This window comes from Nicotiana tomentosiformis, chromosome 4 (genome assembly GCF_000390325.3).
Source record: "Nicotiana tomentosiformis chromosome 4, ASM39032v3, whole genome shotgun sequence".
Taxonomy (NCBI): Eukaryota; Viridiplantae; Streptophyta; class Magnoliopsida; order Solanales; family Solanaceae; genus Nicotiana; species Nicotiana tomentosiformis.
The window spans coordinates 81,262,552-81,334,640 of record NC_090815.1 but is presented as its reverse complement, the minus strand read 5'-3'; the positions used below and the strand labels follow the sequence as shown (position 1 = coordinate 81,334,640).

Genomic DNA, 72,089 nt, shown 5'->3' with positions numbered 1-72,089 from the left:
GCACTATAGTGGCAATAAAACCCTCAAGAACCTGAGTTGGACCCAGTGGAACAACCTTAATTGGAACCTGCTCCACCACTAGAGCAAGATGGGGCTCCACAAAAGGGGCTCTATCATGAGTATGAGTAGCCGCAAGTGCTCTACCTCGAGGTGTTGTCGTGCATGCCCTGATCCGCAAGGCACAATAAAGAAACAAGGTTAGGATGAAACAAGGTCGCACAATAAAGAAAGAAAGAGAAGTTTCTTATATGTCCCACAGCCTCTCGAAGATAAGTGTAGATGTCTTCATACTGATCCGCAAGATTCTACTAGACATTCATATGACCCGTAGAACCCATGAACCTAGAGTTCTAATACCAACTTTGTCAGGACCAAAAATCCCACTAGAGTCATGATGGCACCTAACTAAGCAGCAAGGAAAGCCAGCATTAATAAACAACGAAAGAAAGATATATAAAGGTTAATCGGCTATTCTGATATAGACAAAGCATAAGACCGAAATCTAACATGAACAACCAAATACATAAATACAACATCCATCTCCCAAAATCTAGCAGTACATAGTCATGAGCTACTAAATGGAGTACAACCAAGTCTCAAACATAAAAGTACTTCCTAAAGCAAAATAATGGTAGGATAGATAAGAAGGGAACTGCATGCACTATGAGTTAGCATAATAGCTCACCACGAAGTCTTGAAAGCCAAGCTACTAAGCACCCTCCTGAACGCTGCTAGGACTAACACAAAAATCTACACAAAAAATATAGAAGTGTAGTATGAGTACAAAATCAATGCGTACTCAGTAAGTATCAAGTCTATCTCCGATGAAGAATAGTGAGGTTTAGATAAAAGAATATGCACTTCTACAACCTTCTCAATTTATAATAATATACAATAAATGAGGATCAACCAAGAAACAATTAACATCAATAGTTAGGTGCTCAGTCAAGAATCAGTTTCCAAGCATACTTTCTAGTAAATTTATCAAGAATACAATTAAGGCACTGAATATGCGTATGAGGATAAAATACATCAAATAGTATATGCATGAATGCCTCTACCTGAGTCTAGAATGTCTATGCATGATAACACTCACTTAATCTCCACCGACACCTCCCAGGTGCCCGACACCTCCTAGGTGTCCAAAGATCACCACGCACACATGGCCTAAATCAACTAGACAATAAAAAAGAAGTAGAAAACTAGAAAATTGTCAAACTTCAGACTTTTAACTGTAGTGAATTTTAACATAATCAGCTGGGCATTCATTTTGTTAAAACCACTCTTAAGGATGCTGCCAAGTGTCAATGATGAAGTTGTTGTTGATCTTTTGCAAAGTTATCAACCTCGGTCGTGGACTTCATGATAACCCATGAAACCTATCTAGTTGAGCAAATATGTAAATATTCTCAGGAAGAAAGTTTTTTGAACCTTACATGTTCTATACCAAAAAAAACTACTCTTTATCACTTGTAGTAAGAAACATTCAACTCCGACATTTCACCTACCAAAATATATTAAATATCGGTAACTGATCCATGGTTGACTACAAAATAGGGGTGACTTTGAGATAAAACCAGGAATACAGTCCACCGCATTAAAAACTATGTTATATTTACAAACATTTATTTTACAAGATTGGGAGAAATGTTTATTAGGGATTTGGGTGATAGAGAAGAAATAAAGATGACTGTTGCGGGCTGTTACTGCTAGTATTGAATTGAGAAATTAGGGACTTAGGGTTTCAAATAGTACTTTATAGACATATGGGTAAGGTGTCAACATAAAAATTCTTAACCTGTTAACGATATATCAGATAAGGAAATTGAGGAATCCGTCCCCAAATCGTTAAGCCGTTAATTTTAAATTTTAATATGTTCACCAACCATTACCCCTAACCCGATACCAATAAGTCATTTTTGCGGTTCGGTTAATAGTTACAGCTCAATTTTGAATAGCCCTTGTAATGAGCTGACCAGTTATTTTGAGTACTACCTTTCTTTTTTGTGTTACGAGACTCTTAATAGATCTATTTGATGATTTATGACTCTGTGTGTGATCCGTGTCTATTTTCGAAAAGTTTAAACATGAATTTTTAAAGAAAATATGATTTTTTATTTTTAAAATGACTAGAGTTGACCACGGTCAACCTTTTTGACAAACAACCTCGGATCGGTATTTTGACAATTCCTGTAGGTTTATATGATGATTTTCGAATAGTACGTATGTTCGGTTGGGGTCCCGAGTGACCAAAGGCCATTTCGGCACATTATGTGAAATGCTGGAAAAACATAGTTTTAAACTTGAAAATCCTTGAGTTTGAAGATCAATTCTTGTTGTTTTATGTTATTTTTGTGATTTGAATAAGTGCACGAGTATATATTATGTTATTACACTTGTGTGCATATTCAGATTGGAGCCCGAGGGGCTCGGGTGAGTTTTGAATGAGTCTGGAAGGAAATGAAATGCTGAAGCAAAAATGGGTGCAGCTGGGCTGCAGTTCTCGCAAATGCGAGGACCTGCTCGCAAATGTGAGCTTCACTTTTGCGAAGTCAGTCTCGCACTTACGGAGTTGGGCTGGGGGATGAGGACTACGCTTTTGAGAAGAAAATATCGCATTTGCAACTGGTAGGTGTATCGCATTTTTGAAAGATGGGTCGCATTTGTTAAAGATGGGTCGCATTTACGACCCTAGGAAATCTGGGTTCCTTCACTTTTGCGACACTTGTGTTCGCAATTGCGAACTGGTAGACTTCGCAAATGCGAAGGTAATGTCACATTTGCGACTACTACACTGTTGAGACACTGATCGCATTTGAGATCTGTGGTTCGCTTTTGCGATGGTCGCAATTGTGAACAAGAGTTCGCAATTGCGACATTTGCAGCTGGGTAAAAGAGGGAAAATACCTTCGGGAACTCTCTCACTACTGGTACTGAAGCCACAGAAGGAACCTCCGCATTAGAATCTCGAATGAAGGCAAAATATGCTAAAAAAACCCTTCACAACCATACACTTAGCTACAAGGAATGAAATCACCCTACTCGTAGAATGACCAAGTAACCCTCTACACTCTAATATAGGCAACCATGGGATAGCTAAAGTCATAGTCCTGGCGTGACGATTCAAGATAGCATGATACGAGAATAACCAATACATGCCAAAAATCACCTCAAATTCCACCGTATCCAATGACAAAAGGTCAACCATTGTGTCATACATATTAATAGTGACCACACAAGACTAGTAAAGCTAATCTATCACGATAAAATCTTCAAAAGTATTAGACACATAAATAAAGATATCCAAAGAATCACAAGGCATATACAAATGAGATGCAAAGTAAGATGACATATTATGACAAACAAGAAGAATACCTATAATGATTGCACCAAACATTACTACCTTAGTTCTGCCAGGAAATCATAGAATCGAACCTGGCCTCCTTGTCTAAGGTGACCTCTAGCTGGCTAACCTCAACCTCTAGCTAGCTTTGCATGTGGTCAAGCAACTTGGTCTGTAACCATAGCTTGAGTACTTTGTTGAGATGCACTACTCTGAAATTAGGGACAATCCATCCTCATATGCCTCAAATTTCCATACTCAAAGCAGCCCTTCTGTTGGCAAGTCAAAACTCAGTGCACCTTCTAAAATGCGCATCCTTCTCAGGCAATACCAATTAGTAATAGCATTCATCCAGTCATATGAAACCGTTGATGTTGTCTAATAATTCATGACCTTGCCTTCAAAACTGAACCGTGACCTTGCACATGCAAATCTTAATCCCACACAATACACCGTATCTATCATGCCATCATATGAAAAGCACGAGAATCTCACAATCAACTCTGAGTCACCAGCAAAATACATACCTGATCAGTCAAAAACCTTTCACTTGATCCCATCCAGGAGAAAATAACAATACACATCATGCTCCTCGCATCGGTAAGAAATATCCGTTCAAACCGTGGTAGAAACAATCGAGAACTCTTCGAAACCCATTTGCACATAACCAAGCCATCAGAACTAAATCTCTCTAACTCCATTAAGCTACGCAGGTCGCCAAATCCATGATTATTGCCACAAAACACCCGTAAAGCCTCACCTCATCTTAAGAACCAAAACAACCGGCACATCATTACCATACTGATCCAGTTTACTACTAAGTTATCCTATTTCCTCAGAGTTCCTTCCGAATTACCCTCAAGTTGACACTTCTCCTTGCTAGAACACCACGATCCTTACCTGAAAGCTCACCACAAGATATCGTAGAATAAAACCACACTGCCCTAAGGCCCAGAAGTCATTGTATTCCCTCTTAAGCACCCCAAAAGTACCACAACCGAGACGCCCACTCTGAAGAGACCTTATGTGAATCTAAAGCGGTATCCTGCACCTTCCTGATACTAAAATGTAGAATCCATAGTGATACAAAAATACCGCAAGTCCCGACACCATCTGAAGCAAATCTCAGATTCTAGCCATATACAAATCCGAACAATTCGCAATTGCTACATATAAATCTTGAATCCATTAGAACTTTCTCGAGAGTCATCCACTCTGCTCGAATCACATTTGCACTGCCCAATTAGCACAACAACACCCAAAGAAGTAATCCACGCCTCTAATCAACCGAGTAAATTCCTACTCCATGCGCACTGCATCCTTCACGAATAACAGTTCAAATCATTCCATGATTCTCATATACGAATAAAGTGTGATACACCATGCATCCGAAAATTTCACCGCTTAAGTCATCCTTAAAACCAGCCTCTGCAAGTCATAACCGATCCACAATTATGCCTCAGACCGAAACCAATACAACATGTAACCATGCAATCAAATCGTCGATAGCAGACTCCCCTACTTATCTCAAAGCCATAGATAAAAACACTGGATAACTTACAATGCCCATACCATGTAGTACCATGAGATTCAACTAAATCCTTCATAAGCTCATGTGACACAAACCATGTAGTACCTCAAATCATCTGCTAAGCTCGCATATATCCTCGAGACGGCAAGGTCAACTTTCTCAACCAATCCAAACTCAAATCCCAACACATATACCCACTGGTAGAAAAGAAAAGCCTTCACACAACATCATAGATATCACACATCAATGAATTGCCCTAGGTGATAACCCACTTGCTTTGCCTCAAACTGAAATCTCTCTATACCCTTTTACAGTCACAACTACTATGCAATCACTTAATCTTCCTTATTTTAAACTCATCAACAAGACATGAGAATCTAATTCGTTACACAATTAAACAAGATGAAAGATCCTTCAACACACTCATAACAGGAGATTGTACGTCACGTCAAGATAGAAATCAAGCACCCAATAATCCTTTTTACATCTCAAGAAAATGTTTTTCGTCACGTTTAAACCATCTTAACACATCCCGCAGTCACGTCATACTCATCATATAGCTATCCTACCACTCACTGAGCCACCAATCCCACACATAGGGACATCACTAGACATAGAATTCCAAAAGCACATGCTCACACAACTGAAACTACCGAGCCTAAGCTACGGTCCAAACCAGACATCAAGTCCTCCAGACTGGCCCATCACTAAAATACAGAAAACACATCTCGTATCTCATCCACAGAATCACAAGTCATCGGTGTATAGCTGATATCGAGCGCTCACGTGCACATACGACTGAGTTGAAGGAATTCAAAGAGATACGCTTCAAGCTGAATCAATGTCGCACGATAAGGAAAGAAATATGGGAAGTTTTTCTTAAATGCCCTGTAGCCTCTCGAAGATAAGTATGGACGTCATCATATAAATCCATAAGACTCTACTAGACACTTGCTCATGACTTGTAGAACCTATAAACCTAGAGTACTAATACCAACTTGTCACAACCCGAAATCCAAGTAGTCGTGATGGCACCTAGTCTAACCCACTAGATAAGCCAATTAGCAACAATTAAATTCAAATGAGATTTACTAAGAGAAATAATGATAATATGTTGATCTTTTATATAAAGAATTTCCAAGGATTGGTAGTACAAATCATGAGCTTCTAAGATTTAGAATTTACAAAGCTAGTATGAAATAAATACATCATCTGTGTGAAATGTACATAAATAGATTTTTATAAGTCTAAAGTTACCATGAACAAGAAGTATCTATAACCGGAATGCAGGTACTTCATCAATGCTAGCTCCCTCCATACACAACAACATCAACATTCAAAATCAGCACGCAAGGTGCAGAAGTGTAGTATGAGTACAACCAATCCCGTGTACTCAATAAGTAACAAACCTAACCTTAGGTTGAAAGCAATGACGAGCTTCAACAAACGGTCAGAGTCCAACACCAATGGCCAACAATAGCTCATAACAATATAATAAAACTAGTACAAGAAACAACTCAAAGATATGATGCTTAGCTCGTCCACAGTTGCGGAAAAATAGGCATGCTTCTCAAGTATAATAGTAAAACCCAAATCTTTCACCGAATTCACCAAAATGTGAGCATATTAGAAAACTATGATTTTTTCCAAAAAAAAAACTTTCTACAACAGATAAAATATTTAAATCTCAGATTGCATGAGGAAAGTACATCTATGTGCCTGGATGTCAATGTGCATGTAAAGTCATGAATGTCACAATACCGTGTAGCATGAGGAAATGTATCTCTATGCCTGTATGTCAAGTATACATGTCAATGTAATGCATCACAGTGATGAACTCATGTACTCACAATCTCAGAGTACTCAATCTCACTGTCTTGCACTCCCACTTGTAATGCTCAATCCCTCAGCACACTCAATCACCCAACACTGTGGCGCGCAACCCGATCCCATCAATCGTAATAAGGCCTGCTGCGGCGTGCATCCCGATCCACATATAGCCATAAGGCCTATTACGGCGTGCAACCCGATCCACATATAGATATAAGGCATATTGCAGCATGAAACCCGATCCACATATAACCATAAGTCCTATTACGGCGTGCAACCTGATCCACGTATAGCCAAAAGGCTTGTTGCGACGTGCAACCCGATACACATATAACCATAAGGCATGTTGCGACATGCAACCCGATCCACATATCTCACTCACAACACGGCTCTCAGAACCCAACTCAGTCGTCAATCTCTCCAGTCTTTCGGGCTCACAAATCTCATGCCAATCAACCCAAACAATGATAACATGTTGTCATAACAAATAATAGCAAAGACTGCGATATGATATGCAAATGAATGAATATGACTGAGTATGTAACTGCAATTTAAACAAATATCTCAACAACAGGAATGACCTCAATGGGTCCCAACAGAATAATCATATAGCCTAAATATGGTTTCTAACATGAATCACAGCTCAATTACTCTAGAACGTAGAAATTTCATAAATAAAGACAAGGTTAAGTAACCACATAGTACCACATAATCAACCAAATCATAATTCACACAGTGCATGCCCACACACCTATCACCTAGCATGTGTGTCACCTTAACACTAAGCACATAACACGTATATTCAGGGATTCATACCCGCAACACCAAGTTTAGAAGTATTACTTACCTCGAACAAGCCGAATCCAATATCGAGCAAGCCAAACAAAATTCTAGAAATACCATCCTGCACATACCGATCTCGGATCGGCTCAAAATTAGCCAAAAGCAACTGAAGAACATCAAATAATGCCAAAGGAAATAAACCAATCGATAAAGGTCAAATCTTAATCAAAAATCCAAAGTCAACCAAAAAGTCAAACCCAGGCCCGCACCTCGAAACCCGTCAAAGCTCATAAAATCCAATAACTCATTCAATTACGAGTCCAATCATACTAGTTTTACTCAAATCCAACTCCAAATCGATGCTCAAAACTCAACAATTCACTTTATGAAATCTTAGGCAAACCCCCCCAAATTTCTCTTTTGAAAACATTAATCAAATGCCAATAACAAAGATAGATTCATGAAATATAATCAAAACCGAGTGTAGAACACTTACCCCAATCCATATGATGAAAATCTCTTCCAAAATCGCCCAAATCTGAGGTCTATAGCTCAATATATGATAAAAATGGACAAGCCTCGATTTAAAGCTTCTGCCCAAGCAATTTCGCATTTGCGAAACAAAAGCTGCTTCGGCAGCGTCGCTTTCGTGACTAATATTCCGCTTCTACGGAGAAGCTCTGGACACACGCCCTTCGAACATGCAGAACAAGCTCCGCTCCTACGCAAACGCAGGTGAGAACAAAATTCATGCATCTACGCTGCCCTTCGCTTCTGCGCCCAAACATACCGGATATGCGCCTTCGCAGATGCGAAGAAGAACTCCACATTTGGGGTCTCTTGCTCCCAGCAGTACTCTTCGCTTCTGCGATTCCACTGCCACTGCCACTTTTGCGGCTCCTCAGCTGTGCCCTCCACAGGTGCGGTCACACCAGAACCAGCTCCTCTTCAGCAATGCAACATGAGATAAAAGTGATCTGAACGACGTCTGTAACTCACCCGATCCCCTCGGGACCTTGTCCAAATATACCAACAAGTCCAATAACATAATATGAACCTACACGAGGCCCCAAATCACGTATAACAACATCAAAATAACGAATCGCATCTCAAATCAAATATAATGAACATTAAATCTTTCAATTTCCAAAATTCGTGCCGAAATATATCAAATCAACTTGGAATGAACTCAAAATTTTCATACATGTCCCAAATGACATAATGAAGCTATTACAATTCACAAATCCACAATCCGTATCCAAACCTTCAAATTTCTAACCTTCGCCAATTAGTGTGTAAACTTTCTACAAATATCCAAATACAAATCCGGGTATACGCCCGAGTCCAAAATCACCATCCGAACCTAACGGAACCATCAAAACTCTGATATGGGGTTAAATACCCAAAAGTCAAACTCGGCCAATGCTTCCAACTTAAAGCTTCAATCATGAAATTCATTCTTCCAAATCAATTTAAATCACCTGTAAATAAAAATCGAGGTTTCATACAAGTCATAATACATCATACAAAGCTACTCAAGACTCCAAATAGCTGAACGGAAAGCAAATGCTCAAAACGACTGACTGGGTCGTTACAAATAACCTCAATGGGTCCCAACAAAATAAGCACATTGCCTAGACATGATTTCTAACATGAATCACATGTCAATTACTCTAAATCGTAAGAATTATACGGATAAAACAATACTAGGTAACTACACAGCACCACAGAATCAGCCGAGTCATAATTACCACGGTGCACGCCCACACTCCCGTTACCTAGCATGCGTATCAACCTAACACCGATCATATAACACGTATTCCAGGGATTCATGCCCTCAATACCAAGTTTAGAAATGTCACTTACCTCAAAGTGCGTAACTTAATGCTCCAACAAACTATAGGAATCGATTTGATATGATAAAGCTAAGTTCTTTAACCAAATTTAAAAAGTCAATCCAAAAAGTCAACCCCGCGACCATGCCTCATAAATCGACAAAATTCACAAAATCCGAATACCCATTATATAACGAGTCCAACCAAACCAAAATCATCCAATTCCGGCCACAAATCGAACCTCAAATCCCCAAATCATACTCTACAATACCTAGACCATAAATCCCCCAAATTTCACCTTAAAAACACATAATCTAGATATAGAAATCAATGTTATTCAATATTAATTGACAAAAGGGATCAAACGTTTCTTAACTATTGAAATATAGTGAAGCCCCTCTCAAAAACCGCCATAAACCAAGCTTCCAAAGTCTAAAAATAAAAGAAATCTCCAACCCCTCGATTATAACCTTCTGTCCAGGCATCTCACACCTGCGGACACATACACCGCACTTGCGGTTTTGATTTTGCAAAAAATCCAACACTTCTGTGAAGCCCACTTAAATCCCGACTACCCGCTTCTACGGCCCTTTTCCCGCTTCTGCAGAATCCTCTCTGCTTCTGTGACAAAAGCCTCCCAGGCCACATCTGCTTCTGCGACCACCTACCCGCATTTGCAAGCTCGCAGGTGCGGAATTTCTCTCGCACCTGCGCAAATTCCCAGCCTTGCCCAATTTCGCATATGCGCACTCCTGTCCGCTTCTGCGACTCCGCACATACGACCAATTTCACGCAGGTGCGGTTACACTAGACTTGAACCTAAAAGATTTTCCATAAGTCCAAAATTCATTCAGATTTCAATCCGAATCACATTCGAGCCCCCCGGTACCCCATCCAAAAATACCAACACATCCTAAAATATCATACGAACTTAGTTCAACATCAAATAACATCAAAAATATGAATCGCACTTCAATTGAAGTGTATTGAAACTAGTGGATTTCCCACTTCTAAAACTAATGCCAAAACCGATCACACCAATTCCAATTGACCTCAAAACGGGCCAATTCCAACTTTCGGAATTAAAACTTGAACCCGGTATCAACAAAGTCAACTCTCGGTCAAACTTCTCATCTTTCCAAACCTTTAACTTTTCAGCTTTCACCAATTCAAGCCAAAGCGACCTACAGACCTCCAAACGAATATTCAGAAATACTCTTAAGTTCAAAATCACCATACAAAGCTATCAAAGCCATCAAAACTCCATTCCAGAATCCTTTACTCATAAGTCAATATCCGGTAAACTCTTCCAACTTAAGCTTCCAACTTTGGGACTAAGTGGCCAAATTCATTCCGAAATATCCCCCTAACCAAACTAACCACCCAGGCATGTCACATAACCACAAATGAATATAGAATAAGCAGTAAATAGGGAAACAGGGTTAAAATACTCAAAATGACCATCCAGGTCGTTACACTCTCTATCAGAACAATATTGTATTTCGAGTGTTTTTATGTATTCCGTATAGTTCATGACTCTATACTACCTAGTCTTGGGAAATTTGTTGTGATTATTGCCGTGTAGGCGTGTATCACCTTTATTTCTGTATTTATATTAAATCATGTTTTATTATGTCATGTTTAATTGGTTTAACTGTTGTAAGTGATTGGCTTACCTAGTTTTAGAAACTAGGTGCCATCACGATCCTTAAGGTGGGATTTTGGTTAGTGATATCGTGATAGAATTGCTTCATGTTCTGTTTTCATTTTTTTTCTCGAACATAAATATTTAAGTGAATATATAATAGTGAGAAGCTCATTATACAACATAAAAATGATCTTAATTAGTTGCAGCGGTTGACTTTATTTTATGAGAGATATGTGGCCTTATAGTACAATACAAATGTTATTTTTTTTTATATGACATTATTTACACGAGATCAATGAAAAATAACACAAATTATTCGTAAATACAAGATATAAAATATTTATAGGGTCAATTTCTTCAATTAAGTGAGTACAAGAGAACATATCTTCTTTGTTGGAGTGGAAATGGAATCCCAAAGGAAAGAGAAAAGAGGGAATTTAATTGATTGGTAGCTAGTTATTTTAAGTGCAATTTTTTCTGTATTTTAGACTCCTTTTCTTTTAGCTCTTTCCAAATTATTTCATGCAAAAGAAATTCCCTACTTCAAAATCTTAAACTGTTCGCGATGAAAAAATAAAGGAAAAAAGGACCAAGTCCTTCTACTTTTAAATATTGTTTACATTTAATTTTTTGTTAAGTTCCGAACAAAAAACTCCTTACCATTATGAAAGTGGCTCAAAGTTGTGCCATTCGCCCGTTAACTCCTTCTGCCGTGGCCAACAACATTCCACGTGTTCTTCTATTTGGGTGAGGGAAATGTCACGTGGCATGCCACTTATCAAATATCCTTGTATATATATTTTCCTTCAAGAAGATTGACCTTAGAACCTTTTAAGATCAGAATACCTATTTATTTTTTTCTTCATTTTCTTGTTTATTTTTCTCTCATATGTCCATTTACTTTCCTTTTGTATTCTTGGTTATACAACTCTGGACGGACAGGCTGTTTGTATATTGGTGTAACGATCCGGCCGGTCGTTTTGAGTGTATTAGTCCTGATCCCCTATTTATTATTTTTCCGTATCTGTTTCTGCTTATGTGACTTGTCGGGGGGTCTTGTTTTTGGTTTCAAAGTATTTTGGGACACTTAGTCCCTAAAACAGAAGCTTAAGCCTTAGAATTTGGACCGTAGTCGGAATTGTGTGAAGACAACTCCGGAATGGAGTTCCGTCGGTTCCAGTAGCTCTGTTGGGTGGTTTTGGACTTAGCAGCATGTTCAGACTGTGAATTTGAGGTCTGTAGCTAATTTAGGACTTGTTGGTATATTTGGTTGAGGTCCGGGGGGCCTCGGGGGTATTTCAGATGCTTAACGGGTTGAATTTGAACTTAGGCAAATGGCTGAAGTTCCGATATCTGGTGGTTTCACACCTGTGGTGGAGAGACCGCAGGTGCGTACTCGCACGTGGGGATGAAGAAGCGTAGAAGCGAAAATGGAGGAGATGGCAAGGGGTCGCAGGTGCAAGGGAATTTCTGCATCTGCGAACATGCACATGCGCTTGAAGTTCCGCAGATGCGGAGAGTAAGCTGGAGGGAGTGAACGCAGAAGCAGACTATTTTCCGCAGGCGCGCACATGCAGGTGTGGCCCATTTATCGTAGATGCGGAACCATCCTTTTAAGTCATTTTCGCACCTGCGAGGGAAATTCCATAGGTGCGACAGTGTGTCCGCAGATGCGGAAGAACTGGGAAGAAAATGAGATTTCGAGGGTTTGATTTCCATTTCGATTTTGGGACTTTGAGAGCTCGGTGTGAGGCGATGTTTCAAGGTTTTCTGTTGAGTTCTTTGTATGGAGTTCATGCTTGTTTGTCTTACTATAATATAGCATCCAGATATAAACCCAGTTTGTCTCTAATGAAGCCGCAATGTCTTGCCAAAAATGTCTTGTCGCTTGCCCTATCCAGCAGTGATCGACTATACTATTTTCGTATCCAATTTCGTGTTCCATCTCTATCCTTCTTGTTGAGATCTTTGCATGGTTTAGCTTCTGGATTGTTGGTTTAGAGTGCTGCACTAAGATTTTGTACCTCAATGCATCCATTTTTCCAAAAATCTTTGCCAAATCCAGCATCTTGAAAGATCATGTATGTGTAAATATTGGGCAGCAGATTTGCCCCTTCCTGCCCTAGCTGCTATACTTGTGCACATCCATGATTCTCCTTCAATGGAATGAGTACAAAGTAGTAATACCACCAATTAAAGGTTTTTCATTAGATAAGGTATAGCCACAGTAATGTTCCCTGCAAAAAAGAAAACCTTGTTAGTGAAACAATTCATCACCATGTTCTCCTCCCTAAGGATTTGAACATGGTAGATGACTGTGAAAACTTCCTCAAAACTAAGGAGTTCTTCATTGCTTTTTGCCTGACTCCCTGTATGTTCAACTGGCATGTCACAGTTAATTGGATTTATGATCCAAAAACCAGCTACTCCACAAGCGTGCTTAATAGTTTCCACTATGTACCAGTGCTATACACAGCTGACCCAACACGTTTCTATGAAGATTGCGTGTGCTATCCTCTGTTAAACTGAGTGAAACTTTATGTGACTCCCTTTCAGAATCCTTGATGTGCTGATATGTGTTGTAGTATCATCCCAAAAAGCCTCCTTTGTTCCCAGATTTATTTGCCAAAAACAGCTGCATATCATCCTAATACTGGACAATAGTGTGTTCCTTCTTGGTTCTATGCTTCCGCTTATTTTTGATTCTCCTCCAGTGGAATAAGTACTAAGTACTAATACCACCAACTGGAAGTTCCTCAAAAAATAGAGCATAGAGACAATGACTTTCCCTACAAAAAAAAAACAATGTTAGTGAAAAAATGCATCACCATGCTCTCCTCCTTTTGGATTTGAACATGGTAATTCCTTGTGTATGCTCCAGTTTTCTCCTATTCTTCTCTTACTCCTTCCCCTCTTAGCTCTTTGACACCTTGACTCTCAAATATGTACATTGAAGCTTATCTCCATTCACTATCCTCATGCCTTGTGAGTCTAGATGATGAAAAGCATGGCATTCTATGAACCCTTGATCAAGGGCATAGTTTGCCAAATGATCTTCTAGCTTATTCCCTTCTATGAATATATGTGATACTCTACCATTGCACATTGACAACATCAGATTTATCTCCTCTACCTTTTCCTCAATATCCCAAGGTGGCTTCCAAATCCCTTCAATCACATTTTTAAGCAACATAAAATTCGTTTGCAGCCAAATATTTGATAGGTCATTAGCAATGCAGTAGTTTAATGCCTTCAGAATTGCCATAGCTTCTACTTGACTATTTGTTACCTCTTGAATTTCTTTCCCACATGCATATATCACATCTCCATATTCATTCCTCGAACAAAATTCAATTGAACTCCTACCTGGATTACCCCTCGATGCCCCATCCGTATTGACTTTTGTCCACCCCGTCATAAGAAATTCCCATAACACCTTGTTAAACATCAACTTAGGTGTATAGTATTCCATCATTCACAGTATATATAGCCATCTAAATGGAACATTGATAATACCTAGCTTCCTCACCTTAATAAGTGACTGAATTGTGGTACAAACTTGATACACAACTCAATTAGTAGACACAACATCTCCATATTTGCAGCTATTTCTCTTATTCCAAAGCTCCCAAACAATGATACTAGGCAGTTCTTGAAAGATAGGATTGAGTCTAGGAATTACCTCTAATGTCCAACACTTAACAATAGCTTGATGTAAGTTTAACCCTTCAATGCATAAACCTGCATACGAGAAAAAGTATGACCACACTCTAGCAGCAGTAAATGATCTAAATAACACATGAGCCACTGTCTCTTCCTTTGGAGCTACACAACACCGACATTTTGAGGGCATGAAGTATCCTATTCTCCTTAATGTATCATCAAGTGGTAATGTTTCCTTCCATAACTTGCACATAAAGAAAGATATTTTAAAAGGCAACCCTTTTACCCCCATATTAGCATAAGTGATAGTTGGATCTCTCCTCCTTCTTAATTAATCCCAAGCAGACTTAACTGTGAAATTCCCTCTAGTTTCTAAGGTCCAAACCGGCTTGTCTAGCTCCTCTTGCATAGCTGGGCATTTTATATTTTCCAGAATATGTGAAGCCAAGTCTTCTGGAAGTATTTCTCTAATTTTCTACTCATCCCACCCTCCTTCCATCACAACATCATTCACATTATGAAATATTTCATCACAAAATAAATCCAGAGGTATGACAAAGTAAAGAGATACCAAGCATGTCCAATTGTCAAACCAAAAAAGGGAGGATCCCATTTTTAGTTTCCATAAGATCTGGTGCTCCACAAGGTCTATGCACTCCAACATTTTCCTCCATATATGCAACCCATTCCTCTAAGGTACCACCATGACATTCAGCTTCTTGCAATATTTTTGGCTCATAAAAGCGCTCTATAAAGATGACTTAATTCTGAAGTTCCACCGTAATTTACAAAAGAGAGACTTAGACATGTCATGTAAAGATCAAAATCCTATACCTCCTTCATCATACGGCAGACATAAAGTATCCCATGACGCCTAATGCCTAGATTTACCATCAATGGAATTGCTGCAAAAGAACCTAGCAAACAATTTGTGAAATTTGTTGATCACATTGGCAGGTGGATTCACTGCTGAAAGCAAGTGAATGAGCATACTTTGAAGCACACTAGAGATCAAAACTGCCCTTCCTCCAATTGATAAAAGCTTCCCCTTCCATGATTGTAATTTGTCCAGCACCTTAGTGATTATCCCCTCAGAGTAATCCATCCTTCTCCTTTTGTAGAATAGTAGGTAAACGGGAATTCCTGCCTTCCAATTCCAGTTATTCTTTCAACTTTCCTCACCACTTCGTCAGTTGCTAAGTGATGTAGGTATATAGCATATTTAGATTTGTTTATCAACTGGCCAGAAGCTACTTCATAAGCATACAATACCTCCATGACTAATTGTAATAAAGTAGCATTTGAAGATGAAAATATAATTGTGTCATCTGCATATGCTAAGTGATTGATCTTAGGACTCCACTTTAGCAAGCTAAAACTACAGAAGTACAAGTTCAAGTGCAGTGCATTTAGCCCCTTAGACAGTGCTTCTGCTGCTAAAATGAATAGCGAAGGTGACAAAGGAGCACCTTGTTTCACACCCCTAGTTGATTTAAAGAATCCATGTGGTTGTCCATTGACAAGGACTGAGTACCAATTATTAGACACAATACCAAAGATCAATCTTGTAAACCTTTTAGAAAACCCCATCTTCCTTGAGACTTTAGTGAGAAATAGCCAAGACAGCCTATCGTATGCTTTCATCATGTCAAGCTTTATCACCACATTAGGACATGCCTTTGTTCTCAGTCTTATGTCCTTGATTATTTCTTGAGTAAGGAGCACATTTACAACAATACTTCTACCCTTTACAAACCCTGCTTGTTCATCAGAAATAATATTAGGAAGGATATTAACAAACCTCTCATGAATGACCCTCGAAAATTTTTTGTTGATGAAATTACTCAAGCTAATTGGTTTCATATCTGAAAAGTTCTTCACCTCTTTCTTCTTAGGCAAAAAAACTAGATTTGTGTGAGTCACAAACTTAGGAAGCTCCTGCCCACTGAAGAATGCCTGCACCATTTCTACTATATCTCCACCAATGATCTCCCAACAAGCATGGAAGAAATTCCCATTGAAGCCATCTGGTCCCCCAGTACTGTCCCAATTCAATCCAAACACTGCATGCTTTACTTCCTCTATCGTAGGTTGCATAGTCAGTTTGTGATTCTGCTCAGCACTCAACATCGATGGTACATGATCTAGAATCCTAAAGTCAGTAGGAACACTCGCTTCATGAAACTGCTGCTGAAAAAAATGTACTGCCTCATTGGCCATACCCTTAGTCTCCTCTATCCAATTACCATATGTATCTTGAATTCTTTTAAGCTACAATTTCTTTTTTCTACCATTAACATTAGCATTAAATAATTTTGTATTTCTGTCTCCATCTTTAAACCAAGCCATGCCAGCTTTTTGCTTCCAAAACTCCTCTTCTAAAGACTATACACGAATCAACTCTACTTACACCTTTTGGAGTCTTTCTCGATTTTGAATTATGGGATTCAGTTCAAATTGAGTCTCATGCACCTTAACAACCTCCTCCAAACTAGCCAATTTCTGAAATATATCACCAAAGGTTGCCTTACTCCATAAGGATAATGCTTTCTTCAATTTCTTCATTTTGTACTTGAATAAAATAAATGGGCTAGCATGAAAGTCTACCTGCCAGTTATCCTTCACAACATCTATGAATGTGTCATGTTTGATCCAAAAATTAAGAAATCTAAAAGCCTTCTTGATTGTGCCAGTGCTGCGGTTGCAACTAAGAAGTATTGGACTGTGATCAAAACCAATCTTTGATAAATGAGTAATCTCCAAGCCAGGCTAAAATTGTTGAAGTTCTATGTTGCCCAAACATCTATCCAGTCGTTTGAATATGCAGTCTTCCTTGGCTCTCCCATTCCACCAGGTGTAAATGCTTCCATTGAAGCCAAGATCAAAGAGATTGCACGTATTAACACAATGACTGAAATCATCTATCTCATTAATATGAACTGGAAGCCCTTCAAATTTTGCTTCTTCATACCATATCTTATTAAAGTCACCACCTACTAGTCATGGCAAAGACATATCTATAGCCAATGTGTATAGAGTATCCCACAGCTCAATTCTTTCAATTGCATCGCATGTAGCATAAACCATTATAATTATGAATTCCTTATGATCCTTTGTGTCAATCAACTTCAGAGTGAGTTTTTGCTCCATGTTAAATAGAATGTCAAATTCATATTTCTCATCTATGAAGGCCCATATTTTGTCGGACACATTAACCACATCTTGCTCAAAACCTAGCCTCCTCCTATATTGATCCACCTTCCTAGCTTCTTGCATGGGCTCCATCAATGCAATAAAATGAAAGTGGTACTGCCTATCCATTGTGGTAACCCTTTCAAAGGCTTGCATCGTATTAACTGACCTAATATTCCAAATCAAAGCATTCATCATTAATTGATTGATTTGGATATAGTTCTTCTTGTTTGAACTCCAGGTGGTTGTACCCCAGGAGTATCCTTTGCTTGCTTTCTTTTTCCCCTACCTGCTGATCTTCATTTCTCCATTTGCCTAGGGAAAATGTCCCTTTGTCTAGCCACATTCATGAAGTTCTGGGCAGTTGATTCTGCATCCATGTCCCTTCCTTTTGCCCGCTGATTTTGCTCCTCATCATCATTAAATTCTTGAGTGACCATCTGATTCTTGGTAGGTTTTGGTATCAAGTTCTTAGTAGTATTTTCTTTCTGCACCACTCCAGTTGGATTAACTGGTTTCTTAGGACTACTTAAAACTCCATCCTTCAGTGCTAATTTTACTGCTCCAATTCCTGGAGTAACAGGATTTAATTTCTGTTGCACCCCTATTTCCAGCTCATTCAAAGAACTTTCACCTGGATGTTCTAGCTCTTCACCTCTTTTATCTCCTGGATCAACTGCTGGAACTATATGATTTTTATTTACCTTGGAAGGTATTGTTGTAGAGCCCTGCACTTCTTTGGGATTATGTATAGAGAGTGGGTTAGGATTACCAATTTGTTGATCAATTTGGGGAATAGAAGCATGTTCAGCTGCATGTTTAACATTGTTGCCTTCATCTACACTTTGTTTCCTCATGCCCTTCATCTGATTCTTCCTCAACTTGTTCCTTCACTTCCTCCACATCCTCATGCCCTTCAAGAAACTCTCCTTCATATAATTCTTCCTCAACTTGTTCACTCCATAGTATACCTCCAGACAAAATTCACACGATCATTTAAATCTCCCTGCTCAGGAATAACACTTGTGTCCAGCGATTGAAACAGAATTTCCTGATATGACTGATTTGTAGTAACATTATGGACTCTAAAAGCTCTATTAACCCATTGTGTTGTCGATTCCTTGATCCCTTTAGGAGTAGTACTTGCACCTTCCTTAGCAACCTCAATCCCAGTAGTATTAGGATTAAAAGCTGTTGCTGCATTTAGTTTCCTAGTATTCCTAGGACTAGGTCTAGGTTTCCTCATTACATTACCTTGATCAATTACTGTCAGTTGATTTTCCTTCTCCATAATGCGATCAACTTGATTTTAATCTTTCCCAGCTGTAGGACTTCAATTCACATAACTTTGTTCCACTAATGCAAGTTGATTGTTTTCTTCCTTATCCCCTGAATCCTCCATCAATGCATCATATTTATTAGTCATTTGAACAGTATCACCAGGGATTATTTCTTTCCTAGCATTAGCATTAGTTTGAAGTTTCACCTGCTGCCTAGATTGTTTCACTCAGTTATCATGAACCTCATTCCATTGTTCTCCCAAATTTCCAACAATTTTACTACTCGATAAGATCATTATAGGCTGATTAACATTGCTTTTCTTTTTCTGCACAATTTGATCAACAAATTCTCCACTTTGCACATCATGTATCACTTGTTTACCATTATCTTTGGTCTCCATTAACTCTGGGTAAATACGCCAACACTCAAACTCATCATGCCCTTGCAATTTGCATGTCTTACAATATTTAGGCAGGTAGTCATAGTTAATCTTTACCCATTCAGTACGAACTTTCCAATGGCTTCATTTTCTATATCTATACGTACTTTCTTTGGTAAGTCAGATAGAAGATCGACTAAAACTTTCACCCTTGTACAACTTGGTCGAGTCTTATTTATAGTAGCCATATCCAAGTGTAACGGCTTCCTCACAGCTGATGCTAATGAAAAAAGACATTCCTTAACGAAGAAAGTAGGCAGTAGATTTGGGAATGAAATCCATGCCATAACCTTAGGTGTTTCTTCCCCAGCTTTAAATTTGGCATCATAAATTAGTGTTCTTAACTGTTATTCATAACCATCTTTACCCTTCACATAGTAAACACTTTTTGACATAAAACTTATAAAATCTTCCCATAATGTTAACCTGATCAATACGTGCCTATCTCTAAGATATCCAATATTACACTCCCCTTTGATTCCACATTGTGCAGGCACAATTCTACGCAGTTCTGGGAGTTCAGGCCAGCCATACTAGAACTTACACACGACAGCATACTGAAGACCTTCAATGACGTTGATGCGATCAACTTCATCTTCAGTAAACTTCACCATTGGTTGCCCATTCACGAAAGTAGTACATCTAAGAGGAACTGGATCAACGTTCGGGCTAGAACAAGGGTTCGCCATCACTGGTGCATTAAGCGCGACTGGTTTAAGGATTTTGGAATAGTCCAGTGGTGTTTTTGTTTGGGTAGTAGGGTTAGGAATGGTAGGAGGAGGTTGAGGGGGTAGCCCAGCCATTGGAGGATTCTGGCCACCGGCCGGAGTGGCCATGGCAGTGCTCACAAGAGCTGCTTGATATAGTCTTCTCCTTTTCGTTCGTAGCTTACCCTAAGCATTTTTAATCTATCAGTTTCATTTTTTAAAAAAAATCCATCCCAAATTAGGAGGATCTATAGTGTTTCCATACTTCCCCTCTAGCGTGACTTGAACCCAAGACCTAACGGTCGTAGGTGGATGTGCTACGACCGTCTCGTGAGACTGTAAAGTCGAATAGCCTATTGTTAATTACCTGTTCTCTATGTGTTATAGAAATTAGATTGCAAATCATGTTAGAAATCATGCTTAGGATATGTGATGGTACCGTTGGGACCCGTAAAGGTCACGTACATGTTGAAATATTTGCAAATTGTTGTCTTGTACTCAGTCATGCTTTTACTTGTGTATCATATATCAGTCTCTTCTTGATTCTTGTTGATACACTATGTTATCATTGTTTGGGCTGATCTTTAGCATTTCTGAGAGCCCGAGAGACTACAGAGGTTGGTGACTAAGTTAGGGCCTGAGTGCTGAGCTATGAGCTATATGTATGTATATATGGATCGGGTTGCACGCCGTAACGAATCTCAGGGTTGTATATATATACGGATGGGGTTGCACGCCGCAACGAGCCTTATGGCTATTTATATGGGATCGGGTTGTATGCTGCAGTGATATAGCACTTGGGCTGAAGGAGCCCCTCTGAAGTCTGCACTCCCCCATTGAGCGCAAGTACCTATTGAGTGTGAGTATTGAGGGCTGAGAGCCGAGTGATTGAGATGTTGTGACGAGTTGAGAGTATGTTGCCCTGAAAGGCTGTACTTGTGTTTTTATTTGTTGATGCACTTAGTTACTATCTGTCATTCTTGTGAAATTTCTGAAAGATTATACATCCGGATTACTTGCACTGTAACTGCATAAACTGAATTGACTTAAACTGTTGGATTTGAAAGCATGTCTATTCTTTGCTGGAATTATTGAAAATGAACTGTATTTGTATAGCTCGTCACTACCTTCTAAGTTCTTATTTATTTCTGTTACTTGTTGAGTTGGTTGTACTCATGCAATACCCTGCACTTCATGTACAGATCCAAGTGTGTATGATCATAGAGGTCGTTGAGTTCGTGTGCGATCGAGTACCAGATACTACGAGGTAGCTGCCGGCGTCTGCAGACCTTGTCTCTCCTTCTATGTTTTCTTTCTTTTCTGTATTGATACTTAGACTGGATATCTAGATGCTCATGACTTAGTAACACGCCGATGTCGAGCTATTTTTCCACACTTATGCTTTGGGTTTTACCCCGATTTTATAAAAGACTCCGGTTATTTTAAATATATTAATTTATTTCTGTTAAATATTGAAAGTGTTTTGGAGATGTCGACTTGCCTAGTATCGCGATAGGCGCCATCACGATGGGTTAGGTTCTGAGTCAAGACAAGTTGGTATCAGAGCCTAGGTTACATAGGTCTCACGAATCATGAGAAGGTTTAGTAGAGTCTTACAGATCGGTACAGAGACGTTTGTACTTATCTTCGAGAGGCTGCCGAACCCTTAGGCAAAAATTCTAATTCTTGAATTCTTGTCGTGCGAATCTGTTGATTCTGGTGACTAAACATCTGTTGTTTCATTTTCTCACAGATGGTGAGGACTTGTACTTCAGGGCATGATGGACAGCCACCAGTACCTCCAGTCAGGGCCGAGAGAGGTCGAGGTCGCGGTAGCGGCATAGGTGCAACCCGCACAGTAGCTGCTGCAGTACCTGCAGACCCACTAGTTGCCCTAGTCAATGAGCATTCACCAGTTGTGGATGAGCCTATGGGACCAGCTCTGGCACCACCTGTGCCTATTGTGATTCCAGGCCTTCAGGAAGCCTTAGCTCAGATTCTGACTGCGTGTACCAGTCTTGCTCAGGCGGTCTCTGTTCCGGCTGCAGCAGCCACTTCTCAAGCTGGGGGAAGCACTCAGACTCCCGCCGCCCGCACACCAAAGCAGGTGGTACAGGGATTCTAGACACCGGGGGCACCACCAGTGTTATGCCCCAAAACCAAGGAGCGCGACCGACGCTCAACCGAGTGAACTTGATCGAGCAAGCCTATTAAATTTCCTTCTACCCAAACTCATCCATGAATGGAGATCATACATATTTTCATTAATTATACAACAGGTGATCATGTGTAAAATACCAATTCATTACCAATAGTTTTCATCATTTTTAAAGTCTCAAATGGGACAAGTAATACAACCACAACATAACATAGTTTGTCTTTCCCAGCACCAATACATAACCCACACTATGTCTACGGAGCCTCTATAGATAAGGAAGAGTACAATGATAATGCCGGCAACAACGCCCCCGCAATACCTCAAACAAAATACACAAAGAACAAAGATACATGACCCCGGGATGAAGTGGGGCTCACCGAGTCAGCTAGGAAAAAGGTGTACTGCTATCACTGATCAATATCTCCTGCTGTGGAACCACCTGCATCCATTTAAAGATGCAGCGCCCCCGGCAAAAGTGACGTTAGTACCGTCGAATAGTACTAGTATGAAAACCAAACACCAATTTATGAATTCAGAAATACAATATGAATATGATGAATCAGGGTGACAATAGAATAGTATAAATAACCGTTTAAACCATAGCAAGCTTATTAAGAGCTGTCAATAACATTTATAGGATTTAAGATGAGATCCACTGTAACCATCTTTACACAAAGCAGCCCCGCCGCCTCACCCAATGTATGCAGGTAGAGGTGTAAGCACAATACCAAAACTCTACTCAAGTGGCCCTGCCGCCTCACCCCAATGTATGCGGGTGGAAGTATAACCACAATACCAAAAACTTACACAAAGCGGCTATGCCACCTCACCCCAATGTATGCGGGTGGAAATGCATCAATGATATCAATACCAACACAAAGCAGCTATGCCGCCTCACCCCAATGTATGCGGGTGGAAATACATCAACGATACCAATACCAACACAAAATGGCTATGCCGCCTCACCCCAATGTATATATGTGGGTGGTGGTGCCACAACAATACACAAAACTATACACAAAGCGGTCGCACCGCCTCACCCCAAAGTATGCAGGTGGAGGTGCAGTCCCACTATATCATAATCCCAATACAAAGCGGTCATGCCGCCTCACCCCAATATATGCGGGTGGAGGTGTATCACAATCACAATCTCTATACAACTTGTCATAATAACTTTCACATAAATCACGACTTAAAATTATAACATGTGGATACACAATCCATAGTTTGGGACACATCCTCAATTTATAATGAAATATGATAAGAGAATTTGAAACACGAATTGAACATATATCTTCATCACGAAACTTATCGGAATACTTGATTTATAATCAACATCTTGGAACTTACAAAGAAAATGGGAATTCTAATTCTTAAAGAAGAGTTTAGCCAACATACCTCACTTGAGCTTCCTTACACTCAAAATGTTTCGAAATTATTAGCAACTTCAATCTATTTTAGAAATATAACAAATTGAACCAAAATTAGGAAGATGATCATGGTTCTAGCTCATTTGAGCATTTTATCAAACAATAGGTGTGCACAAGGTTTCAAGGTCCTTTTATGGAGGATTCCATCATCCCACAACCCAATATTTACCATGCTTAGTTCAACAATCTTCCTACACCCCTTGATATCACATGCATATAAAATAAACAACTCTCATACCCAAAAATTATCTTGCCAATTATCCATTTTCAGATAATTTCGAAATTATGGGTTAAGGTGTAGAATCTTACCTATAGGATGAAGACCTAGTGAATTTCCCTTCTTAATCTTCCAAAATATGAGCAAGAATTGAAGAACAATTATTGAAGAACAACTTCTCACTCTAGAGCACTCTCTCTCACTCTAAAATATCATATTATAGCTCAAACATGGCCCAAAGTGTGTATTTAATGAAGTAGGGTCGAGTTTTGAAAATCCAAAAATGAAGCTCCGGAACAGGTTCTGCGGTCGCATATGCGACCGCATAATGGTTATGCGGACCGCATATCGGTCGCATAATCGGTGACCAAAATGACCAAAAATCTGCCTATGTCTGCGGTCACTATGCGGTCCGCATAACTGTTCTGCAGTCGCATAATGCACCGTAGAACAGTTATGCGGTCGCATAGTCGACCGCATAATTGCTTCCAGACTGACCCTCTCCTGCCTCACTTCTGCGGCTATTATGCAGCCCGCAGAGTGATTCTGCGGTCGCATAATGGACCGCAGAAATGCACTTTTCTGCCAAAATGTTTCCTTTACTTTCCAGTGCATTGTTCAACCCAAAAGGTCCGAGCCGCTGCGAGCTTAGTCCGCCACCATGAAATATTATTTTTACTTTGCAAAATTTTACAGGGCCTTACAACTAGCCCAGCCAGTTGCCGCTGCTCAGGATTATGTAGTTCCTGCTATGCCTGAGGATGAGCAGCGTAGATTGGAGAGTTTTAGGAGGCTCCAGCCCCCATCTTTCAGCGGTGCAGAGGGAGAGGATGCACAAGGTTTCTTAGACAGCTGTCAGAGGATACTCCGTACGGCAGGTATTCTGGAGACCAGTGGGGTCTCGTTCACTACTCGTCAGAGGATACTACTTCTCGTTCTACAATCCACAAACATGTGAGCCTAGTCCGGCACCATGAAACATTATTTTTCCTTTGCAAAATTTTACGTGGCCTTACGTTCTCCCCCACTTAGGATCATTCGTCCTCGAATGAGGGTGAAAATATGTTATTAGCATCTTATGAAACTCAGTGTTTTCATACCACACACTAGCATCCCCAAATTTGACTAACTCCCTAAATTTCCTAAAATTTCGCCAGAGTTTTCATTGTAACTGGGCCTATCCACCTGTCAGAGAGCCCCAGAAATACATCCTAACAATATATACATAATCCTACGACGTAACATAACACAAAACAACATCAACTTTGGCCTCACAAGTAATATATTTAGAAAGAAGCACCTTTACAATAACTGAACAAACGATACAAGAATCCATAAGCGACAGTCTTATAAAAAGGTCATATAGTTTATACAAACAAGTAACGATACTTCTTTTTCATTTATTCCTCGGCCTCCCAAGTAGCCTCTTCAAATTGATAGTTTCGCCACAACACCTTCACAGAGGTAATTTCTTCATTCCTCAACTTTCGAACATTCCTATCAAGAATGGCAATTGGAATTTATTCATATGACAGTTCTTCATTAACCTCAATGGTCTCAGCCGGTACAATAGCTGACGGATCTCCAACTACCTTCTTCAACAATATTGGGTGCACTAATGACATCTCAGGTGGTAGCTCAAGCTTGTCAGCCACCTCACCAATCCTCTAAATGATTTTGTACGGTCTTACATACCTCGGACTCAATTTCCCTTTCTTACCAAATATCATTACACCCTTCATGGGGGAAACTTTCACGAATACCCAATAATCTTCTTTGAACTCCAAATCCATACGACAAACATCCGAATAGGATTTCTGACGACTCTGAGCAGTTTTCAACCGCTCCTTAATGATTTTAACGTTTTCCATAGCTTGATGCACGAGGTCTGGCCCTATCAACTCTGCTTCCTCAATTGCGAACCACCCAATGGTAGATCTACATCTCCTACCATATAAAGCCTCGAACGGTGCCATATAAAGCCTCGAACAGTGGTAAATGATCATCCCAACTACCTTTGAAGTCTAGAACACAAGCGCCCAACATATCCTCAAGCATCTGAATACTCCACTCTGCCTGCCCATCAGTCTGCGGGTGAAAGGCCGTACTAAGATTCACCTGAGTACCCAAACCTTGCTGAAATGTCTTCCAAAAGTTAGTAGTGAATTGTGCTCCCCGATCAGATATGAGAGAAACTGGAGGGCCATACAGCCTGACTATTTCTTTGATATACAATTGAACATATTGCTCTGCCGTATCGGTAGTCTTAACTAGGAAAACATGTGGTGATTTCGTGAGTCGATCCACAATCACCCAAATCAAGTCAAACTTACGAGGAGTACGAGGTAATCTACCTGTGTCTGCGGTCACTATGCGATCCGCATAACTGTTCTGCGGTCGCATAATGCATCGTAGAATAATTATGCGGTCGCATAGTCGACCGCATAATTACTTCCAGACTGACCCTCTCCTTCCTCATGTTTGCGACCATTATGCGGCCCGCAGAGTGATTCTGCGATCGCATAATGGACCACAAAAATGCACTTTTCTGCCAAAAATTTTCCTTCACTTTCCGGTGCATTGTTCAACCTAAAAGGTCCGAGCCGCGGCGAGAGAATTTCTACAATCCACAAATAAGTGATCCTAGTCCGACATCATGAAACATTATTTTTACTTTGCAAAATTTTATGGGGCCTTACAACCAGCCCAGCCGATTGCCGCTGCTCAGGATTATGTGGTTCCTGCTATGCCTGAGGATGAGCAGCGTAGATTGGAGAGGTTTGGGAGGCTCCAGCCCCCATCTTTCAGTGGTGCATAGAGAGATGATGCACATGGTTTCTTAGACATGTGTTAGAGGATACTCCGTACGGCTAGTATTTCTGAAGACTAGTGGGTCTCGTTCACTACTTTTCAGTTCTCTGGGCTGCGTTCAGTTGGTAGGAGGCTTACGAGAGGCGTAGGTTGGTCGGTACAACACCCCTTACTTGGAAACAGTTCTCCATTCTTTTCATGGAGAAGTTTGTGCCCCAGTCCCGCAGAGAGGAGCTGCGCAGGCAGTTCGAGCATCTTCGTCAGGGTGGTATATTGTAACGATCCGGCCGGTCGTTTCGAGAGTTATAGCCCTATTTTCCCCATTCCTGCTTCTTTATGTGTTATATAGTTGTATTGTATTGTATCGGGTTGGTTGTTTCGGGTCTGGAGTGGTTTCAAAGTTGAATGAGACACTTAGTCTCTAAAGTAGAAACTTAAGTTGGAAAGAGTCAATTGGATGTTGACCTATGTATAAACGATCTCGGATTTCAATTCTGATGGTTCCGTTAGCTCTGTTAAGTGATTTTGGACTTAGGAGCACATCCAGAATGTGATTTGGAGGTCCGGAGTGGAATTAGGCTTGAATTGGCGAAATTGGAAATTTGGCAATTTTGATCGGCAGTGGAAAATTTGATATCGGGGTTAGAATGGAATTCCAGAATTTGGAGTAGGTTCATAGTGTAATTTTTGACGTGTGTGCAAAAATTAAGGTCATTCGGACGTGGTTTGGTTGGTTTCGGCATCGGTTGCCGAATTTTGACATTTAGAAGTTCTTATACTTGAATCCGAGGGTAATTTGGTGATTTGATGTTGTTTTGAGTGACTCAAAGGTTCAACTAAGTTTGTATGTTGATATATAACTTGTTGGTATTTTTGGTTGAGGTCCCGAGGGCCTCGGGGTGATTTTGGGTGATTAACGGAACAAGTGGATATTGGAGGATTGCTGAAGTTGGAACTTAGCTGTCATAATCGCAACTGCATATGTATCATCGCAGGTGCGAGCCTGCAGAAACGAGCGGGATGTCGCAGATGCGAGGTTGGAGGAGCTGGGCAGAAGGCGTAGGTGCGATGAAGTTCCCGCACCTGCGAGGCCGCAGAAGCGCACAAGAGGTCGCAGGTGCGGACAATGTCGAGGTAGGCTGGGTCGGCAGGTGCGTAGGATAGGTCGCATCTGCAAGTCCGTAGATGTGGATAGGTGACGTAGAAGTGGAAGTGAGGAAGTTAGGCAGTGGCCGCAAGTGCGAGGTATTTTCCGCACCTGCATGGTCGCAGATGCGGAAATGGAGCGCAGGTGCGGAATCTGGGCGTTTAAGTGACTTGCGGAGGTGCGGTTGTTTGGACCACAGGTTTGGTGGGGCAGAAGCGAGGAATTGTCTGTAGGTGCGAAAATCCTGGGCTGAAATCATAAATAGAACCCTTCACGAATTTGGTTCATTTCCACCATTTTCAAGTCGGTTTTTGGAGCTTTTGGAGTGATCTTTGAAGGGTGATTCAAGGGCTATCAGTGAGTTAAGTTTCTTGAGCCCTAACACTCGTATGTATGGTGATTTTCCATTGTTTAATCATGTAATTAGTGAAAATGAGGGGTTAGGGCTTGGGATTTTGGAGAGTTTAATTTAAGGATTTGAGGGACCAAACGATGTCGGATTTTGATAAATTTCATATGTATTGACTCGTGAGTGGATGAGCTTTTTGTAAATTTTGTTGGATTTTGAGACGTGGGCCCGGGGGCCGAGTTGAGCCAATTTTGGGTTTTGGATTAATTTGATAGTTTTTCTTGCGGAATTCATTCCATTTGCGTATATTGATGGTATTCTACTGATTGTGAATAGATTCGGAGTATTTGGAGGCCGATTTGAGAGGCAAGAGCATTACGGTGTAGAGATTTGACCGGTTTGAGGTAAGTAACGATTGTAAATCTAGTCCTGGGGGTATGAAATTCTAGATTTTGTATCATTTTACTATTTTGAAGTGACGCACATGCTAGATGACGGGTGTGTGGGCATGCACTGTTGGGGATTGTGACTTGGTCCGTCCCGCAGTAACTGTGAAGTTGCATATTTTGTTGAAACTATATGATACTTATATGTTTAGAAAGAGTTTCTGTAAATTGGGCTGAATGCCATTTTTTGGGCCGTGTGCCAGTGTTGTTTGGACCCTTAGGAACCTTTTCATACTATCCTCTCACTGTTTTCGATTGAAAATCTATACTCAGTCATGGTTATACTTGTTTACTGCATAACTCAGTTTTATGACTATATTTTGATACCTATAAATTTTGTTTTGGGCCGAATGCCCTGTTTTTACTGAAATACACGAGTGGCTTGAAAGGTTTATGACTGAGTGAGGCCGAGGGCCTGATTTGTGAGGATATTTATGGGATCGGGCTACACGCCACAGCATGTTTGATATAGGCCGAGGGACTGAATGATTTATGCCATGATTTGGCTGGATAAAATGCTTGGCCTGAAGGAGCCCCTCTGCAGTCTATACACACCCCCAGTGAGAGCAGGTACCTACTGAGTGTGAGTGCCGAGTGACTAGGAGGTATGAGTGATTGTGAGGTATGCCCGAGTGGTATGAGTGATTGTGAGGTATGCCCTAGTGGCATGAGTGACTGTGAGGTATGCCCGAGAGGCATGAGTGACTGTGAGGTTTGCCCGAGGGGCTGTATATGAGTGTTGTTTTGCCCGAGGGGCTGTTTATGATTTCATCATTTGTTTCTCACCTTTTCATTTAGCCTCTGTTTGAAAGCTGTTCAAAAATATCTTTAAATGATTTTACTGGAATTGGGTTTAAACGAGATGTTTTGATTCAAATCCTGATTTTAAAAGCATGTTGTATTTTATTGAGATTTCATGATATGAACTTTTTATGCTTTATTGCTCGTCACCACTACTCAGAATTTATTTATTGTTGTTACTTACTGAGTTGGCGTACTCACGTTACTCCCTGTATTTTGTGTACAGATCCAGGTGTAGCTGGACACGGTAGCGGTTATTGATTATTCTGGTTGCATATTTTCTTGGGGATAGCAAGGTAGCTGCTTGGCGATCGCAGCCCCTGTACTTCTCCTTTTTATCTTCCTTTAGTTGTATTTAACTATTTTCCAGACTATGTTAGTCTTGATATTGTCATACAAATGATAGTAGATGCTCATGCCTAGTGACACTCCGATGTCGGGCTTTCCTTTTTTGCACTTTGGTTTTTATTTGAACTCTTTTACGAAGGTTTTTATGTTAAATAGCATGGAAATTATCTTTGAAATGAAAATATCGGTTTGTTTTGGAAATGAGTCGGCTTGCCTAGTTCCACGATAGGCTATGAATGAGTGTGGCCGAGGGCCTGATTTGTGAGAGATATATGGGATCGGGCTGCACGCCGCAACATGTTTGATATAGGCCGAAAGACTCATTGATTTATGCCATGATTGGATTGATATAGTGTTTCTGCTGAATGAGCCCCTCCGGAGTCTGTACACACCCCCAGTGAGCGCAGATACCTACTGAGTGCCGAGTGCCGAGTGCTGAGTGACTGGGAGGCATGAGTGATGGTGAGGTCTGCCCGAGGGGCTGTATACGAGTGATTGTGAGGTTTGCCCGAGGGGCTGTATATGAGTGATGTTGCCCGAGGGGATGATTATGATTTCATTATTTTTGCTTTCTTTTGCATTGAGCCTTTGTTGAAAACTATTGAAAGTTGTCTTTAAATGATTTTACTGGAACTGGATTTAAAAGAGCTGATTTGATTCAAACTCTAGTTTTAAAAACATGCTGTATTTTACTAAATATTTGTGATATGAACTTTACTTGCGTTATTGCTCGTCACTACTTCTCAGTCTTTATTTACTATTGTTACTTACTAAGTTGGCGTACTCACGTTACTCCCTGCACCTTGTGTGCAGATCCAGGCATATGTGGATACGGTAACGGCTATTGACTATTCCGGTTGCAGGTTTTCTCGGGGATAGCAAGGTAGCTGCCTGGCAATCGCAACCCTTCTCTTCTCCCTCTTATCTTCCTTTAGTTGTATTTAGCTATTTTCTAGACTATGTTAGTCTCGATATTGTCAGACAAATTGTAGTAGATTCTCATGACTAGTGACAACCTGATGTCGGGCTTTTCTTTTCCTCACTTTTGTTTTGATTTGAACTCCTTTACGAAGGTCTTTATGTTAAATAGAACTGAAATTGTCTTTGAAATGAAAATATCGGTTTGTTTTGGAAATGAGTCAGCTTGCCTAGTTCCACGATAGATGCCATCACGACAGGGTTAGTTTGGGTCGTAACACGGGTCTTGTTTTTGGTTTCGGAGTATTTTGGGACAGTTAGCCCCTAAAACGAAAGCTTAAGCCTTAGGATTTGGACCGTAGTCCGAATTGTGTGAAGACGAATCCGGAATGGAGTTCTGACAGTTACGGTAGCTCCGTTGGGTGATTTTGGACTTAGGAGATTGTCCGGACTGTGAATTTGAGGTCTATAGTTAATTTTGGACTTGTAGGTATATTTGGTTGAGGTCTCGGGGGCCTTGGGGTGTTTCGGATGCTTAACGGGTTGAATTTGGACTTAGGCAAATGGTTGAAGTTCTGATATCTGGTGGTTTTGCACCTGCGGTGGGGAAACTGCAGGTGCGTACTCGCACGTGCGGGTGAATGAGCGCAGAAGCGAAAATGGAGGAGATGGCCAGGGGTCGCAGGTGCGAGAGGATTTCTGCATCTGGGAACCCGCAGATGCGCTTAAAGTTCCACGGATACAGAGAGTGAGGTGGAGGAGGTGAAAGCAGAAGCGGACCATTTTCTGCAGGCGTGCACATGCAGGTGCGGCCCTTTCATCGTAGATGTGGACCCAGCCCTTTAAGTCATTTCTGCACCTGTGAGGAAAATTCCACAGGTGCGGCGTCGCAGGTGTGACAGTGTGTCCGCAGATGCAGAAGAACTGGGCAGGAAATTGGATTTCGAGGATTTGATTTCCATTTCGATTTTGGGACTTTGAGATCTCAGTGTGAGGCTATTTCTGACATAATCTTGTCTCGTAGGCCTGCTACATCTGGAACACATAAACGACCCCTGTATCTAAGAACCCCATCTCCCTTGAGCTTTCACAACGGCTTCTTCTGCTGCGGAACTCGCTCTCTCAACTTGACCAACTTTGGGTCCTCGTACTGCCTCTTCTTTACTTCAGCTATGAGAGATGATTTTGCAGTATTTTGGAGTCTACTAACTAAACCCCCAAACAAGCCAATTGATGGACCTCTCTAGTTAATTATCTTTTCTCAGCGTCTACATGTGCTAAGCTACTCATAGATTGGCAACTTAAAGCATCTGCTACCACATTAGCTTTACCTGGATGGTAGAGAATGTTAACATCGTAATCTTTCAATAACTCAAGTCATCGCCTCTATCACAAATTCAACTCTTTTTGCTTGAAGATATATTGCAGACTTTTATGATCTGTAAATACATCAACATGAACACCATATAAATAATGCGGCTATATCTTAAGTGCATAGACAATCGCAGCTAACTTGAGGTCATGGGTCGGATAATTCTGCTCGTGCTTCCTTTACTGCCTTGAAGCATACGTAATTACCTTCCCATGTTGAATCAGGACACATCCTAACCTGACACCTAAGGCGTCATAATACATGGCATAGCCATCTGGACCCTCTGGAAGTGCTAAAACTGGCGTTGAGGTCAACCTGTTCTTAAGCTCTTGGAAACTGTGCTCGCAAGCCTCTGTCCACTGAAACTTAGTTGATTTCTGCGTCAACTTTGTCAATGGTTCCGAAAGGGAAGAAAAACTCTCTATGAACCTCCGGTAGTATCCTGCTAAGCCAAGAAAGCTACTAAGCTCTGTCGGAGTGGTAGGTCTAGGCCAGGATTTCACAGCCTCAATCTTCTGATTGTCTACCTTTACACCTCCATCGGATACATTGTTCCCCAAGAATGCTACAGACTTCAACTAGAACTCACATTTAGAAAACTTAGAATATAATTTACTATCATGGAGGGTTTGGAGCACCGCTCGCAGGTGGTCTGCATGCTCATCCTTGGAACGTGAATATACTAGAATATCATCAATAAATACTATCACGAACAGATCTAAAAATGTCCGGAATAGGCTATTCATCAACTCCATAAATACGGCAGGTGCATTCGTCAACCTGAAGGACATGACAAGGAACTCGAAGTGGCCATATCGGGTCATGAAGGCTGTCTTGGGAATATCTTTCTCCCAAACCCTGACTTGGTGGTACCCCGACCTCAAATCTATCTTTGAAAAGCATCTAGCTCCCTGCAACTGATCAAACAAGTCATCTATCCTTGGAAGTGGATACTTATTCTTAATAGTTACCTTGTTCAGCTGCATATAATCGATACACATCCTCAGCGATCCGTCTTTCTTCCGTACGAACAGTACCGGTGCACCCCAAGGTGAGGTATCGGGCCTGATAAAACCATTCTCCAGCAAATCTTTTAACTTCTCCTTCAACTCCTTCAATTCGGAAGGTTCCATTCTATACGGTGGGATGGATATTGGTTGAGTTCCCGGAAGCATAACGATGCCAAAATCAATCTCTCGCTCTGGAGGAACACCTGGAAGCTCATCTGGAAATACATCTGCATACTCTTTTATTATTGGAATAGACTGAAATGCAGGCATCTCAGCATCTACATCTCTAACTCGCACAATATGATAAATGCACCCTTTTGCAATCATTTTCCTCGCCTTCAGATAGGAAATAAACCTACCTTTGGGTGTCACTGTATTACCTACCCATTCAAGGACTGGCTCACCCGGAAAATGAAATCTGGCTGTCTATGCTTGACAATCAACTGTGCCATAGCAAGCTGCCAACTAGTCCATGCCCATGATAGCATCAAAATCCAACATCTCTAGCTCAACTAGGTCAGCTGGGGTCTGACAACCACAAACTGTCATCGTACAACCTCGGTAAACCCGTCAAGCAATAATCGACTCTTCGACCAGTGTAGATACCGCAAAGGATCACTTAGTATTTCAGGCACTATACCAAACTTCCCCGCGACAAATAGGGTAATACACGATAAAAGTAGATCCTGGGTCTATCAAGGCATAAGCATCGTGAGAGCAAATGGTCAACATACCTGTCACAACATCTGGTAAAGATTCCTGGTACTGTTGGCCCGCTAAAGCATAGCTACAATTCTGGTTACTACCTGAACTGGAACCTCTACTTCTGCCTCGACATCTACCAACCGAAGACTGAGACTCGCACCCTGAAGGATGCACGGACATAGATGATCCTGTTGCTGAATTCTCTTGTTGTGCCATACCTCCAGAATCTCTATTTGGGCAACCTCGCATCATATGCCCCAGACGTCCACATATATAACAATATCGGAACCGGATAGGCATTGGCCCAAGTGTCCTCTACCACAGATGTCACACCGCGGCGGAAATGACCATGTCTGCCCTGAACCTTGCTGTCGCTGCAAACTAGACATCCGTGAGCTCTCACCAGGTCCTGACTAAGTATAACGGTCATACATGTAACCCTGTAACTGAGGTGGCAGAGGCCTAGGTGGCCGTTCGAAATACTGTGTCCTATAACTGCCCTGAGACTACTCCTGAGACCTGGAAAATCTCATCCTCTTATGCTGCTCTGACGCAGTCCTCTCTGTACCCTGCTACTGACACCTACCTCTTTCTATATTCTGGGCGAATGCCTAATTTCGGGAGATATCCATACTATCATGCAGTGCAGCAGTGGCACATGCCTCGATCAACTCTCGGGCCAACCCTGCTATAAACCTGTGGATCTTGTCCCGCATAGTAGCAACTATGGATGGTGCATATCGGGCCAATGAGTCAAAATGGAGACTATACTCTCGAACACTCATATTACCCTGCTTGAGGGCTAGAAACTGATCGACTCTAGCCTGTCAGATCTCCAGCGGTAAGTACTGGTGAAGGAAGGCATCTGAAAAATTCTCCCAAATAGCTGGAGATGCATCACGTCCCCTGGACCTCTCCCATCCCTCGCACCAAAGGATGGCTATATCTCGGAGTCAAAAAACTACTAGCTTAACTGCCTCTTCCTCTGTGGCATGCATAACTTGAAAGATCCTGTGAAGTTGATCTATAAAAACCTGCGGGTCCTCCCTCTGATCTGTCCTCGTGAACTCTAGGAGACTCAAAGCAATAAACTCTCAACCCTTGAACTCCCAGACCCCTAAGAAGATCCCGCACGAGAGGGTGCCCTAGCCTGTTGCTGGGTAGCTACCAAACGTGTCAACAAATGCACTGCACTCCTCAAGTCCTGATCTGATGGAATCGGAGGGAGAATTGGATGGGCGATCTCCCTAGGAATCTCCTCAGGTGGTGGAGAAGCCGGTAATGGTTGGGTAGGGATCTTACTCTGGGCCTCCGATTAGGCCCCATCTATTGGGGGTACCCTGCTGGTCCCCTCACCTACTGTTGTATCTCTCCTCTGACTAGCCGTAGTCTTCCTAGTCACCGTCATCTGTGCATACAAATGCCAATACGTAAGTTTAACTCAAATTTCCTATAACTTAGTTCTATAGGATGATTTAGATTTTAAAAAACGGTAACCAACTCCTAAATGCCTTGTAGTCCCCTGCTTATATAATGTGGTACACAACACATCTATAAACAAGACCCTACTAGACACGGCTTTTAGACTCCCTAGGACAAAACAGCTCTGATACCACTTTGGTCTCATCCCCCCCTACCCAGGCTCAAGGCGTGACAAGATATTTTGAGGTTTCTTCAAGAAGATTGTTGGGGTAACTGATTCTAACTCGGATTGGACTATATTTCATGAATCTATTGTTATTTTCATCATCTAATTAGGGATTTGAGTTGTAAATTTGGGGAAAAATGGTAGAAACTTCATAGGCTAAAATTTTGAGTTTTGGAAGGTGATTTGAGGTTGGATTCGAGTAATTCTTGTATGGTTGGACTCGTGAGTGGATGGGTGTTCATATTTTCTGACTTTTGTCGAATTTCGAGACGTGGACCCAGGGGCCGGTTTGAGCCTATTTCGGATTTTGGCTTATTGTTTAGTATTTTTCTTGTGGAATTAATTCTTATAGCCTATATTAATTATATCGTACTGCTTGTGGCTAGATTCGGGGCATTTGAATATTGACTCGAGGAGTAAAGCCATTGCGGAGTAGGATATTGCGTGGGTTGAGGTAAATAACAGTTATAAATCTGGTCCTGAGGGTATGAAATCCCAGATTTTTGGTATGATGTGAACGTACAAGAGAGGGGTGAATTGTTGACTATTTAAAAATTAGTTGACTAACACAAGTATTAGTTGACTGATCACAATGGAGAATGAAGGTAAGCAGTGAAGAAGAGTAAATAGCACACAACGATTTATACTGGTTTGGTACCGTTATGGTACTTACATCCAGTTTCCCTTGGGTCACAAGGGTTTCCTTAAGATCTTTGAAAATGTTACAATTCAGATGGTTTTAACACATTCACCATCAACGAACAGTGTCGCACTTTGAGTTCTGAGTAATTGACACAACTCTCTTTTGCGTTCTAGATCTTTCTATCTTTTGAGATACTGATAACTAAAGATTCCAGTGTTTGAACTAAGAAGTAGGCATACTTAGAATACAATGTTTGTAGTTGCGCAAATGCTGCTTGATTTTTCCAGTAACTTATAGGCAAGCATTTTTTTGCGTATGTATTTTAATCCAGCAAGGTATCTCTGATTCTTTCAAAGAGCTAAGCATTGTATTCGAGCAGAGTGTCTCTGATTTCTTCTTGGAATGCTCTTGGAGTGCTGTGTTCCATACCGAGAGAGATGGGCTAGAAATTATTTAAACTATAGAGTGCATTGTTCCATACCGAGATGCTTCATATTTTCCTTGAGGATGGGCGTATGTCAGATGGTCTTTATTTGGTGGATTTCAAATAATCCAATGAGTGCTTGATGACAAGAAGCACCACTTCCAAGTGTCTCCCACTATAATGTGTTTCACACTCAACTTGTCTCCCATATCTTTTGTCATTTCTTCTTCCCCTTTTTTTGATGTGAATTGCAGCTTCCCTTTGCATCCATGTTGATGCCTTTGATCTGCCTGGAGTGAGCTTAACTCTGGATGAATAAATTTTCTTCTCTTAATTGATCATTGATGTAGCAACAACATCTTGTTGAGAATCTCCATTCTTTCCTTTTTGTTAGTCCTGCAAATATAACATAAGATAATATTGTCATCATTGAAACTTAAACTTAAACCTATCAATCTCCCCATTTTTTATGATGACAATCAAGAAGGAGTAAACAATAATTTAGGATACATCCCTTTGAAGATGTTGCTCCCCCTGAGTTGTGTTGCTCCCCCTGATATTATGATGTTTCCATCTTCTCTTGAATAACTATAATTGCAGGTCCTCCTGCTGGTGTTTACTCACATTTTTTCTCCCCCTTTGACATCAATCAAAAAGGAAAGAAGAGCACACAGAATAATATAGGATAAAAAGTACATACTAATAAGGTGGTTAGAGCGGCAGAAGTAGTACCTTCAGCAGAGGCTTAGTTAGTACAAACCCAAAATAAGCATAAGCAAAAGAAATTGTTTGGCATAACATCATGGTAAGATGTATTAACTTCTTCTCAGGAAGTATTTGAGGGTGTTGATCACTTTTGTACAGAAGGATTCATAGGAATTTTTAACGTCCTTGACGAGTTTGTCCATCTTTTCACTCATAGAATTGAAAGTCCTGGTTCCTTATCTCCGTGTGGCTCCTATGTCCATCCTGAGCTTGGCCACATCTGTACCTATTTCATTGGTGACGTCCCTGATTTTATCTACCTGTTCTTTTATCTCTACAAGAAGCAGCTTGACTCCATCAAGGTAACTTTGAGAGGCAGTCGACTGAGAAGTTGGTTGATCATTTTGGACTTCAACTGGTACTGGAGCACTTTCAACCTTGGCTCGCCTAACCCATCCATCATCACCCAGAGTGTACCCCATCATTGAAAAAGTTATCTTATCATAAGTACTGGTGATGTACTTGGGTGTAAATGGTGCCAAGTCTACTTTCATGACTTCTAGAATATGAGAGATGAGAAGACCATAGGGCAGACATGCAGCAGAGGAGGATATATCCCTGATACTCTAAAGCATAAAATGACGAATCCACATAAACTAATCAAGAAGTTTATTATTAACCAGGCAGTAGAGGACAAAGACATCTCTAGTGGACAAAGAGCTAAGGGACCCAGATCTGGGAAGGAGAGTAGTGGCAATCATGTGGGCCAAGACACGGTGTTCAAACTCAAGATTTTTGGGGCCAATGTCAAGGGGGTTATCGGACAAAAAAAAAATTTCTTCATCAAAAGATACTTCAAAATCTTTGGGCCAAGAATTTTGGACAAACACATCATACCCACTAAACTTGGCAGAAAAGATCTTTTCAAATTGGTACGAGTCCAAAACGATTCTAGTCCCTAAGACCATAGATTCCAAATCATCTTTATCATTCACGAAAAGATTTACATAAAACATTTTAACAGGTTCTTCATACACAGAGTTTCCAATATTGTCAAAGAGAGGGGAAAGGTGCTGAAAATCAATAATTGCAGTCACATCACAATGAAGACTTTTCATAAGAGAGAGACGTACAGAGCGCCCATAAGCCATGGATTTTGATTTGTATGATTCAAACCTTGCCTTTTCACTGGGACCTTAGAAGATTAATTTGTCCTCGGGACCAAATTCCAAGCATTCCACTTTACCCTTCTTGCATGCAGCCTTTTTGGAGGTTTGCTCCATGGTTCTCTTGTCGGCCTTTTTTGGGCTAATTGGAGGATTTTCAGACGATTTGTTGCTTTCATTGTCTGTTCCGAGAAAATCTGAGTCAATGGACGACTCCACATCCACAGGCACTTCAGTGTTAAGTGGTTTTTGAAACCTTCGACTACGTCTGGTTGCATAGGAGGGATTTCTTTTGGCTATGGTGTGAAGGGTTATTTGGTAGAGAATGAGAGGAGTATTGAAGATGGAGGGTTTTTATTGAAAATTTTGGGAAGAGCGAAGAGGCGCCTTGGTTAATGGAAAGGCCAAGTTCAGACGGAAATGATGGTTTGGCAGTGACTAAACGACGGTACTTGCAAAAATTATGTTTACACAGAAAAGAAATTAGATCACATATAAGATTTCAGCAATTTAAGAATCCGTACCAATAAACTCTAAAACAATGTCACCTTTTGCTACATGATCACGGATAAAATGATATTTAATTTCTATATACTTTGCTCTAGAATGATGCACAAAATTCTTTTATAAACAGATAACAATAGTATTGTCACAAAGGATAGGAGTGGATGTAAGAGATAAATCATAATCAAGAAGTTGGTGCATAATCTATAGAACTTGTGTACAACAGCTTCCAACAGCTAGGTATTCTGCCTCAGTCGTTAATAGTGCAACACAATTTTATTTCTTGCTGTGCCAAGATACTAATGCATTTCCTAACAATTGACATGTCCCACTGGTACTTTTCCTATCAATATTGTCTCCTGCAAAATCAACATCTGAAAAGCCTCTTAGAGAGAAATTGTTAGAGTGATCATACCATAGTCCCAGTTCAGATGTACCAATTAAATATCTAATAATTCATTTAACAGCAGAGAGATGAGATTCTTTAGGAGCCGACTGAAATCTAGCACATTTGCATACACTGAATATGATATTTGGTCGACTGGCAGTTAGATATAGTAGAGAGCCAATCATCCTTCTATACATGGTTTCATCAACATTTTTCCATTGCTATCTTCATCTAGCATGGTAGTTGGACTCATTGGAGTACCAATAGCCTTAGCATCTTCCATCCCAAACTTTTTGATAAGTTCATTGGTATATTTGGTTTGGAAGATAAAAATCCCTTTAGGGGACTGCTTGATTTGAAGCCCAAGGAAGAAGGTCAGTTCTCCCATCATGCTCATTTCATGGAAAGAATAAATTCTTCACAAAGAACAGAGTTAGGGCTACCAAAAATAATATCATCTATATAAATTTGAGTAATAAGATTACCTGACCTGGATTATTTAATAAAAAAGGTTGTATCGATATTACCTCATTTGAAACCTTGATTTAGAAGGAAAGAACTTAACATTTCATACCATGCTCGAGGAGCTTGTTTGAGACCGTATAGGGCTTTAGTTAGCTTGTATACATGATTTGGAAAGGTGGAATTTGCAAAGCCAGGTGATTGCTTTACGTATACTTCTTCAGAGATATAACTATTTAGGAACGCACTTTTAACATACATTTGAAATAATTTGAATCATTTGTGAGCAGCAAAGGCGAGTAGTATTCGAATGAATTCAAGTCTTGTCACAGGTGCAAAGGTTTCATCATAGTCAATTCCTTCCTGTTGAGAATAACCTTGAGCCACTAGTCTTGCTTTGTTTCGAACAACTTGACCTGATTCATTCAATTTGTTTCTGAAGACCCACTTAGTTCCAACAACAGAAGAGTTTTGAGGCTTTGGAACTAATTTCCACACTTCATTTCTTTCAAACTTATCTAATTCTTATTTTATAGCACTAATCCAATGAGAATCCTTTAGAGCTTCATTCACTTTCTTGGGCTCAATTTGAGAAATGAGAGCTACATGAGATTTGTTCTTTTGAGATTTCCTTGTAGTTATCCCCTCCTGTGGATCTCCTATAATGAATTTGTGAGGATATCCCGGTTCACTCCTATAATGAATTTGTGAGGATATCCCGGTTCACTCTTTCATTCATTTGGAGTAATTACTGGAGTCACCCTTTCTTGAGAAGTCGACTGATCTGGTTGGAGTAGGTCAAAATCTTCTAGTGGTACTTCAGCTAATTGAGTCTGTTGATTAGCTCACTCATTTTTATGATCCTTACCTATAATAATTGACTTAGGAGCACATAAAATTTCCTTATCTTCAGGAATATATTCATTCCTTGGATGAGGGTTAGTATAAAAAAAAAATAACATGAATAGATTCTTCAATACATAAGGTTCTCTTATTATAAACTCTGTAAGCTCTACTTGAAGGAGGGTAACCAAGAAACATACCTTCATCACTTTTTGGATCAAACTTACCAAGATTATCCTTCCCATTATTATGGATGAAGCATTTGCTTTCAAAGGGGTGGAAATAGTTGATATTTGGTTTCTTACCATTCCACAGTTCATAAGGAGTTTTTTTTAGAATTGGTCGAATCAGACATCTTTAGATGATGTGACATACTGTACTCACAACTTCTGCCCAAAAATGATGAGGTAGAGTGTTTTCCATGATCATGGTTCTTGCCATATCCTGCAAGGTTCTGTTTTTACGCTCTACTACTCCATTTTGATGTGGTGATCTTGGTGAGGTGAAATTGTGATAGATTCCTTGATCGTTGCAGAAAATTTCAAAAGCTCTACTTTCAAACTCACCTCCATGATCACTTTTGATAGTAAAGATGTAGTATCCCTTTTCTCGTTGAACCTTCTTACAAAAAACTTCAAAATTCTTCAGAGCATCATCTTTATGACTAAGAAACATAACCTAGGTAAATCTAGAGAAATCATCTACAAGAACAAAAGCATATTTTTTACCTCCTATACTAGCAGTTCTAGTAGGACCAAATAAATCTGTATGCAGCAATTAAAGATGTTTAGAGGTAGAAACAATGTTTTTGACTTTGAAAAATGAGCGAGTTTGTTTTCCTAGTTGACATGCATCACAGATATGATCTTTCGAAAAATCTAGTTTTGGGAGTCCATTAACAAGATCATATTTAGACAGTTTTTGAATAGTATGCATGCTTGCATGGCCAAGTTTTCTATGCCAAACCCAGGGATCTTCAACCATGGATGTAAGACAGATTTGATCCCCAATTTTTTCTAAGTTCTTGATAGTGTAGCTATTTTTGTCTCTATTACCTGAGAGAATGATATTACCTGATTCATCTTCTATAAACTAGCCATGTTACTTAAAACGATCCTCATAATCATTGTCACATAGTTGACTGATGCTGAGAAGATTATAGCCAAGTTCATCAACTAGGTAGACTTCATCTACATCACAAGTTGAGCTTAAAGGAACTTTTCCAACACCAATAACATTTCCTTTGGATTTTTCACCAAACGTAACTACTCCTCTATCTAGCTTGGTGACTGATTTGAACAGTTGTTTGTCACCCGTCATATGTCTGGAAAATGCGCTATCGAGATACCATTTTTCCTTTTTGATTCTTCTTGCGGTGTTCCTGCAAAACAAGATTACTCATTTTTAGGTACCCAAGCTTGCTTAGGTCCTGAATGGTTAGACTGCTGAGTGTTAGTTTGATTTGAAGATTTTGGTCTCCAGACCCATCTCCTGTTATTTTTTAACCTGCAATGATTTGAGATGTGACCTCTTTTACCACAATAGGAGCAGGATAAGCTGTTAGAGTTACCAGTACTACTTTCATCTCTAATTCTAATCATGTAATTATTAGTACTATGGCCATTTTTACCACAAAAAGAACAGGCGATTTTCATTTTATGATGAGCAGTTTGATTTGACTTGATTGGACTGAGGCTCGTAGTTTTTTGCAAGCCATTCAATTGAAGCTTAAGTTCATTTACTTCATCTTGAAGCATATCCCGCTCAATTTCGCACACTTCTATTTTCAAAGCCCAGTCTTTCTTCTCTCTCTCTTTTTCTCTCTTGATTTTTCTGAGCTCATTTACTACTCTTTCTATGTCTGCAGGAGCAATATCAACAAAATCTAGAAGTTCATAACAATTGGGACATAAAGGAGTATGTACCTCACTAGTTCCTTCATCTGACACTGAACAAGGTTCTCTTGAGTCGTCTTCCTCATCATTGTTGTCTGCCATTAGTCCAAGTTTTCCTAAATCTTCATTGTTACTTAGAGACATGAAACATATGTTAGCAATTTCCTCGTGATCAGATTCTTCCTCATCACTCTATGCCCCGAAAGCTTTCTTCTTTTGTAAGTTTCTGCTAAGCTTCTTCTTTAATTCCGGACAGTCAGCTTGAATATGACCAAACATCCCACATTCGTAACATCTTCCATCATTTTTATCAACTTCATTTCTCATCCTTCCTTTCCTGAAGTTGGACTTCCCTCTTATGTTATTTCTGTTTCTTCTCGCCATGCTGGTTACGACTTGGGAGAGCATTGCAATGTTTTCATCTTGTTCTCCTCCTCCTCCTTCTTCTTCTTCTTCTTCTTCTTCTTCATTTTCTGGTTTAGCCACAATTGCCTTGAAAGCAATGGTTTTCTTCTTCTCTTGAATTTGTCTGTCAAGATGATTGTTCTCAAAAGCAATTAGATCACCTCTGAGCTTATCATAGGAAATTTTGTCCAGATCTTGACATTCTAATGCAATGACCTTTGCCTGCCAAATTGTAGGTAGACTTCTGAGGATCTTTCTCACCTGTTCGCCACTTTTAATAGGTCTTCCAAATGATTTGAGGTCTCCAAGTATTTTGCTAAACCTGAAAAATATTTCTTCTACAGATTCACCATCATTCATCTGAAATAACTCATAGTCCTGAACCAAGAGGTTTATCCTAGTCTCTTTCACTTTGTTGGTTCCTTCGTAAGTGACTTCCAGTTTGTCCCACATTTCTTTTGCAGTTTTGCAACTTGATATCTTTTCATATTCTTCTCCACTGAAAGCATTATACAGTAGATTTTTTGCTTTTACATTAATAGTGATGACAACAGCTTGTTCATCAGTGTAATCATCGAAGTCAAGAGGATAAGTAGATATGATGACTTGACCATTTGCATCCTTCTTGGGAGGAATTGGAAGATTTCCCTTTTTGATCACGCGTCATACCTTGATGTCATATGACATAGTATATGTTTCCATGCGAACTTTCCCGTGAAAGAAATGTTGACCGTTGAAGTAAGGGGGTCGGACCTGAGAAGTCCCTTCTTGAAAGAGAGCAACAACAACAGTATTGGATCCCATGACCATTTCCTCACTAGCGGTTAGGCAAGATTGTGAGCCTTGCTCTAATACCAATTGAACGTACAAGAAGGGGGGGGGGGGGGAATTGTTGACTATTTAAAAATTAGTCGACTAACACAATATTAGTTGACTGATCACAATGCAGAATTAAGGTAAGAAGTGAAGAATATTAAATAGCACACAGCGATTTATACTGGTTCGGTACCGTTGTAGTACTTACATCTAGTTTTCCTTGGGTCACAAGGGTTTCCTTAAGATCTTTAAAAATGTTACAATTCAGATGGTTTTAACACGTTCACCATCAACGAACAGTGTCGCACTTTGCGTTCTGAATAATTGACATAAATCTCTTTTGCGTTCTAGATATTTTTATCTTTTGAGACACTGATAACTAAAGATTCCAGTGTATGAACTAAGAAGTAGACAGACTTAGAATACAATGTATGTAGTTGCACAAATTCTATCTTTCTGTCTCTGATTCTTTCAAAGAGCTGAGTGTTGTATTCGAGCAGAGTGTCTCTGATTTCGTCTTGGAATACTTTGTTCCATACCGAGAGAGATGGGCTAGAAACTGTGGAGTGCACTATTCTATACTGAGATGCTTCATATTTTCCTTGAGGATGGGCGTATGTCAAATGGTCTTTATTTGGTGGCTTTCAAATAATCCAACGAGTGCTTGATGACAAGAAGCACCTCTTCCAAGTGTCTCCCACTATAATGTGTTTTCCATTCAACTTGTCTCCCATGTCTTTTGTCCTTTCTTCTTCCCCTTTGTTTGATATGAATTGCATCTTCCCTTGGCATCAGCGTTGATGCCTTTGATCTGCCTGGAGTGAGCTTAACTCTGGATGAATAAATTTGCTTCTCTTGATTGATCATTGATATAGCAACAACATCTTGCTGAGCATCTCCATTCTTTCCTTTTTGTTAGTCCTGCAAATATAACATAAGATAATATTGTCATCATTGAAACTTGAACTTAAACCTATCATGATGTGACTATTTTGGAGGTGACACACATGCTAGGTGACGGGTGTGTGGGCGTGCACCGTGGAGGATTGTGACTTGGTCCATCTCGTGAGACTATAAAGTCGAATATCCTATTGTTAATTACCTGTTCTCTTTGTGCTATAGAAATTTGACTGCAAATCATGTTAGAAATCATGCTTAGGCTATGTGATGGTACCGTTGTGATCCGCAAAGGTCGTGTACTTGTTAAAGTATTTACTAATTATTGTCTTGTACTCAGTCGTGGTTTTACTTGCGTATCATATCTTAGTCTCTTCTTGATTCTTGTTGATACACTATGTTATTTTTGTTTGGGCTGATCTTTATGATTTTTGAGAGCCCGAGAGACTAGAGAGGTTGGTGACTGAGTTAGGGCATGAGTGCCGAGCTGTGAGCTATATGTATGTATATATGGATCGGGTTGCACGCCTCAACAAGCCTCAGAGCTGTATATATATATGGATCGGGTTGCACGACGCAACTAGCCTTATGGCTATTTATATTTGATTGGGCTGCACGCCGCAGCGATATAGTGCTTGGGCTGAAGGAGCACCTACGGAGTTTGCACACCCCCAGTGAGCGTAGGTACTTATTGAGTGTGAGTACTGAGGGCTGAGAGCCGAGTGATTGAGCTATTGTGACGAGTTGAGAGTCTGTTGCCCTGAGAGGCTATACTTATTTTTTTCATTTGTTGATGCACTTAGTTGCTATCTGTCATTGTTGTGAAATTTTTGAAAGATTCTACATCCGAATTACCTGCACTGTAACTGTATAAACTGATTTGACTTGAACTGCCGGATTTGAAAGCATGTCTATTCTTTGGTGGAATTATTGAAAATGAATTGTATTTGTATAGCTCGTTACTACCTTCTCAGTTCCTTATTTATTTCTGTTACTTGCTGAGTTGGTTGTACTCATGCTACACCATGCACTTCATGTGCAGGTCTAGGTGTGTTTGATCACGGAGGTCGTTGAGTTCGTGCGCGATCGAGTATTGGAGACTACGAGGTAGCTGCCGGTGTCCGCAGACATTGTCTCTCCTTTTATGTTTTCTTTCTTTTCTATATTGATACTTAGACACTGTTTGTATTCTACTGGATATCTAGATGCTCATGACTCAGTGACACCCCGATGTCGGACTATTTTTCCGTACTTATGCTTTGGGTTTTATCCCGTTTTTATAAAAGACTCCGGTTATTTTAAATATATTAATTCATTTATGTTAAATGTTGAAAGTGTTTTGGAAATGTCGGCTTGCCTAGTATCGCGATAGGCGTCATCACGACGGGTTAGATTTTGAGTCGTGACAGTTGGACTCTTAATTAAAGTAAAATAACTGTTATTTAATTATATGATGTAAATTTAATGTAATATGTGTAGGACAGATTGCAGTCAGTAGAAACTATTTGATGTTTAATACATTTTCAGTATTCCTTAGTAGCAAATTTCCTGAACTTAGTTTATGTTATGTCATAAGAGGTATTGCAAGTGCACATATCTATAGTTCTGGAATATACCCATTATGCTAGTAAGTTTTCTAAGCTTTTGAAGGCCATGGCATTCTTTTCAATAAACAAGCCATAGAAAAAGGGTCCCAGAATATTAGGAAACTATAATTTTTGACAGCTATGGCATTACTTACGCAGAACGTCATAGTTTTCGATAGTTTTGCAGTTGGACATATCCTTTTATGCGGTCATTACTTTGTTGCGAAGGAAAGCTCGTTGAAAAAATTTTAAAAAAATTTAATCCAGGTGTTCATATTTTTTCAGCGGCCTAGCCAAAAATTTCACGATTTATCATTTTTCTGTCAATAATAGAGGCACATAAAGGCTTCGCTTTGAAGTCTTTGGTATGGATACCAAATACAAGTGTATATAAAGGTTTCGTAGGAGGATGACATTAATTTTTCGTAGAATACTTAGTACGTGATTCACATGAAAAAAGAAAAAATAGTACGTAGTTCAAGAGAAGTTAGGTAAAGGCTCTTTTTTTCCATATACTGCAATTGTAAGATCAAGATTAGAAAGTTTGTTCAATATCTTTTAATGGAAGGGAAAAAATCTCGAAAAGACAATAAATAATGACCAAATATTTGTCTGGAAGTGAATCTGATTTTACTTATAACAACTTACTATTAATTATTAGTTACAATAATAAAGAAGGAAACAAATTAAAAAAGAAAACCCTGGAGTTCCATTCCCTCCCTATATAAACTCGTGCTTTACCACTCTTTCATATATCACATCTCAAGTTGTGGCCATCACACTCATGAAGAGCGCTCAGGACAATAACAATGATGAAGATGATGGAATCCAATTCCAATTCCAATTCATCGAAATTGAATCAATGAGTCACCATGTTAAAGTATTGGATTTATCATCTCTTCTTAATTAGCCATTGCTTATTTGATAACGTTCTCTCCTTTTGTTCTTTGATTTCTAACCCTTGACCCCATCGATGTGCTTATGTTGTGATGCCTTGGGGCTTAATTAACTCTTTCTTGCAAATACTCCATGCTTCCAAATACTTTTTAAGGATAAAAAGAAGAATAACGCTTGAAAATAAAATTGATACACACTCTCCATCCCATTTAAAATAATTTTTTGATCTCATTTGCGGAATTAATTCTTTTAAGCATTCTTCGATATTGATTGATTAGTTATTTTCATAAACCATATCTTATTTAAACAGTAGCAGAAAGATTATATATCATACTATGAATAGAAAATTTGGCTTATCTATCATCACCGGTTTTAGGTGGATTCTGTGTTTGAGTTGTTTTTTCTTTCAATTTAGTGTTTGCAAGCAATGACGACTATTTCGTGCGAGCAACCAACTATGTGTTTGCCATCTGATTTCCCTTGGCTTCAATTCCTTTGAGCTTCCAGCATCAGATGCTGCAGAAGTAGCAGCAACAACAATTGCAGCAACAACAACAGCAGCAACAATAACAGCTGCAGCAACAACAACAGCAGCAGCAACAGCAAAAGAGGAAGTAGCAGTAGAGTAGCATTAGCAGTAGTAGTAATAGTACCATTAGCAGTAGTAGTATGCCTTATACGGAATGTCACCAAAACCAAGCAAGAACTATGTGTCTAATATCTATATGTTATATCTCTAGTTTCAAAGAACTCTATATATATTGTCTTAAAGGACCAAAAAATACGTTTGTTTAGTGTTTCGAATTGCAACAATGATCTTGTTAAATATACATCTCTCTATTTTGATTTCCCAACATGACGAGAATAAATATAGATCCAAAAATGATAGCAAATCAAGACACCTACGTGGCTTAATTATACTTTAATCGGCTAACGAACTTTTTTTTAAAAATTGTTTTCTTCAAAGTCACATTCTTGGCTTACTAAAGATCTTCAAACCAAGTTTAAGTACGCTTAATTCATTCAACCACCATAATAATTCAATGCTAGCTCTTTGAAGATTTAAGGGCAAAAGAAGAGAGCTAATTAACTAAGAAGAAACTAATTGTATTATCAGATATTTATGGAATTCGAGTACCATGGAGTTATTTATAGCTAGCATACTCCTCCATAGTAATTGTAATTTCTAATGAAATCTAAAGCAAGATTCATAATTGAATCAAATTAAGACATTAATTTCATCTTCCTCTGCGTACACATTTTCTTATTCTTTTTCATGATTTAGGTGATTTTTAGCATTTTGCACCTTTAATGTATGTACCTGTTTTCTAACTTTCACCCTATCCTCTTAATTCTCCCTAAACTATTTATTTCTTTGCCAAAGTATAAGAAGTTCTTTGTGATGGGAAAAATATAAAAACATAGTTTTTAGAATCATAGTTGTTGTTCGACCAAGTAGATAAACCCATAAACGCCCACTTAAAGTTGGCTCTGTTTTACATTTAGACACTTCTACTCAAACCTTTTCTATTTTGACACTCTAACCTCTTCCCTCATATACTATTTAAACACAAAATGCTGACTTCAACTTATAACTCAAGCGCGTGTTCATAAGAACTACCCACGTATAAAGTCAACGAATTATTGGCTACCACTTAGACTTATTATCCACCTAGGACCCAACCTGAAAAAATTAACCCACACCCATGAAGATAACCCACACCGAGTTGAAATAAAATAACCGTTTTCACTTTTTACCTAAATTCCAAATTACAAACATTGTCTCTCACCCTGCTAACAAAAATCTCAAACCATAGGAGGTGAAACCATGGATTTAGTGGTTTTTCGTTGGTTTGAAGGCTATAATCCAAATATCGTCTTAAATTTCATCCGTCTTTCATCAACTTCAGCTTTAGTTTGGATCACTTCTTATAGCGGACTTTCATTGTTGTTGGATTTACATACCAGTAGTGTTATTGCTCGTTGTTCTAGTAGTGGTAAGTGTCATTTTAGCTATTTTAATACTGTTTTTATTTTATTAGGGGTTTTGTTACTGCAAAGTTTTTTTTGAACTTTTAGACGAAAACTTATGATTTCCATTTGGTGTTTCTTAATCATCTGATGTGTGCATTTCTTTGCCTTTTTTCTTTTTTATTGTAGGGTAAATTCAAAGACATGTCGGTTAAAGAATATATTCTTTTCTGTTTTCACCATGGTGAAGCTTTTATCAAAGCTCTTGTGCCAAATACATTGGTGAAAGTGAGAGCAGAGAGCTTCCTATAGATAAGGACCACTAATATTTATTTGAGCTTGAGTATTATACAAGGAGTATCGTGTATGTTACAGTTGGATTTTTTATGTCGTTAACCCTTGGTTGGAAAAATTTGTACAGATTGAAAATAATGAACAATTGCATAATATTGGTTGTATCTTAAATAAGGGGTATTGAACTTATTTATTAGTCATGTTATTGAAGACCCTCTTTTGGAGGTGGTCCCTCGTGCTCTTATTTGTGTGCCATAGGTGATTGAATCCAATAATAACTAATTGTAACGATCCAGCAGGTTATTTTGAGTTATATATCTCATTTCTCTATTTGAGACATTCCATAGGTTTATTCTATATTTTATGACTAACAAGAATGTGTAGTTTTGGTTTCATGAAGTTCAGGAATGATTTGGAATACTTAACTCCTAACTAGATGCTTTAAGTTGGAAGGGTTTGACCAAAATCAATATTTTGGATAAACGATCACGTATTGGTATTTTGAAGGTTTCTATAGATTCATATGGTGATTTGGACTAGTACGGATGTTCGGTTGAGCACCCGAGGGCATCGGGTATTGATTCAGGCAAGTCTTTGGGAAGTTAAAAATTTATGAACTTAAGAGAGCTTTATGATTTGATTTGATCTTCAATTTCTAGGTTTGATGTTGTTATTTGTATTTTGAGTCTGTTGACAAGTTTGTGTAGGGTATACAGACTTGCTAGATTGATATAGAGAGGTCCCAAGGGGCTCTGATGAGTTTCGAGGTAGCTCCAGATCATTTTTGGACTTGTTGCAGTAGCTGACATCCGCTGTCAGGGTATTAATCGTGATCGTGTGGCACAGGGTCGCGATCGCATAGAAGGATATGGGGGACCAGGGGTTTGTTCTTTGCGAATATGTGAGAGGGGTCACAGTCACGATCGCGCAAAGCAGCTGGGAGTTATTCTACGCGGTCATGCATCAGAAGACGCGGTGGTGATAAAGAGATACTGCCATGGGTATATTTTATCCAAATGTTGGTATTTAGCTTATTTTCACCATATTTTAATTCTGTGAAGGGGATGAGGATATTTGTAAGATGGATTTAACCCCCTAACCTTGAGGGTACATAATTTTTACTTGAATTTATTCATAAACCTTGATTATCCATAAATGTTTATACCTAAAACATGGAATCAAATACTAGAATATGGGAGTTTTGCCTAAAACATAAGAGAGCAAAATTTGGAATTTTGAACATTGATTTGGACTTGGATTTTAAAACTAATAACATATTTGGACTCGTGGGGTTATTATTCAAGAGGATCCGAATTTTGACTTGGCTTTTGACCATGTGGGCCCATGCTCACTTTTTGTTGACTTTTAAAATTTAATTAAAGATTGAAGCTTTATTAATTGAAGTTGATTTTTATGACTTCATTTGACATCTTTGAGTATTGTTTGGCTAGATTTGGAGCATTCGTAGGCCAAAGTTAGAGGAAATGGTATTTTGGAAAGTGGAGGCCTTTTTTCAGATAAGATACGTGTCACGATCCAAATTCCACCAAAGGAGTCGTGATGACACCTAAACTTCAATACTATGTAAGCCAATCACATCAACAATATTGAATTACCAAAGTAAGACATAATGAGATTGAATTAACAATGAACAACGGAAATAATGATAACATAATCCCAACATAGCAACACACAATACAATTCTGCAGAACTAGGTGGTATAGAGTCATGAGCTCTAAACTGGATATATAAAGAAATCTCAAAATACAATATTCTTTGAATATGAAAATAGCAGTATCAACATAAGGGTGGGACTCCAAGGAACTGCAACGATCATGCAGCTTTACCTTAAATCCTCTTGATCAATGTATGGACTCACTCCCTCATTCCATTGCCTCCAACACCAGGATCTGTACAAAAATATATATAAGTGTAGTATTATTATACCACAATCGCTACCCAACAAATATCAAGACTAACCTCTACAAAAATAGTGACAAGGTTCAAGCATGTGATACTCAGTAGCTAAAAAACCTGTGAAATATATCAATAACCCGCAAAAAGAATATATATATATAATACAATACCACAATCGCGTTAAAACATATGATAACGACTCAACGTAGGAAAATCTATCTTTGAAAACAATTCATCATGTAGAAACAGATGCATATGATAGCATGTCAAATACAATTGCAACTTGTTGAAATATATATAACAAAATTTAAAGAAAGCATGTACTTGATCAAAAATATCACCCACGTTTCGTCAGATGAATATCATCAAGAAAATCACCCTCAAACCATCACATAAACATTATCAAGATGCCATTCATTTTTCTCCGCATGTGCAATAATCACGAAATGCCATCCTTATCCCACCATATGCGCATAATCAAGACCAACTATAAGAAGTTCTTTGTGAAGGGAAAAATATAAAAACATAATTTTTAGTATTATAGCCGTTGTTCGACCAAGTAGATAAATCCATAAGCGGCCCCTTAAAGTTGGCTCCTTTTTCATTTAGACATCTCTACTCAAACTGTCTATCGAAAATAGCATTTTTACCCTAGGATTTCCATTTGTTGTTTCCGAATCTTCTGACGTGTGCATTTCTTTTGCCCTTTTCCTTTTCACTGTAGGGTAAAATCAAAGACATGTCAGTTAAATAATATATTCTTTTCTGGTTTCATCATGGTGAAGCTTTTATCAAATCTCATGTCGCCAAATACATTTCTCAAAGTGAGGTGAGAGAGTTTCCTATAGATATGGACCAATAATCTTTATTTGAGGTTGAGTATTATACAAGGAGTATTGTGTTTGTTACTATTGTAGTTTTCTTTTATGTATTTAACCCTCGGCCGGAAAAAATTGTACAGATTGAAAATAGTGAACAATTGTATAATTTTGGCTGTATCGTAATTAAGAGGTATTGGGCTTATTTTTTAGTCATGGTATTGAAGACCCTCTTTTGGAGGTGGTCCCCCATGCTCTCATTTGTGGGCCACATGTAGTTAAAGACAATAATAATTGATTGTAACAACCCAACCAGTTGTTTTGAATTCTATAATCCATTTTTCTATTTGAGAAATTCTATAGATTTATTCTATATTTTATGACTTACGGGAATGGGTAGTTTGGTTTCATGAGGTTTGGGAATGATTTGGAATACCTAATTCCTAACTAGAGACTTTAAGTTGGAAGAGTTCACCAAAGTTAATATTTTGGATAAACGACCATGTATTAGTATTTTGAAGATTCTTATATGTTCGTATGGTGATATTTGACTAGTACGAATGCTCAGTTGAGCACCCGATGTGCTCGAGTGTGATTTGGGCAAGTCTTTAGAAAGTTGGAATTTATAAATTTAAGAGAGCTTCATGATCTGATTCGATCTTCAATTTCTAGTTTTGATGTTGTTATTTGTATTTTGAGCCTTTGGACAAGTTTGTGGAGGGTATACGGACTAGCCGGAATGATTTAGAGAGATCCCAAGAAGCTCTTATGAGTTTCGAGGCAGTTTTCAATCATTTTGGACTTGTTGTAGCAGCTGACATCTGCTGTTAGGAATATTAATCGTGATCACATGGCATAGGGTCGCGATCGTGTGGCATAGGGTAGCGATCACGTATAAGGATATCGGGGACCGGGGGTTTGTTCTTCGCAAACACGTGAGAGGGGTCGCCATCGCGTAAAGTAGCTAGGAGTTATTCTTTGCAGTCGTGTGACAACAATCATGATGGCGATAAAGAGATGATGTCTAGAGTATATTTTGTCCAAATTTTGGGATTTAGCTTATTTTCACCATTTTTGAGTTTTGAGAAGGGAGGAGGAGATTTTAAAGAGTGTTTTCTCCCCAATATTGAGGGTAAGTAATTTTTACTTGAATTTATTCATAAACCTCTATTATTCATGAATTTTATACCTAGAACATGTAATCAAAGACTAGAATTTGGGATTTTTGTCCAAAACATAAGACAGCAAAATTTGGAATTTTTAACATCGAATTGGACTTCGATAAAAACTAATTTCATGTTTGTACTCGTAGGGTTATGGTTCAACGGGATCCGAATTTTGACTTGAATTTTGACCATGTGAACCCGTGCTCACTATTGTTGACTTTTGAAATTTAATTAAAGATTAAAGCTTTATTATTGGAAGTTGAATTTTATGACTTTATTTGACCTCGTTGAGTATTGTTTGACTAGATTTGGAGCATTAAGAGGCCAAAGTTAGAGGAAAGGGCATTTTAGAAGGTGAAGGACTTTTTCTGGATAAGATAAGTGTCACGATCCAAATTCCGCCAAAGTGGTCATGATGGCACCAAACCTTCAAGACTAGGTAAGCTAATCACATCAACAATATTGAATTACCAAAGTAAGATATAATGAGATTGAATTAACAATGAACATTGAAAACAACGATAAGATAGGACCAACATAGAAACACAGAATACAACTCCCTAGAACTAGATAGTACAGAGTCATAAGATCTAAACTGGATACATACAGAAATCTCAAAAATACAGTACTCTTTGAATATGAAAATAACAGTATCAACATAAGGATGAGACTCTAAGGGACTGAGACGGTCATGTAGCTTTACCTTGAATTCTCGCGATCAATGTATGCAATCCCTCCCTAGGTCCGCTACCTCCAACACGGATCTGCACAAAATGTACAGAAGTATAGTATGAGTATACCACAATCAATACATAGTAAGTATCAAAACTATCCTCGGTGAAATAGTGACGAGGTTCAAGCATGTGATACACACTAGCTAAAAAACCCGTTCAACATATCAATAATTGGCAACAAGAGTATATATAATGGAATACCATACCACAATCTCGTTAAACATGTGATAATAACTCAACGTAGGAAAATCCATCTTTGACAACAATCCATCAAGTAGAAACAAAGGCATATGATAGCATGTCAAAAACAATTGCAACATGTTTAAATATATATAGCGAAGTTTAAATAAAGCATGTACTTGATCAAATTAGCACCCATCTTTCGTCAGATGAATATCATCAGTAAAATTACTCTCAAACCATCACATAAACATCATCAAGACACCATTAATTTCTCATCGCATGTGTAATAATCAAGAAATGCCATCCTTATTCTGTCACATGCACATAATCAAGACCACCACCCTTATTTCTGCACATGTGCAAGCCCAAAAGCTCCACCCTTATTTCTCCACATGTGCATAACAATAACCACAATTGCACATCAAAGATCTTGTGTCAACTCTCAATCAATCCACCTCACATGTCCACATGTTCCATAATTATCACAATGCAATATGCCAAATTATCATAGAAAACATGAGCTCATAATTTATCAACAAGGTGTACAAGGACATGACATTAATAAAATATGGATGGGTGTTCAATATATAAAGCATGATTGTGGCTAAATCAATGGTAGCAATCAAGTTCATGTAGTAACAACGCGATTAGGCACGTTTCATATAAAGAATATCATCAAAATAAGGTATATTAGAAGCCTATGGTCTAATCTGGTCGCATACCACACATAGCACTTATGTACACGCTCATCATCTTGTGTACACATTGCTTTTCACATAACACAAATAGGCAATTAATTCCAAATCCTAAGGGGACTTTTCTCCCATACAAGGTTAGACAAGATACTTAACTCAAACAAGCCAAGTTAATACTCCAAAAATGCCTTTCCTTTAAAAATCACCTCCGTCCGGCTCAAATCTTGCCAAAAATAACTATATAAGATCAAACAATTCTAAAGGAATCAATTTTAAACAATAAAGTCTCAATCTTTATCCAATTCTCAAAAGTGAACAAAAAGTCAACCGGACCCACACGATCAAAATCCACGTCAAGGGGTAGATCCCGATTACCGATGACCCCACGAGTTCAAATATATGATTAGATCCCAAAATTGAGTCCAAATAGATTCTCAAATCCCCAATTTTTAGACTCATAAATGCAAACCCAGACTGCCCAGTGAATGTCACAAATGCGACCACAAACGTCGGAAATGCGAAGTGCCCTGCCTGCCAGCCAGTGTCGTGAATGCGAAGAAATCCCTCACAATTGTGAGGTCCCCCATGGCAGCCCAAAATTTCAAATGTGATAAGGAGTCCGCAATTGCGGACAATTATAAATGCGAGCAGACCCTCGTAAATGCGGGGTTTGCAGTACCAGCAAGACTGAGGCTTCATCAAACTACTTCGAAATCCATCCAAAACTTACCGGAGCCCCTCGAGCTCCACACGGAACATCCACACAAGTACATAAATCTCTTACGAACTCGCTCACAAGTTAAAAACATCAAAATAAAATTTAATTCCATGAATCGAATACTAAAACACATCATGCAGGCCTTGAAACTCAAAGAATTACAATATTCATAACCAAGTGTCTGATTCCTACCAAACAAATTCTGAATAAGACCAAACTTTGCACAGAAGTCCTAAATAATAAAACGGACCTATTCTAAGTCCCTGAACAACAATTTGAACTAGGGCTGTCATGACCCAAAATCCAACTAGTTGTGATGGCACCTAACCTAATCCGCTACGTAAGCTATATGATATAAGATACAACTAATCTGAGACATCAACAATATATATATTAGGAGCTACAACTGAATTCAATACAACTACCCCAAAGAATGGTAGCCCAAGTCATGAGCCACTATGCTTTAGATTTACAAAACTGATATGAAGTATAAATATAATATTTGTTTAAGTTTACATAAACAGAACTTAAATACTAAGCTACTATGAACAAGAAGCAGCTTGAATCTGAAACGTAGGTACATCTTCAATGCAAGGCTTCGTCTTCCTCAGCTACGTAGCTCCAAGATCTACATGCAAGTTACAGAAGTGTAGTATGAGTAAAACCAATCCCATATACTCATTAAGTATCTTGACTAACCTCGGTGAAGTAGTGACGGGGTTTTAAGTTAAAGATACTCACTTAGCAGGTAATAAGCAGGAAAACAATAAGGCAGGAGATATATCGAATAATGTTAAGATTATCAAATAGAGTGATATGGAGCAAGTTAATTGACATGGCAAATAATACATAACCTCATCACCATTTCTACGAAGGAAACAATAATTGTGAAGTACGCGCAAGGATCATAACCGAACATCAGTATCAAATATCGTTGCAGTGTGCAACCCGATTCCAATAACAATAAAATACTATTACAGCGTGCAACCCGATCTCAATGTCAATAAATACTATTGCGGCATGCAACCCGATCCCAATATCAATAAATACTGTTACGGCATGCAACCCGATCCCAATATCAATAATATCATATGAATCCGCAAAAATAACCAAATGCGGGAAAAGTTCACATTGTAACACTAAGAAATTAACATGTGGTATTCAACTAGGTAATATAACTCAAATAGAGTAAGATGAAAAGTCCAATATCAAAGACTAGTCTACCGTATATATAACGACAAGGCTTGCACAAAGCCTAACACACAGCAAATTTAAAAGTCACCCAATCCGATTAAGCAAAGGAGAGTCGAATATGAAACGAGTAAAGATGTTTGTCATGTAAGAATAAAGATCAAATGAAGGCTTTCAATATATGAAATCAGGTAGAAAGTAGAAGCATGTAGCAAGTAAAGGTATTTAACAAGTGAAGGCATACAGTAAGTAAAAGCATATAGTAAGTGAAGACATGTTATAAGTGAAAAGCATGCAGTGAGTTAAGGCATGTACCAGGTTAAGGCATCTAGCAAGTAAAGCACGTGACAATTACAGGCATGTAACAGTTATAAGCTAATAACAAGTAAAGGCATGAATTCGAAGAGGACATGTTGAAAAACTAAATCAAGTAAAAGCGTAGGTCTAATAATAACAGACAAGGTAAAGACATTGCTATAACAGTAACATGCCAAAGGTATATCATAGAGGTAGTACATAAGGAACTCAACAGAAGGTATCATATAAAACAACAAACATTAATAGAAACCAAAGTAAAGGGCATGTAAGTGCTTAACGAATGAGCAATCATAACAGAAATCCAACTTCCTTTTCTTTCGCACTGTAATAACCAACAAACCATTCTCATTTCAACCTCACAGAAATACTCATCGTAGGATTCCATAGTCTTCCAATTATTGCTTAATCCACGGAAGCTAAGCACAAGAAGAGCACCATCCACATACTCAGCTTTAGTAGTCAAAAGATCAATGGAATTACGTTTCTTAGTAGCCCAAGAACTAAGCAAAGACCAATGAAATGGGGCATTCCAGAATTGCATAACTTGCATAATTTGCATCAACAAATCTAACAAGCTCACATCTCCCACTTCTTGGATACCACAATGCTAAGTCTTGACTCCCCTTTAGGTACATGAGAATTCTTTTGACTACTTTCATGTAGGATTCCTTAGGACTGGATTGGAACCTATCACACACTCTAATACTATAGACAATATTTGTCCTATTAGCAGTCAAGTACAAGATAGATCCTATGATACCTCTATACCTCTTTTCATCGTCAGGCTTCCCATGTTCATCCATATCCAGACTGGCAGTATTGGCTATTGGCGTGTCAATTGATTTTGCATTATCTATTTCAAATCTCTTTAGTAACTATATTAGGTATTTTTGTTGATGGATACGAGTTATTTAGGAGTTCGCTTAACTTTCAGCACTAAGAAGAAATCTAATTCATCCATCATGCTCATTTCATATTTCTTACCCATCAGTCCTAAGAATTCCTTATATAAATATTCATCAGTGGCGCCAAAAATAACATCATAAACATATACTTTCACAATCAATAGATATTTACCTTTCTTCCTAAGAAACAAGGTATTATAGAATTCCTAAGCCACTTTCAAGCAAAAACTTAGACATTCTCTCATACCATGCTCTAGAAGCCTATTTCAGCCCATATACAATCTTGTCTAGTTTATGCACATGATCTTCGAAAAATGGCAATTTGAATCCAGAGGGTTGAACCACATACACTTCCTCTTTGGGGTATCCATCTAAAAATGCACTCTTCACATCCATCATATATAGTTTGAATTCCATGTATGCTGCAAAGGCAATAAGCATCTGAATGGCCTCCATCCTTGCCACTAGAGCAAAGGTCTCATCATAATTTGTTCCTCCTTCCTGATTGTACCCTTGGACCACGAGTCTGGCCTTATTCCTTGGCATAGTTCCTTGTTCATCCAGTTTATTTCTGATGACCAATTTCGTTTCAATGATTATCTTGTCCTTAGGTCTGGGAACCGGGTGCCATATATTGCTTCTTTTAAATGGATATAATTTTTCTTGCATAGCCACAATCCAGTATGTATCCTGCGATGCCTCATTAGTATTCTTTGGCTCAATGATGGATAGGAAAGCATTGGATGCACACAAATTTCTGAGATATGATCTAGTCTGGGTTCCTAAGTTGGTGTACGAGATTATGTTCTCAAAGGGATGAGAGCTCTGATATTTCTAGGCCTTTTTTTAAAGGCTGTTCACCTTGTTCGTTTAGAGGACTAGAAGGAGGATTCTACCTATTTTGAGAACCGTCCGGAGGAGTAGGTTCTTCTAGCCCATTATCTTCTTCCTCATCAGGTGTGATTAAGGTTCCCCCTGAATGAGATGCTTTATCTTCACTAGTGTTATCCTCCCTTTCCTCCTATATTCACTTTTAGGACAATCTACATAGCTATTATGATCAGAATTCTCATTTCATGCTAGACCAAGCTCCTGATCATTATCATGTACATTATTCTCAATAGAAGGATCATATTCATCAAATGCAACATGCACATTTTCTTCAACATACATAGTTTATTTATTAAAAAATTATACGCCTTACTATGTGGAGAAACACACAATGTGTAACGATCCGATCGATCGTTTTGGGAATTAGCACCTCGTTCGGTGGCTTAAGATCTTGAAAAGCTTCGTAATGTGTATTATGCTTTGCGTGTGTGGTTGAAATTTGTTTTCAGATGATTCGGGATTTAATTAAAAGAACAACTCTTATTTTTGAAACTTAAATGAAAAGAGTTGACTGAAGTTTAACCTTTAAGCAAACAACTCTAGAGTGGAATTTTTATGGTTTCAAAAGCTTTGTATGACGATTTCGGACTTATGCTTGCGTCCAGATATGGATTTAGAGGTCCGTAGGGTAATTTGAAGCATTTCAGCAAAAATGGGAAAATTGAAGTTTTGGAAGGTTGAGAGGTTGATCGAGAGTTGACTTTGGTGATATCGGGGTCAGATCTCGATTCTAGAACTGTATTAGCTCTGTTATGTCATTTGGGACTTGCATGCAAAATTTGATATCATTCCGGGTTGATTTGACATATTTCGGCACGAGTTTTGGAAGTTGGAAGATTTAAAAGTTCATAAGTTCGATACGTGGTGCGATTCATAGTTTCGACTTTGTTTGATGTGATTTGAGTCCTCGAGCGGGTTCGTGTATGTTATAGAACTGATTGGTATATTCGGACGGGGTCCTGAGGGGCTCGGGTGAGTTTCGGACGAGCTTCAGATCAATTGGAGCATTTTTGGGTGAGGTTGGTTTGGGCTTAGTTCTTGCCTTCCGTGTGAGGACTGTTCTATTAGCACGTGAGTCGTCCATGCGGTTATGAGTTTCAAAGTTGGCACAAGATTTCAAGTGATTAGGGTTCATGAATTGGGACCCGTGAGCTGTGATTATAAGGTTCGGTACCTCGTGGAAATGCTTGAACAGATTTGGTGTGAAAGCGGTTGTTCTCATTGAGTTGTTGCTGGTTTTCCATTTATCTGGTTTCCCCAGACTTAGACTGTGATTAGTTACTCTAAAACATTATTACCTGACTGCTTCCTGTTGAATATTGTTGTTACAAATGTATCATTGCAAATGTTGTCTTGTATTCTTATCCTGCTTAGCTTTCTATTAATATTGTTTCTCTGTTAGTTCATCTACACACTTGTTCAGGGTTTTTAGTCTGGTAGGTGTCTTGGCTATCCCTAGTCACTACTCCACCGAGGTTAGTATTGATACTTACTGGGTACCGCTGTGATGTACTGATACTACACTTCTGCACATTTTTGTGCAAATCTAGGTGCCTCGGTTTTTGTTGATTATTAGCTGGCTGGTCGAGCTGTGGAGACTCAAGGTAAACCTGCCATCCTGTTCGCAGGCCTTGGAGTCACCTTATGATATTTTCATTATACTGTTTAATTCCATACGAACAATTGTATTTAGGAATTTTCTAACAAACTCAGTAGAACTTATGACTTGTACTACCGGTTTTGAGAATTGTAATTTGTATAAGATTTTTATCTCGTATTTTTCATTTGATGGATGAATTCTTCTAATTATTTAGTAAGTGTCAGGCTTACCTAGTCTTAGAGACTAGGTGACCTCACGACATCCTAAGGAGGGAAATTGGGGTCATGACAAGTTGGTATCATAACTCTAGGTTAATAGGTGTTATGAGTCATAAGCGAGTTTAGTAGAGTCTTGCGGATCGGTACAGAGATGTCTGTACTTATTTTTGAGAGGCTAAGGAACTATTAGGACAGTTTCACTTCCTTCATTCCTATCATGCGAGTTTATTGATCTCGGAGTTTCTACCCTTGTAAATCTATTCCCTCACAAGTGGTGAGGACACGAGCTATAGTTACCGACGACGCTGTCCCCAAAGCTGCTATTTCTAGGGGCCGGGGTAGAGGCAGAGGCCGAGGAGAAGTGCATGCTATATCTAGATGTCACGACCCAAACATCCCTCCGAACCACGTCGTGATGACACCTAGTCTCTACGACTAGGTAAGCCTAACAATTCACAGAAAATACCAATATCGAAAGAAAACAAGTTTGACTTCTAACTGCAATAGATACTGACTAAATCAAAAGAACAAAGCTGCTCGACATGTACAATAACCAAACTCTACTCTTACAGCCTTCCCAAAACCCGGAATGTCATGAGTCATAAGATATAAAAGTAAATACCATCTCTATACACCGAAGCCTAGAAAAAACAAAACAGAAGAAGTGTTTGACACAGGGAAGAATAGAAGGGGACTCCGAGGTCTGTGGATGCGACAGATATACCTTGAAGTCTCCAACAGCTGCCTCGAACTCACGGATACTGCGGCTGATAACGAGCACCTGATTCTGCACACAAAATATGTGCAGAAGAGTAGCATGAGTACACCACAATCGGTACACAGTAAGTGCCGAGCCTAACCTCGGTAGAGTAGTGACGAGGTCAGGTCAGGCTCACTGGTATATAATAATAAAAATAGGAGAATAAGCAGTATAATAAGAGACTAAAGTTTAAAAAAGGAAAGCACAATGAAATAACATAAAAGTGCACGAAATTAAGCAATAGGAGATCTCCCGAGATACCATCTCGTAGTCCCAAAAGTAAATATGCAGGGAGAACTCCCGAGGTACCTCCTCATAGTCTCGAAGTAAATGTGCAGGGAGAACTCCCGAGGTATCGCCTCATAGTCTCAAAGTAAATGTGAAGAGAGGATCTCCCGTGATGCTGTCCCGTAGTCCCAAAAGTAAATATGCTGGGGGATTCTCCCGGGATTCCATCCCGTAGTCCCAAAGTAAAATATACAGTGCAATCAATTACAAATGACAAGTACAACAAGAGAATTTACAGTCTAGACTAAGTACAAGTCGGGAAAGAAGCAGGACTTCAATAGGTATGCTACAAAGAGTTCAATTAAGCAAATAAGGCACGTAGGCATGTTATTCTAAGCTAACAAGGTAACTACGCATGTTAGTATATTCAATTAAAGCCCGTGTACACACCCGTCACCTCGCGTACACGGCGCTCACATAGTAAAATCAGTACCAAATCCTAAGGGGATTTTCCCCCCACATAAGGTTAGGCAAGCCACTTACCTCAAACCAGGCTCAGTCAATCCATAACAATGCTCTATCCACGAATATTCGGCTCCGAATTTCCCAAATCTAGCTAAAATCAATTACATACCATAAATACACCTATAAGAATTACTCTAATTAATGAAATCAAAGCTAAGGCAAGAAATTAGAAAATCGCCCCAAAGAGTCTTCCCGGGCCCACGTCTCGAAATCGGGTAAAAGTCACAAAATACGAACACTCATTCGCTCATGAGTTCACTCTTACCAAAATTACTCAAATCCGATACCAAAATCTCGATCAAAATCCCAAAATTTGGCCTAAGACATAATCATGGAAATTAACCAAAACTAGGTAAGAATCACTTACCCCAAACACTCACGTGAAAATCCCTCCAAAAATTGCCAAATTCCGAGCTCTCAGGTCCAAATGGTGAAAAATGACATAAATCCTCAATTTGAACCTTTAAATCTACCTAGGTGCTCCCTTCTCCGCAAACGTGGAATATCCCTCGCGTTTGCAAAGAGAAAATTATTCTTGCCCAGAAATTCTACATCGCAAACTCGGTGTCCTAGTCGTGAACGTGAAGGTCTCACAACTCAACCCTACACGAACGCGGGACCAACATCGCGAACGCGTAGGCATTAGGGCCTGGGGACCCAGCAACCAATCTCTTCTACGCGAACGCGGGATATCCTTCGCGAACACGTAGGCTTATGATCTCAGATCTTCACGAAGGAAGGACTGACATCGCGAACGTGAAGCATAAAATTTCTACCTGCCCCAGATCCTCTTAGCGATCGCGGAACACCCCTCGCGAAGGCGAAGAAGGAAACCAACAACTGAAGAACACCAGAATCTGCTTTTTCCCAAAGGCCAAAAATGATCTGTTAACCACCCGAGACTCTCGGGACCTCAACCAAACCTACTAACAAGTCCCAAAACATCACACAACCTTAATCGAATCCTCAAACCACCTCAAACAACGCTAAAATCATGAATCATCCTCTGATTCAAACTTAAAGAACTTGAATCTTCCAAATTCGACAACTGATGTCGAAACCTATCAAACCACGTCCGATTAACACCAAATTTTGCACACATGTCATATTCAACCCTACAGACCTATTCCAACTTCCAGAATTGGAATCCGACCCCGATATCAAAAAGTCCACTACCGGTTAAAATCTTAAAAACTTTAACTTTCACCATTTCAAGCCTAAATGAGCTACATACCTCCAAAATACAATCCGGACACGCCCCTAAGTTCAAAATCACCTAATGGAGCTAACGGAATCGACGAAACTCCATTCTGGAGTCATCTTCACACAATTCTGACTTTGGCCCAAATCCTAAGGCTTAAGCTTCCGTTTAGGGACTAAGTGTCCCAAAACACTCCAAAAACCAAAACGAAACCTCCCGGCAAGTCACAATAGCAGAAAACAATATGGGAGAGGCAATTAATAGGGGATCAGGGCTATAACTCTTAAGACAACCGGCCGGGTCGTTACACTAGAGCACCTGTCGGAGCAGCCGTTGAGGAGCCGCTAGTAGCTCATGTTGGGGATAGGTACCAGAGGCACCTGTCATGACCCCAGGATTTCAGGAGACTTTAGCACAGTTCTTGAGCATGTTTGGCACATTGGCCTAGGAGGGGTTGATTCCAGTTTTACCAGCTACTTCACAGATCAGGGGAGGAGCTCAGACTTTCGCCGCCCATACTCCATAGCAGCGAGTCCATGTTGGTCAGGTTCCAATTGTCATGCCGACATAACCTATTGTCCCTATTCAGCCTGCGGTTAGGGCAGTAGCATATGAGAAAGAACAAACTTAGACTTACGAAGTTCAAAAAGTATTGCCTTCCTACTTTCGGTGGTTTGGCTTTAGAGGATGAGCAATGGTTCCTAGGGGAGTGCTACTGTATTTTCCGCATTATGGGTATTGTGGAGACGAGTGAAGTTTTTTTTACTATGTTCCAGCTTAAGGGAGCAGCATATCAGTGGTGGCGAGCGTATAAGTTGAGTAGTCCGGCCGACGCAACTTCACTATCATCGGTTCAGTTTTTAGAGGTGTTCTTGAGAGAGTTTGTTCCCCAGACCTTTCGGGATGCATGGCGCGTGGAGTTTGAGAAACATCGCCATTGCACTATGTCAGTGTCATAGTATGCCGCAATATTCAATGAAATGTCCAGACATGCACCTACTTTGGTTATTACAGTTAGAGAGTGAGTCTGAAAATTCATTGAGGGGCTCAGTCATGATATCCGATTTAGCATGGCTCGGGAGTTGGATGTTCTATTTTAGCAAGTAGTATAGATCACTCACCGATTAGAGGACATGCGGGACTAGGAGGGAGAAGTCATGCGGGGTCAGGGGATAGAGGACAGGGAGGCTAAGAGGCATCGTATACCGAAGAGACCTATTAGTTCCTATTTTGGAGGCAAGGTACGACATGGTAGAGGTTTTGTGGGTCAGCCAGTTCAGTTTGCACTTCAAGTTTCGCATAGTGTTCTAGGTACCCATGGATCTCAGGGTACCCGTACCAGACAGCTTCCATAGCCACATCAGCGGAGAGATTGCTTTGAGTTTGAAAATACCAGCCACATGGTAAGAGACTGTCCCAGATTCCAAACAGATGTTTCACAATGGGGTATTAAGGCTATGAGTTCTACTTCAGTTGCTGGTATCATCCCTGCACCGCCAGCTTGGGGTGTAGGTCAAGCGAGTAGAGGGCACCTAAGAGGGGGAGACCCGACCCATTGATGTGTTGTCTATGGTAGGGCTGAGGTCGCTACACCAGATGATGTCGTACAATTATGGTTTCAATTTGTTATAGAGTAGCATCATTCGTATCTTGTTTCGTTTTTGCTCATCGGGGTTAGTCCTTCTATTGTACTTCACATATGGGTGAGTTTTGTAATTTTGTACTCTGCTTATTATTTACCCATGTTGGGAGATTTATAGTGGTAGCATGTGTCTATTGTGTTGTTTTAATTCATTATTGAGAGCTATAAGACTAGAAGTGAATTTTTGTTACTCATTACGGTAGTTTTGATGTGATTTTCGGATGGTTATCTATGATTTGTGGTTTAGATGTTCTATTAGTGTGGGAGTTTAGTATGTGTTGTGATTTTGTTGGCGGAATTGAATTAGTGGAAGGTTTCGGTTGGTATGATGTGTATTCTACTTGTGATTCATTGTTGAGGGCGGTATCCTCGCGTTTTTATATGATTTGATATGTTTACAGGTCGCGGTGGAGTTATATCAGGATGAGATCTTTGTGATTTACTCATATGCTTCGATTCTCCCTTTGTAAAATTGATTCATAGTCTGATACTGATAGGGAATGGTGCCTGCCAGGCTTGTTTGATAGTTCTCTTATGTGTTTCTCCTTACATAGCTTTAGCTTGCGAGGTGTGTGCCCCGGTGGCATTAGATGTGACTTGTTGGTTCGGGTGAATAGTTACGAGGTCTTCATGTTTCTTACTTCATTGTCACTATTGTGATGTTTTGAAATAGGGTTCTAATGGATATGAGGCAAATTTCCGGTACTGGATTTGATTATGGGTAGCTACTATGGCTAGAGTTGTTGTTTAAGGCATATGTGTGATGTGTTACATCGTGTGACTGCACCTGGTGGGTGTAGGCATAAGTTGTTGCAGCTGGTTGAGGTTGGTACCATGTGTTGATGTAGGAATCGGGTCTTTTTAAGATGATTGGATGGTGACAAATTTGGTTCTAAGGTTTGCCAGTGTGGGTAAAAGGAATAATATTAAGTTGAGATGGCGTTGTAGGGCCTATGTGGATTGGGGGTGATTTGGAGTCATCCGCGAGTATATGTATGATGAGTACATTTAGTGATTTGATTACCTCGGAGTGATAGGCACGTTCGAGGACAAACGTTCGTTTAAGAGGGGGAGAATGTAACGATCCGACTGGTCGTTTTGGGAATTAGCACCCCGTTCAGTGGCTTAAGGTCTTGAGAAGCTTCGTAATGTGTATTATGACTTGCGTGTGTAGTCGAGATTGGTTTTCAGATGATTCGGGATTTAATTGAAAGAACAATTCTTATTTTTGAAGCTTAAATGAAAAGAGTTGACCGGAGTTTGACCTTTAAGGATTTGATTCTGAAATGGACTTTTTATGGTTTCAATAGCTTCGTATGATGATTTGGACTTAGGCGTGCATCCGGATTTGGATTTGGAGGTCCGTAGGGTAATTTGAAGCATTTCAGCAAAAATTAGAAAATTGAAGTTTTGGAAGGTTGAGTGGTTTGACCGAGAGTTAACTTTGGTGATATTGGGGTTGCATCTCGATTATGAGAATTGTATTAGCTCCTTTATGTCATTTTGGACTTGCATGCAAACTTTGACATCATTCCGGGTTGATTTGACATGTTTCGGCACGAGTTTTAGAAGTTGGAAGATTTGAAAGTTCATAAGTTTGATTCGTTGTGTGATTCGTAGTTTTAACATTGTTTGATGTGATTTGAGGCCTCGAGAAGGTCCGTGTATGTTATAGGACAGGTTGGCATATTCGATCGGGGTCCCGAAGGGCTCGGGTGAGTTTCGTATGAGCTTCAGATCAATTAGAGCATTTTTGGGTGAGGCTGGTTTGGGCTAAGTTCTGGTGAGGTCGCACTTGCGGACCACTGGGCGCAGGTGCACTGATCGCAGGTGCGTAGGAGAAGGGGCATAGATGTGGACGATCGCAGAAGCGAATGTTTTGGGCACACCTGCGCAATCGCAGGTGCGGGATGTTGAGCGCAGAAGCGCACGCGCAAAACCACATATGGTGTCGCAGAAGCGACATTGACTGAGGCAATGCATTTCTGCCGAAGAGGATAAATTTCGCAGAAGTGGACGTCGCAGAAGTGACCTGCTAGCTGCAGAAGCGGGATCTCTAGGCAGAATCATATACTTCGAAGGGTTTGAGGATTTTATCATTTTGAGAGTTGTAGACCTCGATTTTGGGAGATTGTTAATCGATTTTTCAAGTAACTCATTGGGGTAAGTGTTATCTATCCGAATCTTGTTATATTTTATGAATCGAATGCTATTTTCACCATTTAATTAGTGAATTAAGTTGGAAATTTGGGGAAATTTTGTAGAAATCTTTCAAAATGTAAAATGATGATTTGAAGGACGAATTGATGTCGGAAATTGATCATTTTGGTATGGTTGAACTCGTTATCAAATGGGTGTTCGGATTTTTATAATTTTGATTGGGTTCTGAGGTGTGGGATCGGGGTTTGACTTTTGGGTTGACTTTTAGTTCTTGTTAAAGTTTGAAGCTTTATTATCCGAAATTATTTTTTATGAGTTTTATTTATGCATTGAAGTTATTTTGGTTAGATTTGAGCCATTCAGAGTGTGTTTCACTCGAGAAGATCATTTTAGAGTAACGGTCTACCTTCTTTGAGATAAGTATCTTGCCTAACATTGTGTGGAGAAACTACCCCTTAGGATTCGAGTCTTTCGTGCTAATTGTGTCATGTGAAGGCCGAGTACGCGAGGTGACAAGTATGTGCTCTGACTTATTTGTGGAAATTTGACCGTTAATTGCTTTTAGGTTCTTATGTCCATTAAATATGAAGTTGTTTTATCATGTTAAATTCTCCATTTACTAAATTCACCCCTACATGTCTTAATTGGAATTAATTGCTTCATGTTATACCCTTACTGTTGATTAAACTCTTATGTGCCTTAATTAAAGTTGTTGCCTCTTTTATCGTCATGCTATCTTTCCGTAATTGCTTAACCTTAATTGAAATCATTGTTATCTTTCCGTAATTGCTTAAACCTTAATTGAAATCATTATTATCTCTCCCGTAAATGCTTAGCCTTAATGGAAGTTTGTTACCACTTTCATGGTTGACGTATTCTTATTTGGGATCATTGATTTATGCTATCTCTTTTGTTGTCGAATTGCACTTTCGTGGAATCATTGTTACACATAACCTCTCCCTTGTTGAACTATTCTTGTTGAGACTATTATTTCCTTGTTGTGTTTTTCTCTCTGAGTTCGTTCTTCTATTTCTTTGTATCTTGAAGTTCTTGCATTGATTTACTTGTCGTATTCTCGTGTTATTATTGTTGTTGTTGTTGTTGTATTCCTTGTTGATTGGGCTAAAGGCTATACATGGTTGGGATATTGAAACTGTTTTGAGGAAATGTTGTGGCATGTGGGCATAGATGGTAAAAGTCATTTATTTGAGTTGTTATATTTTTGGCATACGTGTTTTGTTGAGAAAATTGTTATGTGTTTGCACGAGGTTTCTGTCATCCGATTGTTATTGTGTTGTACGAGGTTTTTGCCGTGTGGTTGTTATTGTATTTGCACGAGTTTTCTGTCGTGCGGTTGTTATTATGTTGCATGAGGTTTCTATCGTGCTGTTGTTATTGATACGTATACGGTGGTATACGGTATAGGTGTTAAAACGCATGCGGTGAGATAAGGTGGGCTTGAAACGCATGGCTAGTAGGGGAACTACTAGAAGCCATGCAGTGTGATAAGGTGGACTAAAATGCGGGATGCAATTTTGGGAAAATAATTTTTAATAACTAAATATAAAGGCTCCCGCGGTGATATAAGAAAAGTTGTGACTCATTTACTATTTGAGACTACGAGGCAGTACCTCGGGAGTGCTCTTGTTGTCATTTCTCCTTTTTCTGTGCACTTGTCTTTGATTGTTGCTTTCCTTAGCATACTATTAATTGTTTTTCTCCATTTTGCACAATTTGCTCAGCTTTATGTACCTAATCTTATTGTGTTGGTCGCTGCTTCAAACTTCATTGCTGCTTCTGTTACACCATACATTTCGTAGTGATCATTGTTTATGTGCAATTCATTGACTCTACTCTTATTTGTTGACTGCAATTATGGTAGAACACTTGCATAAGCATACACGCAGTTAAATCACCCTTATCGATTTTAAAAGGTGAATCCTGACGATATTAACCATTATAAGTACTCTTATCTTCTTGCCTTCTGTGTGAGGACTGTTCTATTGGAACGTGAGTCATCCATGCGTTTATGAGTTGTAATGTGGGCACAAGATGCCAAGTGATTAGAGTTAATGAATTGGGGCTCGTGAGCTGTGATTATGAGGTTTGGTACCTCGTGGAAATGCTTGAAAAGATTTGGTGTGAAAGTGGTTGTTCTCATTGAGTTATTGTTGGTTTTCCATTTATTTGATTTTCCCGGACTTAGATTGTGATTAGTTACTCTACAACATTATTACCTGACTGCTTCCCGTTGAATATTGTTGTTACTAATGTATCATTGCAAGTATTGTCTTGTATTCCTTATCCTGCTTAGCTTTATATTAATATTATTTCTCTATTCGTTCATCTACACACTTGTTTAGGTTGTTTAATCTAGTAGGTGTCTTGACTGTCCCTCATCACTACTCCACCGAGGTTAGTCTTGATACTTACTGGGTACCGCTGTGGTGTACTCATACTATAGTTCAGCACATTTTTGTGCAGATCCAGGTGCTTCGGTTGTTGTTGATTATTAGATGGCTGGTTGAGCTGTAGAGACTCAAGGTAAACCTGCCATCGCGTTCGCAGGCCTCGGAGTCACCGTATGATATTTTCATTATACTGTTTAATTCCATCCGAACAGTTGTATTTAGGAATTTTCTAGCAAACTCAGTAGAGCATATGACTTGTACTACCAGTTTTTGGAATTGTAATTTGTATAAGATTTTTATCTCATATTTTTCATTTGATTGTTGAATTCTTCTAATTATTTAATAATTATTAGGCTTAACTAATCTTAGATATTAGGTGCCGTCACAAAATCATACGGAGAAAAATTGGGGTCGTGACACAATGTTGCTTTATTAAAAACATTATATGCCTTACTACGTGGAGAATAACCTAATAATACTCACATCATCTAGCATCAAATTTTCCTAGAGCTTTCTTTCTATTACTATGAACATAACATTTACAACCAAAGGCTCTAAGATGTGATACATTGGGTTTTCTTCCTTTAAGTAAGTCATAGAGAGTTTCCTCTAATAAGGGATCTAACCATGCATCTATTTAGTTGGTAACAAGAAGAGTTAACAGCTTCTTCCCAAGAGCTTTTTGGAAGACCATTGGAGATCAATATGGTTCTCCCCATGTCTTCTAGGACCCCATTCTTTTTTTCTATTACTTTATTTTGTTGTGAAGTTTTTGGGGCTGAGAAGTTATGATCTATGCCATGAATGCTACAAAATTAAGCAAACTTAGCATTTTCAAATTCTTAACCATTTTCATATTTGATGCTGACAAGTTGAAGACCTAGTGTCTTTTGGATGGTTCTTAGAAAATTGTTGAAAACGCGAAAGTTTTCATCTTAACTAGAAAGGAACAGAGTCCAGGTATACCTGGAGTAATCATCTACTATTACCAGATTGTATCTTTTGCCACCTCTATAAATGACCCTCAACCATGCAGGTCCATATGGAACAATTCTAAAGGTCTAGAGGCACCGACTACCGTTTTAGATTTAAAGGACGACCTAAAATGCATTGCCACTAACACATGCATTACACACTTTGTCATTTTTAAAATTGATTTTTGGCAATCCCACGATTAGGTCTTTTGAGTCTAGTTTATTTAGTTGTCTAAGGCTCGCATGACCTAGTCGTCTATGCCACAACAAAGGATCATCATCGACCACACTGAGACATGTGTCTATTTTGTTTCTGCCTCTAAAGACCCGTTCAATTTGGAGGTTCTAGTTAGTTCATATTTAACCTTGTTCATGTCCTCTTGAATTGTTTTATTTTGTTCAACTTGGCTATACAAGGTTTCCTTGGTATGTTTTAACTCCCTTTCAAGAGACTCTTGAATCTCACTAATCTCTCATTTCCCTTTGTATTGTGCTTCCTTTAACTTCCCATTTTCAAATTTGGGTGCTTCAATTTCAGGTTTTAAAATAGAGACTTGTTTCTTGAAATCATATTTTTCTTTTTCAAGTTCAGACTTGATGAATCAAGATTATGTCATTCAAACTTAGTAGTTGAAAAATCATTGAATAATTCTTCTTTTTTAGCACTCAAATTTTCAATCTAATTAATTAATTAGAGCACCATGGCAGACAAATTTTTCTTAGGAAGAAAGTGATGATTATCTTTAAGGTCAGAGAAATCTACCTCCTCGTTTCCTGCTTTAAATTCAGAGTCACTCATGACCATCATAGATACAACATCCTCATTGTTTACCTTTCCAGAGTCAGCATTTATTAAGACCATTAGAGCCATATATGATCGAGCTTCTTCATGCATTCCAGGCAACCTTTTCAAGATTTCATTAGCCATGTTGCATGCAGAGATCCCATCTATCTCCTCAAGACCGAGAACATTGTACAGAATCAACTTAGCTCTGGAATATTTCTCAAGCATTATCTTTTCATCAGCATTGAACTCCTTTTTAGCTTTGACAACTTTTTCTCCTTTATCAACATTCTTTGTTGGCAAAAAAGGACCCTGAGTCATAATCATCCATAGATCAAAGTCCATAGCTTGCAAAAATCTTTCCATTTTATCCTTCCACCAGCCAAAGTATTGTCCAATGAATGGTGGCAGACAATTTATTGGATCTCCAACTTGCTAGATTTGCTGATTGTCTCCTTCAGTCAGGGCGAACTAATAGAATGGCTCATCCGTCTCTACATCTTCATCTTGACTTTCATCACTGTTGTCCTCATATGCAGCCA

General features: G+C 39.3%; 3 protein-coding genes and 1 long non-coding RNA gene across 4 annotated transcripts; 1 reads left to right on the top strand and 3 right to left on the bottom strand.

The window, feature by feature from the left end:
• Positions 1-25,457: 25,457 nt before the first annotated feature.
• On the bottom strand, positions 25,458-26,033 carry LOC138910024 (uncharacterized). The gene is made up of 2 exons (XM_070201243.1): positions 25,753-26,033; positions 25,458-25,554 (listed from the first exon to the last, which is right to left on the bottom strand). The coding sequence occupies exons 1-2, from the start codon at positions 26,031-26,033 to the stop codon at positions 25,458-25,460; spliced, it is 378 nt and encodes a 125-aa protein (XP_070057344.1).
• Positions 26,034-42,834: 16,801 nt separating this feature from the next.
• Positions 42,835-44,730, bottom strand: LOC138910023 (uncharacterized). The gene is made up of 2 exons (XM_070201241.1): positions 44,545-44,730; positions 42,835-43,695 (listed from the first exon to the last, which is right to left on the bottom strand). The coding sequence occupies exons 1-2, from the start codon at positions 44,728-44,730 to the stop codon at positions 42,835-42,837; spliced, it is 1,047 nt and encodes a 348-aa protein (XP_070057342.1).
• Positions 44,731-47,115: 2,385 nt separating this feature from the next.
• On the top strand, positions 47,116-47,851 carry LOC138910648 (uncharacterized). Its single transcript, XR_011415788.1, has 2 exons — positions 47,116-47,226; positions 47,659-47,851. It is a non-coding gene; the product is annotated as an uncharacterized lncRNA (long non-coding RNA).
• Positions 47,852-71,454: 23,603 nt separating this feature from the next.
• On the bottom strand, positions 71,455-71,913 carry LOC138910022 (uncharacterized). Its single transcript, XM_070201240.1, has one exon. It carries the CDS (start codon positions 71,911-71,913, stop codon positions 71,455-71,457), a length of 459 nt encoding a protein of 152 aa, XP_070057341.1.
• Positions 71,914-72,089: the final 176 nt, after the last annotated feature.

What these genes read in the sequence shown, in the direction of transcription:
- LOC138910024 (XM_070201243.1), bottom strand. Translation starts at nt 26,033, where the DNA reads ATGGCACCGTTCGAGGCTTTATATGGTAGGAGATGTAGATCTACCATT. An exon ending in AAAGGGAAATTGAGTCCGAG is followed by an intron (nt 25,555 to 25,752) that starts GTATGTAAGACC and finishes CATTCTTGATAG; the next exon opens with GAATGTTCGAAAGTTGAGGA.
- LOC138910022 (XM_070201240.1), bottom strand. Translation starts at nt 71,913, where the DNA reads ATGGAAAGATTTTTGCAAGCTATGGACTTTGATCTATGGATGATTATG.
- LOC138910023 (XM_070201241.1), bottom strand. Translation starts at nt 44,730, where the DNA reads ATGATCAATCAAGAGAAGCAAATTTATTCATCCAGAGTTAAGCTCACT. An exon ending in GTGGGAGACACTTGGAAGAG is followed by an intron (nt 43,696 to 44,544) that starts GTGCTTCTTGTC and finishes GTGATCAAAAAG; the next exon opens with GGAAATCTTCCAATTCCTCC.